The sequence below is a fragment of the Aplidium turbinatum genome, chromosome 13, assembly GCF_918807975.1.
Source record: "Aplidium turbinatum chromosome 13, kaAplTurb1.1, whole genome shotgun sequence".
Lineage (NCBI taxonomy): Eukaryota > Metazoa > Chordata > Ascidiacea > Aplousobranchia > Polyclinidae > Aplidium > Aplidium turbinatum.
In genome coordinates this window covers 23389783-23461513 of record NC_137484.1, presented here as the reverse complement: position 1 = coordinate 23461513, position 71731 = coordinate 23389783, and the positions used below count along the sequence as shown (strand labels likewise).

The following is a 71731-nucleotide window of genomic DNA, read 5'->3' as shown; positions in this document are numbered from 1 at the left end:
CCTGCTGCCGATCGCTAGTTCATTTATTGTTTTATGTATCAATACAGCATAAAAATTTTCCCCCACACAGAAATATGCGCAGGCCGAAGTAGCCAGCCAGAGGTCAAAGGGGGCCTCCCCCCCTGAAAAAAATTTCGCCCCCCTTTGGAAAAATCTCAACATTCTCGGGCAACAGCTACAATGATAATGATTTTGCCCATTTAAATTTTTTCGCCCCCCCCCCCTAAAAAAAGTTGCCCCCCTTGCTCTGCGGTCTGGCTACACCTTGCTCTGCGGTCTGGCTACGGCCCTGCCCCCACGGCTTAGGCGCCTATGGATTCGGTAAAAATGGATAAAACTGCGACAAAGCTCAGCCTACACTTTCTGCTATTGCACAACCTAGCTATCTTCATTCGAGAAATTTGGCATTAAAAATGCCAACCTGGCATCCCTGGTGCAGGACTGGCCGTTGGACCCGCGAGAGCGTGTGATAGTCACGTGATCGACGATGCGCATGCGTCGAAGTCTTTTTTCGCTTGCAAAATGCGACAAGACAGATTTCGCGCCACTCGGCGTTACTTTCAACCGCGTTCAGCCGAAAGGGCGGCTATAATTTCGAATATGTCCGATACGAAAAACGAATTTCGAATATCACCTTAATCGAAATCGAATCGAAAATCGAAATTGAACACCCCTAGGTAGAATCTATAAGCCTAGTCAAGACACCCGGTACAGGTTGAAAAACTCACTTCCTTACAATTGAGGGCCACAACTAAGAAACCGACCTTTTTTTCCCACGCTCTTTAGCGCTTCTCTCTCACGCTACCTGGAAGTGGCAAAGTCGTCAACGCCATCTGGTGATATGACGTCAGTTCAAGACGAACTGAGTGGAGACCAAACTAGCCGAGATAGGCTTGGCACCAAATAACGAAAGGACCTGTAAAAGCGATTGTCGCTTCGCGGTCTGTCTCGAACTGACGTCATAATCTGGTGTGTTGTGCAATACATTCCGTCATTGCAGCAACGTGGCCAAAAATCAAGCAGGTGGAGAACCATGGTTTTGATAATTTTTGTTGAGATGAAACAGCCTTAAAATGCAACGGCGAGGTTGGTGTTTATAGATTGAAACATGCTCTTTCAGATAAAGTGCAGTAAAAGTCATCGCGCAGTTGCACTTTAACTCATTGAAGCATTTTCTATATCTCGCATTCAAAAGCTTAATTCCAAAGTTGTTGATACTTCGGCGAAAGAATTAAACGATTAAGGGTGAATTATGAGAAATTATGGTGAACAAACTATTACCCTAGTTACGACCTCTAAACGTTCCGTGATGAGTGACATGAAATCTGTGCTTGCTCGCTTCATGGCTACCCCCATGTCACAGTGTTGCGTAAATATTGACAACGTCTTTTATATTTAAACACGCTCAAAGTAATAAGTTAAAACCTTTTGCCACATGAAGTTGTAATAATATTATTGCACTTAGGCACTGTTCACAAAAAAACGTCCGCCGTCAAAGAGGAGAAGAAGGGTTACAAATTGCGAACTTTTGTGGACGGGGGGGGGGGTCCTGGGATGCCGACATCCTTTCAATAGTGCGGACATTTTGCGGAAACGGAGGGAGGGATCAATTTTTTGAGAACGGCTTTTTGTGGGCAGCCCTTTAAGCAATTTGCAACTTCTATAGCAGCATTTTTAAGGCTTGCGCGTAATTAAAAGCATGACAAAAAAACACAAAACTTTTGGGGATAGAATGTAAGATTTTTAAGATCATAGAACAAAAGAAATTTGCTATTCATTCCTTAACATAAAAGTTAGGTATTAGAGAAGGCTATGGCCTTTAAGTAAAAGAATGACCTGGCAACCTTAATTGGCTCAATTCAAACCATGATGCATTGATGCTAAATTGCAACTTCCTAACAGTCTAATTGAACATCTTTTTAATCATATCATCACAAGTCAGCAAAAAATCTTTAAAAATTTCAGCCAGTATGCTTCTATCTTGCTGCACAATGGCATATCAAAACAAAATGGTAGCGCTTGTCCATAAAAACTTTTGTCCACAAGTGTTCGATAAAAAATATTTTAAAATTTGATAGGAATATAACATATGATTGAAAGGTACACGGGATACCTTATACTGGAGCCTGAGAAAAATGATGGTTTTCTCAATAAGTCGATAGACGATGGCTGCATTCACCAACTGCAGCAACACATCAAACCTAATGATATCCATGCTCTTCGTGGTGTTCATCGTCAGCATATTCTGGAAAGCTCTCGACAGAAGACTGGAAAAAAGAGTTTGGAAAAATCTTCGGATCAGATTCTTCTTCGTGTGGAATCTCTGTTGGAACACTTGGAGGAGCAAGCTCCAAAGCTGGTCTGGTGGAGATCGCTTCTGGGATTGCATGTCGATAAAAAGCTGTCGAGCTGAAAATAGAGAAGCGCATGGACTTTTGCTTTTGATCCCTCAGATCATCTATCGTGTAAAATATATCTCCATGCTTCAGCGCCTCATCCGGGTGCAGCAAAGCGTCTCTCCTCTTCCACCAATAAGCTACCATCAAAAAAACAACAACAAGAAGAATTCCCCCAGAAACAATATACATAAGGGTCGGGCTTCTATCGGTTATCACTGTGAAGAAAAATATTGGATCATGTTACAAAATAATCTAACTTCAAAACTACACATTTTGCTGTTACATCAACACAAAATTCTAACATAAAAAGCACTGAAACATTGCATTAACTGAGCTTGACATTTGAGCCTGCATAACGCTTGATCGTAATTACCGTCCCGCTGTTTACCTTGCATCTTTACCAAGGGCGGGTTAGGATTTGAGTAGTTATTGTTTAATATTCTTAATGGTTACAGCAGTGGTTCTTAACCGGGGGCACGCCCCCCCCCCCCCCCTTGCGGGGCGTAACGACGATGTTTAATCTTTTCGCAGTAACTCCTCCTTAACTATTTTTTTGTCATTTGTATTTTTTTAAAACTGGTAATCACAAGTAAGGACTATTACAGACAGAGCTTTTGTTGCCCTTGTTCTGAAATCTGGTTTTTTTACTGCCGGCGTGAAAACAAAAAGAGTAAAATCTTTTATGTGTCTATTACAAACTATCTATTAACACTCATTGCGCTATTTATGGAAGAGCCTTAGCATCCAAAACTTCCCCTCTTGTACACCAATGAAGGGTCTCCTGAACTTAATTATCAAGGAACGGTAGTCAATTTTACAAAAACAGATGTCTTAGGCTATAAAAAGCTGAAGCCCTTCAGATGTTTTTTCGATCTGTGTAAGCCTGTAAGGAATCTAATTGTAAATAATGAATAATTTGGTTTATCTTCCAAACGAATGATTACAAAGTAATCAAGTTTCAAGAATGATTACAGTTACGAGGTAACAAGGTAATCCAGTGACTAGTGAGAGTCAGTGGACCATGTTGGACGCTGCGCTCGCAGATGGTAACTTCAAGTGGCCTCATCAAGCAACAGCTCATCTAGGCTAAATACCGTGAAAGCAAACAGCATAAAATAATTTTCAGATGCTGATAAAAACACGCAAACCAAGCAAAAAAAGATTTGAAAAAACACAAGAATTTTGTGCATGAAAGTCCACACAGTCAAGACAGACTTCAAAAATCTAGAACTCGAGATTATCTTCCAATTTACGAACTTGTCTGGACTCAAGATATTTAACCGTATCTGTCACTGCTTCCTTTTGGCGGCAAGAGTTACTGGCCGAGACCATCAGGTCTACGTCTCTGTTATTGCTAATCACTCCGTCGGCTTATATCAAATAACACCGGGAAAAAGTATGCCGTTGGTCAAAAGCCTTGTCTATCACTTCAATCAATTTATTTCGCAAAATATATTCGTGATTGTGCATTTTAGGTAGAAAAGGTGATAAAGACTCGGTTTTAGACCTATTTTCGCCATTTCTTGGTCAAATTTTTCAGTTGACATTTCATTTTGAAAGTCTTCTTGTATTGAACACAGAATTTCATCAATTTTGTTTTTCCGTTTCTGTGCAAACAGTATTCCATGCACTTTTTGCACTACAAAGCAATTTGCGCAAATAACGTATTACCTTCCTAATTATTGTCTGCCAGCAAAGAATGACTCATATTGGGTCAGAGACGGATTCCCTACCCAGACAGCAAAATTGACGTTGAATCAATGTAAAAAGACGGATTTTGCTGCCTGGAATTTTAGCGCCGTCGCGTTTGACTGACAAGCACAAAATGAAACCGCACGCTAATAGTAAACTGTCAATCAAGCTATTGAATAAACCCGAAATTTTCATGCATTTCATAACTGGCTGTGACAAAAGGTTTATTGTGAACTTCACAATTATCCGATACCAACATTAAAATTTGGGGCAAGAGAAAAAAGTAAAAGTCAAAAAATCTCAGGTTTCTAGCGTCACTGCTTCTATGTGAAATTTCTGAATTAGCAGAGGGCGAGACCATAAGGTCTACGCCAGTGACAGATACGGTTAAAGACTAACAGTTTATAAAATGAAAGTTTGGATGGAATAAGTCCACACCGTCAGGCCATTAGCTGCCAAAAATAGCTTGGTCTGAATAGGGTTACGAAGACTAACAGTGTTCAAATCCACATATCTTTGCTCCTTTTTCTACATCAGTTGCTGTCAAGACAAAGGATAGCCTGAGAGTTGAAGACGCAGAACACGTGACCATTGTCAAAAGGAGGCGTGCCAAAAAAAGGTTAAGAACCACTAGGTTTGAGTGTCTCTGCATCGGTAGACATGAGGTTAATGCATTGTCCGGTCATACCAAGACAGTTAAAACATAAAAATGTATTTCATTTCTGCTTTGCACTCAACAAAATAATGGGTCCAGGATAATAATGTAGCCTACTCGGCTGCTCTCCTCTGACACTCAGCTTTGGAAAGCACCGAGAACAACGCATATCAGCGATGGATATGGCTTCATACTAAAACACATTCTCACTTATTTTTATTTGTTAAGTTGACAGGCTCCAGTAATGGCAAAAAAAACTTCTGTCCGGGAAAAAAAAATTGGAAGATCAACAAAGAGGTGGCTAGAGTTGGGAAGAGAAGACATTAGTGTAAGAAGCCTGGATAGAACCTACACCAACAACCGGGAAGCATGGCGAAAGGTTGCAAAAACTGGCGGACCTCTGATAGTAGGGACAACGCCAAGTCTCACAGAATGAATATTGATAAGCGGGAATCGTAGTCACAACGAGTCGACCGATACAGCCAACGATAGTGACAGCAAAAAAAAACTGCAAGCAGGAAGGTGGTGCTCTTCATACCAAGAAGAATTGAAAGCTATAGGGCAGTGGTTCCCAACCGGGGTGCCGCGGCACCCTGGGGTGCCAATTGCAATGCTCAAGGGTGCCGCGAGATATTGGGTAATTGCAATACTGCGACCATTCTTTATTTTAACTTTAACCAGTTAAGTGCGGAATTTATTTATTTCAAACCGAGTTTCAGTGCGTAGCCCATTAAGTTTCGCGTCTCGCAGTTATTCCCGGTTCCTTTCTGGAGAGGCGCTTAGTGGGGAAGTCGCTGGCGGTAAGCCCTTGTTTTCTCGCCCAGGAAAAACAGCGTGAAATAGATTTTGACTCTTGCTGTGCTTTCCATAAAAACGTTTGAAGCGCATCATTATTGCCAGGTTTCATGATTTTATTTTGCGTTTCACGCGCAGAAAGTCAAATTGCAGTGATGGATTATCGGATTGTATGACCCAGCACGATTATAAAATTGCACGATTGTTTGGGAACCATTGTAAACCAATCAATTCACACGCAAGCACTGGGAGGGATGAACGCATGGTTAAGAAATCCATGTTTACTGGACTCTCATATTGTTTTAAATCTTTAAGAAGAAGACGAATTAATTGACATTCGTAACGATGGAAATTTTAAGCTTATGCACAGGAAGATGCTTCTCGACGAGTTCTGGATAAAAATTCAAAATGAATATCCTTGCGTTGGAAAGAAAGCTATTGTGCTTTTGCTGCAGTTTTCCACGTCATACCTATGTGAGAGTGGATTTTCCGTAATAACGAACATAAAAACTAAAAAACAGGAACGACTGCTTATAGTCGAGGAAGAAATGCGGGTGGCTTTATCCAATGTGCCCCCAGATATTAAGGGATTTAGTGCAAGAAGTCAAGCCCAAAATTCACACTGACTTTTGAATAAATACATTTATTTACGCGCGCTATACTGTAGAACTCATTCTGTGTTATTTCATACAGTTATTTGAAATACAGAAATCACATAAAATTGATCCAGTTTTGCCAGGGTGCCGCAAACTATTTATCTCTTTGATAGGGTGCCGCAAGGCCAAAAAGGTTGGGAACCACTGCTATAGGGCAAGCCCTGAACGGCATAACTGACAGTTGCAGTGGAAAGAAGGTGCGTGTTGTCTCCAACAGTGCTCTCGACTCATTTCCCTTATAAGGACTAGGAGATGAACGAGAAGTTGTAAAACCACTACACAGTACACACTCTTTAATATCCATCAAAAAGAATGTGATTTAATATTTACGTGGTGCCCCAGTCGTTGTTGGATATTTGGAAGTGAGACAGAAAACGAGAAAGCGAAAGAAGGAATAGAAAAAGAACAAAGGGAACAACCTAACACGATACATCTGCAAAAGCAGCCATAAAACGAACAATAAAACGACTTTTGCAAGAGATTTAAAGTGAGAGAAAAGAACGATTGCCTTGAGGAGCGACAAGTGACTTACAAGAAACAAGCCGCGATAGGCAGACTTCGTGGCGGGCATCATCCAGATCTCCGATACTGGCAGCACAAGCCTGGAAGATTAGAAGACATAACATGTAGAAACTGCAAATTGGAGAAGAGACTGTCGAGCATGTCCTGCTGGAGTGTCAGGTTCTCCATCTGTCGAGGCACTGCCAGTTGACCGTTTGAGACGATCGCAAATAAACCACGATTGGCGATCAAGGTTTAGACAAAATGTCTATAACTAACTGACAGGTTGTGCCATTTGCTTGAAAAACATTCACAAAGCATTAACTGCTGGCCAACATGGTGGTTAGCCGAAATGGCAATTCATTGAACAGCAATTTAAATAAACAAAACATCCTGGCGTTCACAGAAAATGTTGTGAACCTCATGCTTAATTCCAAGCATAAAGAAAATAAGGTTCTCATTATATTAAGCCTCTGGAACTGATAAAAGCAGGATGGCTAGTTCATTACTCTCATCCCATATTCCTTCAACAACTACGCCCAACCAATTTACTGCACCATTGGGTGAGCAGTTTAAGCCTGGAGTCGAACCAGGATCACATAATTGGAAAGCAAGCTGGGTATCTGTAGCCGCATCCAATGATAATTAAAACTTCTAAGAGAGGTTGTCATGCAAAACAGCAAAAGTAACCGAAAACTGTAACTAGTAGATCAAAAGATGGTAAATTAGAATGATAGATCACAGGAAATTACAAATGTTTTAAAGCGTATCTTTTAACCATTCAAATCAACGCAGATTCAACTGTCGGCTGCATAGCCGAGTGGTGAGAGCCCTGGATCGGCAATCGAAAGGGCGCCGGTTCGACATCGCTCAAGAGCATGCGGCTGTGTCTTTGGCAGGACACTTAAAGGCACGAAGGTGGACACGAAGATTGGCTTCCTTGCCTTCCCGTCCACTTAATCTAAATCTTCAACCACCAGGTGTAAGCCTGGATACGACAAACAAAAAAAATGTAGACCAAACTTATTTTTTCATATATCTTTTTGATAAAACCTGCACGTATGAAACTATAAACTGTTTTTGATTGTAATATTGTTTTTTTATTATTTCTCAGCTTAATACACTTGATTCAAATTACATCTAACTTACTTTCTTGTATTTCGTTTTCACCTGTAAAACGTAAAAAAAAAATGTTTTACTCATTTGCAAGCATTTCAATAAATATCAATGATTAAAGTTACAAAAATATTACACCTTCCACAGTCAAGTCAACTCTTGCTGGCATTATTGACAGTGAAGATAATGTATCTCCAGCTAGATACGATACAATGGAAATCAAGATTTTCAAAAGCTTAACAAAGCACTAAATGTGTCATCACAACCGTTTGCGCCTTTATTTTGTTTTGCAACGTTGTTGTTCAATATTGACGAGAATTTTCTATTTAACTATTGGAAGCTATTAGCACTAGAAGACATCGTTATATTGGTGGCCTGCGTGGTATTCTCTTTGAAGCTAGGTTACTGAGCATTCCCATATGAGATAGTCAGTGAACTGATTTGAGACGTTGCATTTTAGACAGTCCGGTTAAATTGTCATCCCCCGTTGATAAAAATTGTCTTTTGTTTTAGTCTATCTTTGCTCTTATATGCAGTTTGTAATGGACCATGATTTTCTGGTAACCATGTAAAAGCCTGTGAGAGCTGTTGTTGGGACCTTGATTGATTCATCAGAGAAAATATGTTTTTCTGGAAATTCTACCACCCGCTGTAACATTTATCGAAGATGGTTCGGTTACGTAGCAGGAATGTCTTCATTTAAGTCGCGAGCTTTTTGGTGCTCGGTTTATTTGTTGTAATATTGGGAGATTTTCTGCAGTTGAGAATTTATTGGTGCAAGAAGAAGAAGTTCTTTTATTTTGCATCATCAACACATGTGAAAAAAAAACAATACAAGATTACAATGTGAGTTAGGTTGTTTGCTGATGATGATGATGGGAGTGGCAAAAGGACCGAACTGGTCATCAACTCTGCCACACCCGGGAGGTGTTATAGATTCTTTGACATGGAAAGTATTATTTGACATGTGCAAGTTCGAAATTGCTGCCAGTCTTCGAATGTGTGGTGGAAGAATGTTGCACATTGTTGGTAACCACTGCGTGGGGGTAGGTTTCAGTGTTCCAGCGATCAGACGCATTGTGGTTCGCAAATATACATCAACTTTGCTGGCATGAGCTGACTGCCCAGACAGGTGCACACTGCACAATACTCTGCAACAGAGTAGCATAAAGTCAAAGAAAAAGTGCCTAGCACTTGTTGATTGGCACCCCATTTGGTTCTTGTCAGGTTTTGCAATTTGTTTCTTCACGCCGCATTCACAGGTCAATTAGGGAGCCAAACCCCACTTGTGCATATTAGAGTAGAAGCGGCCAATTCCCTTTTGAATTCTATTTAACTTGACATAAGTCGGCTGTGGCTGGTCCATAGTGGCAGTGAGTCTTGGAGGATAAATAATGATGAAGGCCTTTTGTTAAACTATTCTTTGCACAACGTCGATTTTACTTGTCGTGAGATCATCACTGTTGAGCTGGAAAATGTCGTAACTTCTGGCTTCTTTCTCGTTCTCTGAAGCGGAGGGTTTATCCTTTTATTGCCCCAAAGATACCCTGATGTGTCTCTGGTTGTTAGCAATCGCCCAATTCCATTAGCCTAACGGAGTGGAAGGTCTGCGTGTCATGGATGATGAAAACAAAGACTGGTCTCCAGTAGCCCTTCAGTGTAGTCCGGGAACATCGTGAATCTGGGATGGTAAAAAGATAGACCCTCGGTCCTAGAGGCTGGTTTGCTCAGTAACCAGGATTCACCACGTAGAGGTAGACGACACAAATCCCAAACTGGCATGAAATTGAGCCTCATTTTACTTGATTTCTCTCCAGCCTCATTCCAACTTAATTCTGAGCTTCAGAGACAGGAGTGGGTGACGCTGAACCGATTGAGAACGGGAGTTGGTCGCTTCAATGCTTGCTTGACACGTTGGGGCATGAAGGCCTTTGCTGCGCGTTAATGCGGCGCGACGGAGCAAACGACCGACCACATCATCTTTGCGTGTCCCATCTATTCCCTAATGGAAACAGACTTATGAAATTTTCTATGACTGATTGTAACATGAACCATTTTGAGTCTGATGCAAAAGATAAATAAATTGAAGAAAAAATACTTTGAATATATTGCAGTCAAGTATCTTTGCTTACCTAGCTCAAAATCAGCTTGAATGTCAACTGGTATTGGCGTAGTGGTGTCTTCTGCAAATACAAAAACTGATATGCTGAATTTTATTTATCACTTTGTTTTGAAATCTGTCGCACAGTTACACAATTTGAACTCTTAATGATATTTATCAGTAGGCTACCGTATAGTTTTGGGAGGCAAGTAATTTTGCAACGTCCTAGACAGATGACTGACTAAAGTAAACTAAATTATTTTAGTTTAGACTAGACTAAACCAGACTAAAATAAATCAAAAACTCGTTTCGTGGGCCGCACACCATTCAAAATTGACACTTCTCCGTGAGCAACACAATTTTTCTTTACGGGCCGCAGGTTGCACAGTGCACAACTGCACATCCGACTTTAGGCCATGGCAGTAATCATGCTGTTGACAAAATCAGCCCAAAATGTAATATTATGAAAAGCATCGTCAAGATTCGGGAAAAGTTGCCTTTTCAAACCTGATCTTTTGTATGTAGGCTCCTGCGCATTGATAAAACAGAGTTTTTTTAAACTGTTTACACTGCTAAAAAACACTAAAAGTATACCAAAATCAAAATAGCCTGCCAAAAGTATGTATTTTTGACTTCAATATGTAAGTTCTATCAGTCAAATTTCAAAATTATATTGCTCTAAAAACATATGAATATGAAACTGTTGTAGTTTTGCAGATAAAAATGAAAAATAAAAGTAAGCAACAAATGAACTAACAGATATCCACTCACCTAACATAAAGAAATCGTCTCAATTTGTACGGTTACTAATCTTTGTTCAACTGTTTATTGAAAAACGAAACGCAAAAAGCATATGGTAACTAAAAACACGATAATCAACTCACTGTTTAACGGAACAACTCCGATTGAATTATCAGTTCACTCCCTGAACGTATTAGAGTTATTTCTGATGGAGTGACAACTTCAAACGTTCAGATTGAAGACTGGTTTTTTTTTCGGTTATTTATCGGTCATTGACCGATTTTTTAGTAAAATGTCCGAAAAAAATATAGTCAATTCGGCCTGGTGTTGCAACGTTGAGTTTCGGTGATGAACGTTGAAGAAACGTTTGTCTGTTCTAACTTTTCTCAGATAAAACACGACAACGTTTCTCAGCGAAACTTAATGTTGTAGCTAGTCAGCAAGTACAAATTTTGGTTTGTATCAGCTACTTGAATAGAAATATTTTCATGAGAAAAAATGACCGAAATAAATAAAAAATGATCGAATTTTTTCAAATCATTTCGGACAAATGACCAAAAAGTCTCAGCGAAAGAAAAACCAGAGTGAAGAGGAGAGAACGAAAAGAACCCAAATCACATGCGAATAAAATAAATTCAAACCACCGTGAGCAATTTTACCATAAGCCTTAAACACCCTGGCAAGATGTCTACACAGAAAAAGTAGCTTTTAAGACCATTGTACAAACTCTAGGTAGATATCTTGGCAATGTGTTGAGTGTTCATGGAACAAATGCTTGAAGTACTTTGAACTTATTATATTCATGTATGACTTAAATACTTCTCATTCTGACCTCTCCAGTCTCCAATAATAGGCTACCATTTCTTGCAAAGCAGACGTACCTACAGTAGTACTTGGTTCTGTTGGAGGTATAGCTGAAAAGCAAATAAGAACACTTGTTTAAATGTTTAAGTGCTTCTCCATATGAACCAGTGGTTCTCAACCGGTCTGCGAAGCAACTTCATGGGGGGTCCGGGAAAGCTTTCGAGTTTGCAGCATAATTGATAAATTACGGATTTTAAAACTGATTTGCTTTATTTGTGTGTTAGGGAAGCTCGGGCAAAACGGGATGTTGTAACCATGATTTGCTATTCAAATAGAAACTATTTGAATAAGCTTAACTAAAGATAATCTAGCTGCTGGCTGTGGTCGAAATCGTTTTTAGCTGTTTTTGATTGAACTGACTCGTATGAAAATAAATTTGTTTGCATTGCAAGATATGTAACCGAGTCGTTCATATCAAACATTGTTGTGGGTTTGACACCTGTGAGAAGACATTTTATTTTCTTGATAGTGAAAATGTTTCAAATTTTTGTTGCGCTGGAAAGAGGTCCTTTAAAATCCAAAATCTTTTAAAATCTCTCGAAAACTTGAGTAGCATTTATTAATTGAGGTTGATCTGATCTGACAAAGTTGAGTGGTTTGACTTCAGCACATAAGGAAGATATCTTGGCAATGTGTTGAAATCAAGACACCCATTCGTGCCAGCCGCTCGGCTTCTGATCAACGAAGCTGACGAACAAGACATCTCTGCGGCTACTTGGGCGGACCATAAATGGCATTCTGAATGGAGGTCGGGCACCACCAGACTCCGTTCATTCATCCCCGACGCCGACACACGCCCCATCGGCCTGACACTACGGAGACAGGCATGGGTGCGCCTCAACCGTCTCCGTACGGGCGTCGGGCTTTTCCGCTCAACCATGCACCAATGGGGAATGGCTTCTTCCTCCTCCTGTGAATGTGGTGCCGAGGAACAGACCGCAGACCACATCATCAATGACTGTACCATCTTCAGGCCACCTAGCGGAGTGGAAGGTCTGCGCGTCATGGATGATGAAACTAAAGACTGGCTGCTCTCTAGCAGCCTTCCAGTGTAGTCCGGAAACATCGTGAATCTGGGGTGGTAAAAGGATAGACCCTCGGCCCCAGAAGCTCAGACGACGACGAGCACATAAGGAGCACTTGGAAATCATGTCTCGTCGTATTTCTGGTACGGAATAAGAAAGGTTTTTGTTTCGGACGAAGTGAGTCATTGCAATAACGCCAGGATGACACAAAGCAACGTGAAGCACACACAAACTGTCTTGACTAATTGCACCACAAAATGCTCGGGTAAGCGTATCGGCATCGGGACATACACTTTCTTTTCCTGGTCTGTGAAAGACAGTGTAACTAAATTGAGAAATGTGAAGAAGGGGCGTTCTTCCTGGCCATCAGCACAAGGCTGAGCACTCACTAGTACAGCAAGCAGTTGCGATTTGCTAATCATAACGATGTAGCTTCCACGCTAGCCATTCAGACTACCGAGAAACTTAAATTGAGAGAGTTCGATTCGCCATCTACTTAATTTTTCTGTAATTAATATAAAGTCCAATTAACAGGTGTCTCCATTTATGAAAAGCTTCCACGATAGCACATGCCTTCTTCTCCACGGCAGAGTGACGCTGTTCATTCGCCGACAAGGTTCTCGAGTGAAAGGCGACTGGGCGTCCATCTTGATTAAGAGTCGCAGCAATAGCGAAATTGGAGGCGTCGGTTTCCACGGTCAAAGGTAGGGAGTTGTCGATGGGATTTAATAAAGCCGTAGCCAGCACTGACTTGATCTCTTGAATGGCGATTTCAGGCAGAGGCAATGAAGCTTTGATAAGCGGATGTATCCTATCTAAGTAGTTAGGAATCCAGCGTACATAATAAGCAAATAGTCCAACCAAGCGCTGGAGCTCTTTGTGTGTTTTGGGCACTGGTAAATCGAGAAGTGGTTACTGGTTATCTGATTTGATTGACTGATGTTCGATTTGATATCCCGATAAACAAACGTTTGATGGGAAGTGGTCTTGTTCTTCATAATAGTTAAGTTGACTTTTGACGCGGCTTTAAACAATTCTTCCAAATTCCGATAATGATCAGCTTGGTTTTTGCAAGCAATTGTGACGTCATCGAGGTAAGGAAAACATCGCTTTAGGGTTTAAATTGTTGCTTTTGATAAAGCAGTCGATAACGCGTTGAAATTCGGGAACGGCATTGGTTAAACCGAACGGCAACCATCGCCATTGATACAAGCCAGAACCCGCTCGGAAAGCGGTGTATTCTTTATCCTTCGGATCAGTTCGATCTGGTGGTAAACGAACTTTAGTCATGAGGTCTTCGTTTAGTGACAATGGATATTCGATAGTTCTGCTGTAATCCCATGCGCCTTTTCCTGATTGCTTGTTAGAGCCAGATTCTAGTTATATCTTCAATGACTAGACTAGCAGATATTGAAAAACAGCATGTCACACTTAGTTTTGGTGCCACTATCCCATTTGTCCCCAATGCACTCCGGGGAATAAACTGGTTATAAAACACGTGTATTGATCATAACATCCTACATTATTATGGGGGAAAAATCAACTGCTAAATGTGTGATTTTTTTCTAACCTTCAAATAGGCTGTAAAATTACGTTTCGCTGGAGTCCGATATTAAAAGTTAAATCCATTCTCATTGTCTTACAACAATCACTCTTAAATCATCATCTCAACACTTCAAGACAACTTTCCACTTTCACTTTACTACGCTGAAGAGATCGGAAGATCGAAACACAAGCCACTGTCCGTAGTTAACTTTTAATAATGTCTTTTTAGACATTCTTTTTGGGTCAATAATGTCTTTTAGACATTACTTTTAAAGAAATAAAAGAGTCAAAAGTCATGAAAATTTCACTCTGTGTGGAGCTACATGTACTTGAGAGGTTAACTGTTATTTTTTTATTCACTTGTTGATTCATTCATATCAGTTTGCATCCTCTGTGAATCCTTCTCTTGTATCATGGGCCAATCCTATAGATGTTTGCTGGTACACCCCTTCATTTTCTTTGAAGTTCATTGACTTGGTGTTTTTCGACTTGATCTCTGAATCACTGGGAAGTGTAATCAGACAAAGCTTACAAACAATTTTGGGACTCAAACTAAAAAAAACAACAGAGACTTCTTTGATAAAATTATTGAACAATAAAGCTTGATTGTGATAACAATGTTTTATCATGTAATACTAATAGTCAAGACTTTTTGCAAAACCTCTGACGGCCTTTCACTGGCCATGAAAAATGGATTCGGGACAAGTTGTAAAACACCGATTTGAAACACGATGTAATTTACTCTTCACGCATTAACATTTATTTGTGACCGTGACTGTGTCTGTAAAAGTGCAATATTTTGCCAATGTCTATGAGCAAGCTTCTTAACGGCAGTCGGCAACATATAGTTAGATAGGTCATTGAAAATAAAGATTTACGGTACATTCCATGCTACTAACTTTACTTCAGTTAAAATTCCCTCAATCATCAACTACTGTATAATGTATATTTACTTCCAATCCCAAAAAATTACGGAGAACTTAGTTTTTCTCGATTGAATTACATAAAAACGTCTGCACAAAAAGAGTTATGCTTTGCGGTATTTTTGCAATACACACACCCGCACATTTTTATTAAATAACTTACCGAAGGGTCTTTGGCATATTGTACGTGCCTTAGTTTCGATATCAGCTATGTCACTGAAACGCCAATATAGCTCAGGCTCTTTTACCAGGCGTCGCCCAGCGTACCCTTCAATGGGGACACTGGAACCGGAAGGAGGATCAAGATTTGCATCAGGTGCAAAGTGGTCCTTTCCGTTAACCATGCCGGTACGATCATACCAAGTATACTCCAGAAGTGCGCTGCTACCTTTGTACAAGCCGATATGAACATGGTATGGTGGCTCTAAATAAAAAACAAACAGAAGAAACTGTCAAGACAAACATTGTAATAGTTAATTAGAGATGGGATAAATAAGAGATCAAGGGCCACATATTATGCTGTTCGTACAAACACGAATATTCGCCATTCGTAGGCTGTTTTGTTTTACAAGAAGTCCAAATTTCTTTACAATAGTTGCACGAATAAAATAAAAAAGATTTATGTGTTTTAGTACGTCGTCGTCGTGTCATCCTCTGTGGCCGAGGGCCTGTCCTTTCACCACCCCAGATTCACGATGTTTCCGGACTACACTGGAAGGCTACTAGAGAGCAGCCAGTCTTTGGTTTCATCATCCATGACACGCAGACCTTCCACTCCATTAGATGGCTTGAGGATGGTAAAGTCATTGATCATGTGGTCTGCGCTCTGTTCTTCAGCATCTCATTCACAGGAAGAGGCCATTCACCATTGGTGCATGGTTGAGCGAAAAAGCCCGATGCCCGTACGAAGACTGTTGAGGCGCAGCCATGCCTGTCTTGGTAGTGTCAAGCCGATGGGGCGTGTGTCGGCGTCGGGGATGAACGAATAAAGTCTGGTGGTACTTGACTTCCATTCAGAATTCCATTTATGGTCCGCCCAAGTAGCCGCAGAGATGTCTTATTCATCAGCTTCGTTGATCAGAAGTTGAGCGGCTGCACAAAAAGAATGGCACGAATGGGTGTCTTGATTTCAGTCAACGAGAGTGCTCGTTTGGGAGAGCAGAGATATTGTGGTGGGGAAGGTGGTTAGTCTCCAGCGCCTGTCGACCGAGGGACAGAGTGGCTTCTTCGCGACGAAACTCAGCAGTCAGCAGGTTGGATGCCAGTGAGAATGTGGAGATTGTCCAATGGTATGGGGCGCAGGCATCCGGTCACTGTGCGCAGGGCGCTGTTTATGGCAGTGTCAATATTATGGCAGTGAGCACTGCGGCAACAAACAGGTGCACAGTACTCTGGTGAAGAGTAAACAAGGGATAAGGCTGCTGGGTCATTCCATGTCAACTCAACAGGTTTTTGGAAAAGTGCAAGCTTGACCCTCTTAGATTTTCTTGAAATTCACACTTAAGTTTCATATTGATGTATAATGAACACAAAAAAAATTTCAGCTCATTATCTTAAGACGTTTAGAAATTACAGCCCTTCAAAGTCACCAAGGTCCCTCAAAATGCGTTCGCATGTAAATTTTCCTCCATGTTTGGGTCTTCACAAGTTTTCATGTAAAGCATTTACAAATCTGAAATTTGGTATTCTGATAAAGAAGCAGCCCTAGTTTTCATATCTACCATCGAAATTGCTAATTTCAAATTAGTTTTAGATATAGAACCTTTCAAAAATTGAAATTTTTTACATTTGAAAAAATTACATCAATTTTTGATGTCCGCTATCTCCCAAACCAATAGTCCCAAAACTACCATTTTGCATATTATTATTCTATACTAGTTGGTAATTAACCCCCATGAGACTTACACTAAAAAAATGTGAAATTATTGAAGTTTGGAGGGTGCAAAGATGAAGCGCGAGCAAAAAAGCGCAAAATGCGCCATCTTGTGGTTAATATTTGACCCTGTGGACAGTCATTCAGGAAGTTGAAACTTTCAGAAAAAAATCTTCTTTGCCTAAGCTATAAACAGTTCAAGTTTCAAATATGTAACCCAACTCCTTCAATAGTAAATGCAGCTGTGAAATCATGAGTTTGACCATCACATGCAAAAGTCTTGGGGGTGTGAGGTAGTTACAGCATACTTGGCAAACATGAAAATGTTTTGAATTTTGCTGAGGACACCCTTTTAAATTGTGAAGTTGTCAGAAAAAATAACTCCTTCAAAACATTTTTGAATTTGAAATTGATTTAGGGGTGGCCCTCTCCCCCTGAAGTTCTGCGCCCTCCCCCAAAATACCAAATCTTCATATCTCAAAAACTGCTGGAGCTAGAGATACAGTTTTTGTGTCAAAAGATGCAGAAAACATGATTTCCTATCTGCTTTCTGAACAGTGATTGTGTCTATCTTGAGTAGAAAAGCAGTTATTTCAAAAAGCCTGTTTTGGGTATTCCAGCACAAAGCAGCGCTGAAGAAGTATTTTGGTCCAAGTTATTTAATGCACAAAGTTCATAAACTAACTTGTATAGCTGGTTAGTTTCAAGGTAAAAATGAAACTAAACAAACAAGCAAGCAAACAAAGAAAAAAAAACAAATGAATCAGGAATAGGTAGTAGCAGCATCACATCAGAAGATGCTCTCACAACTCACGAATGAGTACTGGGTTCCATTCCTGGATATTTTGTGTATAATAAGTCCTCTACAGTTGCAAGGGCATGGTGGCAGACAGTACAGATTAAACACAATGGACTATGATCGAATTATGATTATTTTGCCATCACACTGCAAATGAATTGTAATGACTTGCCACAATCTTTTGTGTCCGTTACTTTACTTCCAGTGTTTAAATCTTATGTAAGATGTTCTGACTTGCAAATCTCAGTGTTAATTTGTTTTTTTTTATTCCTGGCTGGGGATGTCCTGTGACAAATATATCCTGTACACTTATGGAGTTATATTATTTTGCTGTGCAATATTCTTTGCCTCATACTGTTGAATGTGCTTTGCTAACTACAGTACCATACTTGCTTTGTTGTGTTAGTGCTGCTTTATTTTACTGTTACCAGCTCAATGTGCTATTGAGCAAGGCATTTAAAGATAATTATGCTGAAACACGGAAAAGCCATCTACCCGTTGTGATGGTTATGCATGCTATGATCTTAAAAAGTCAACAGTAAATAGCAGAGATTCACAAAAACATGAAACAATACAACTCTCTTGTTTTGACTTAGTTATAGCTGCGAGTTGTGACCTATTACTGATTCATTTGACTTTTTTTTCTTTGTTTGCTTGCTTGTTTGTTTAGTTTCATTTTTACCTTGAAACTAACCAGCTATACAAGTTAGTTTATGAACTTTGTGCATTGAATAACTTGGACCAAAATACTTCTTCAGCGCTGCTTTGTGCTGGAATACCCGAAACAGGTTTTTTGAAATAACTGCTTTTCTACTCAAGATAGACACAATCACTGTTCAGAAAGCTATTGAATAGCTTGGACCACAATACTTGTTCAGAGCTGTTTTGTGTTAGAATACCCAAAACAATTTTTTTTTGAAATAACTGCTTTTCTACTCAAGATAGACACAATCACTGTTCAGAAAGCAGATAGGAAATCATGTTTTCTGCATCTTTTGACACAAAAACTGTATCTCTAGCTCCAGCAGTTTTTGAGATATGAAGATTTGGTATTTTGGGGGAGGGCGCAGAACTTCAGGGGGAGAGGGCCACCCCTAAATCAATTTCAAATTCAAAAATGTTTTGAAGGAGTTATTTTTTCTGACAACTTCACAATTTAAAAGGGTGTCCTCAGCAAAATTCAAAACATTTTCATGTTTACCAAGTAAGCTGTAACTACCTCACACCCCCAAGACTTTTGCACGTGATGGTCAAACTCATGATTTCACAGCTGCATTTACTATTGAAGGAGTTGGGTTACATATTTGAAACTTGAACTGTTTATAGCTTAGGCAAAGAAGATTTTTTTCTGAAAGTTTCAACTTCCTGAATGACTGTCCACAGGGTCAAATATTAACCACAAGATGGCGCATTTTGCGCTTTTTTGCTCGCGCTTCATCTTTGCACCCTCCAAACTTCAATAATTTCACATTTTTTTAGTGTAAGTCTCATGGGGGTTAATTACCAACTAGTATAGAATAATAATATGCAAAATGGTAGTTCTGGGACTATTGGTTTGGGAGATAGCGGATATCAAAAATTGATGTAATTTTTTCAAATGTAAAAAATTTCAATTTTTGAAAGGTTCTATATCTAAAACTAATTTGAAATTAGCAATTTCGATGGTAGATATGAAAACTAGGGCTGCTTCTTAATCAGAATACCAAATTTCAGATTTGTAAATGCTTTACATGAAAACTTGTGAAGACCCAAACATGGAGGAAAATTTACATGCGAACGCATTTTGAGGGACCTTGGTGACTTTGAAGGGCTGTAATTTCTAAACGTCTTGAGATAATGAGCTGAAATTTTTTTTGTGTTCATTATACATCAATATGAAACTTAAGTGTGAATTTCAAGAAAATCTAAGAGGGTCGAGCTTGCACACCCTGTTGAGTTGACATGGAATGACCCTGCTATAAGTGTCAGCCCTTGCCCTCCAGCTAGAGCCTGCGAGGCACTTGAATAGCGCAGCGCGGGATGTCAGTTTCTTGTGCAGTCTTTATCGTATGTCACAGGGCCGTAGCCCAGAGCATCACGCAAGCTCTCGCAAGTCTCTTCTTGAGCAGTGACACCAAATGGTGGCGGTATTTGAGCAATCCGTCTAGTGTCACCCCATAATATCTTGGTTTGGGGCAGGACAGAGATTTTCCGTTGTTCTGGACGTGTAGCTCACGATCAGCTTCCCGATTGTGGAAGTGGAAAGCTGCTGCCACAGTTTTGATTTTGTTGAGTTTCAGTCGCCACTTCTGGAGATAAGCTGAGAGAGTTTTCATGTCCTGGCTCAAGGTGTCTTCTAGATTTTTCCACGACTTTGCGGAGTGGAGAATTGCCAGGTTGTCCGCATAAGCGTATTTTGCGGAGACTGTGGTTGGCAGGTCGTGGGTGTAGATGTTGAAAAGAAGTGGAGCCAGTACCGATCCCTTTTTAGACGTCTCAGTCTGCTTCGCCGTGAGTGGCCGGTGGTGAGGGTGAAGCTCCGATTCCTGACACGTTCCATAATCATATGAAACATATGTCGGTCAGGAAGCAGCTTGCAAGTAAGGCAGCGATGCCATACGGTGTCGTAGGCAGCTGTGAGATCTAGAAAGACAGCGCAGGCCTGTTTTAGTTAACAGTTTAAGAACAAAACAGATAAAGTTTTGAGATGGCTTCATGTTTGAACGGTGACGTAAGTGTCTGTTGAAGACAAGCTGAAAGTTGTGACATGGTACGGAAAAAATTCCAAATAATCCCCATTGCGTCAAAAAAAAACAAAAAAAAAACAGTCCAAATGGGACAAGAATTTTGATATAAAATAACTTCGCAGGTCATTCGAGTGAGGATATTGTACTAGTATCCAATAACGGACAGTTTGTTACCACCCGCACAGCATCGTGCCGTTGAACCACCGAAACTGTTTTGTTAGCGGGACGTTAGCCCATAAAGTATGTGGTCAGCGGGCCACCGAGGGCTGATTGTCGACAAAACAATTAAGGTCGTGTAGCCTACCAATATTTGCACAACATACATTTGGTGAAAAAACTGGCTCATGTCACTAAATAATAACAAGTTTATTTTTTGGTGATTAGTTGTTCAGCTAAAGAAATAATGTTAGTTGGCAAATGGTTGGTTCTTGACGAAAGGCCCACAGCGACGTTCGCCTATTCACTGTGTGCAAAGATTTTAGCCTTATTTTAAGGTCTAATCCATCTGCAACACTGTAGTTTCTTAGACAGATAGGGTGAAAGGTTTGTTTATCTGATGAAAGTTGGTATGCACTATGCACAGTAGCAAAGATAGCAAACGCTTGACAACAAATATCCAGAGACGTAGGCTAAAGGGAATCTAGGCAAAAACTCATTCAACACGACGGATTGTCTGTGAAGGAATACGCAATTTGTTCAGAGGACGTGCTAAACGATTTCATAAAGCAATTACTTCCGATATTTGACCATTGCCAAACGTGGCTCCGTTTTCAGCCGGAGACAACATTTTCAACAGATCCTCATTGTTACTTCACGAGAAAGTTGTGGAAACACGCGAATTTTCCAGCAAACAATTTATAAAACTGATTAGTTTTTCACTACTGTATAATATATCTACTGTTAAAACTGATAGCCAAGCAGACAAGTTCTTACTATAATATTGAACTTATCAATTTTTATGCTGCATAGTTGGCTTATATGTTACGGTTTGCTTTCTTGACTTAATATAACAATTCATTTATTGACATTTAACTAATTCATTTCTTTGCTTATTTGGTCAAATTTCTGAAACCATAGTTCTAACTAGACCGGTTAACACTGGTCAACACATTTTTTCTTGCATGGAGTTTTTCAATGGCTTAAGGGTAATGTGGAGACGCTGAATACGAATCAGATATTAATTTTTGCTTATCACATTACGTTTTTGAGATATTTTTTCTATTGATATGTTTTATATGATAGGTGCAGTATTACCTCCCTGTGTATTCATCCGTAGAACACGTGACCTACAGTTCGCATATAATATATACGGCTGTCGCCATCAGCAGCCATTTGAGTTTCTAGTAGGCTATCTGAGTTATTGAATAGAGCTAAACACTAGTAGATGGTGTCAAAATGGCAGGAAACCTTCGACCTCCAGACCAGTTTAATTTTGATAAGCCAGAAGAATGGCGAAGTTGGAGCCGCAGATTTGAACGATACAAAATTGCTATAGCACTTAGTGACAAGCCTGAGAAAGAACAAGTTAACTTTCTGATGAATTTGATCGGAGATAAAGCTGACGATATTTTGGCAACATTCGGGATAAGTGCAAAGGACAGGAACAAGTATGACACGTAGACCGAGAGCCTACGACAGAAGATTTCACCTCATAAGGTACAAAAGGTTTGACCCCTTGAAGTTACTGGGGTCAACCATGTCACTCACAAAAAGTATGGAAGATTGACCGCGCCGGGTGGATCTGGTCCCTAGAGCCCCCTAAAAAGCCCAAAAAGGGGGTTAATTTCACCCCATAAGGTACATGGACCAAACTTGGTGAATACGAAGTTTTATGTCAGGACATCACAAAAATATCAAATCTAACAATATTTTCGAGTGGAAAGGTGATGTAAGACCCCCCCAAAAATGACCCCCCGGGGGGTTAATTTCACCCCATAAGGTACATGGACCAAAGTTGGTGAAAACGAAGTCTTATGTCAGGACATCACAAAAATATCAAATCTAACAATATTTTCGGGTGGAAAGGTGATGTAAGATGCCTTCAAAGTGACTTCCCTTAATGTGACCCCCTCGGAAGGTTTATTTCACCCCATAAAGTACATGGACCAAACTTGGTCAAAACGAAGTCTTATGTCAGGACATCACAAAAATATCAAATCCAACAATAGTTTTGGGAGGAAAGATGATGTAAGACTCCCCTAAAGTGACCCCCCAGGGGGTAATTGCACACCATAAGGTAGGCTACATGGACTAAAGTAGGTTAAATCGAAGTCTTATTTCACGGCATAACAAAAATATCAAATCTAACAATATTTTCGGGTGGAAAGGTGATGTAAGATGTCATCAAAGTAACCCTAAGAGGGTTTATTTCATCATAGAGTACATGGACCAAACATGGTCAAAACGAAGTCTTATAGGTCCTAGGACACCACAAAATATCAAATCTAACAATACTCTCAGTTGGGAAGATGATAAAAAACCTACCCAAAAGTGAATCTCCTCCTATAGTTTAATTTACTTCATTCCTTACTCGAACCAACCTTGGTGTAACGGAAGTGCTATGCCAGGACAGTACCAATAGATTAAATCTAAAAATATTTTTATATAGGTTTTGGTGAAATACATTCACAAGCTGTCCCATGATGCATGAAATGGAACTATAGCCTACTTTACAAAAAATTTTTGTATAAATCATATTCAGTCAATCGAAAAAAGGCAACAGGACATAACAATACATGGCTTTGTAACACCAAAAACACAAAGTACATGAGAAGCATATAGGCTACAGTCATGGGCGCCGATCGCTCTCTAAGATTGGTGGGGACATTTACTAGGAAAGAAAGGGCAGACGAGCGAAGCGAGCTGAAAGATTGGGGTCTGTTCAACAAACAAACAAATAGGCCTACAGTAGATAGGCTACAAGTCTAATGCGATGTATTTTAATTGTCTGTGTCAGCATTGGACAGCAGAAGTCCAAACACTGCAACTCGGCAACGAGTCTCCGGCGAATTAAAAACGAAGTCCTTGGTTGATCCTTGGCTTGTAACGAAGGTTGATCGAATTCAAAACTTTATTATGCACATAGCAGACCATTGCATGATTTGGCCGTTTCTGTGTCATGGTAGATCGTAACAAAGTTTTGATACGTCGCAAAGTTGAAAATGAGCGTTCAGCTGAACACGAGCGGGCTGGTGATATGAGCAAAAGTTCCACTTGCGGAAACATTTGCCGAACAGCGGATGGTATCTTCTTGAATATCATTCAAAAATCTTGTGCAAGGGACTCTGTGTCAAAGAACTGAAGATAATCGTCTACCAAATGTGATTGTAGCTTTCCACTAAACAGTGATTCTTGTAGAATTTTGTAGTGCTCAAGATCGGTCGACTTGAAATAGTCAGTAAGATTTTGCTGCGAGCTGTCAATGACTGCAAAATACTCTGACCGATCGATCTTGAAGTTTAGGAGGTTGACCATGGCCATGTCCATACTGAAGACGATTTGGAACGTGACAAGTCTTTTAAAAATTGGGTAGGGTAAGAGTTTTTTCAATTGAAAAAAGCTGCCTGCCAGCCTTCCAACTGCTGATTTTCCTTTATACAATTTTTTGCCAAACCGGTTAAGACATTTCAGCAGCTCTTAACCTCAATGTAATAACTGAAAAAATAGCTTTTTTCTTATACAAAAGTAACACAAGCTACACTTACTACACTACATGCTTGTACGACTCTTTCAAAGTAATTCTAAAACTCTGCACTGTGTGGCCCTGGCGTAACCAAATTAAATACAATTTGCGAGTTACACCAGGGTTTCTCTGCCTAATAAAACATTTCTACTACGGTTGGGGCTTCCTCGCATAAAACAAAAATGTTGTCCCCTCCTTTCAATATATTTTAAACGTTTGACTGGTAAAATTGTGACATTCGGGTAATATTTTCCCTTTTACGTTACAAAAATAATGTAAAAAGATGATGGGGACATGTAAAAAGATGGTGGGGACATGTAAAAAGATGGTGGGGACATGTCCCCACTGTCCTATAGGGATCGGAGCCGTGGCTACAGTAGCCAGAAAATTGATCCAAGATCTTGATACGACCACTAAATGTTGACTTAATAGAACAACTGACTATCCAAATAAGACGAAGAATAAGACGAAGAAAGTGAAAGCGACAGCAGTGACAATGAAGAATAAAGAAACGACCGTTTACATTTACACAAACAATCTCTGTTTATGAATGAACAGTTACAATAACTGATTAGAGACATGAAGCAATTGGCATTAAACAAAAATTTACTACATTGGGTTTATTGGGTTATTTATTGTAGCAGCTGGAAAATGTTCATTACTGCCTGAATTAACGTTCCAAATGATTCACTTCGAAACGTTTTGATTTGGATAGTCAGTTGTTCGATTAATTCAACATTTAGTGGTCGTATCAAGATCTTCGATCAATTTTCTGGCTACTGTAGCCTATATGCTTCTCATGTAGGCCTACTTTCTGTTTTTGGTGTTACAAAGCCATGTATTGTCATGTCCTGTTGCCTTTTTTCGATTGACTGAATATGATTTATACAAAACTTTTTGTAAAGTAGGCTATAGTTCCATTTCATGCATCATGGGACAGCTTGTGAATGTATTTCACCAAAACCTAAATAAAAATATTTTTAGATTTAATCCATTGGTACTGTCCTGGCATAGCACTTCCGTTACACCAAGGTTGGTTCGAGTAAGGGATGAAGTAAATTAAATTATAGGAGGAGATTCACTTTTGGGTAGGTCTTTTATCATCTTCCCAACTGAGAGTATTGTTAGATTTGATATTTTGTGGTGTCCTAGGACCTATAAGACTTCGTTTTGACCACGTTTGGTCCATGTACTCTATGGTGAAATAAACCCTCTTAGGGTTACTTTGATGACATCTTACATCACCTTTCCACCCGAAAATATTGTTAGATTTGATATTTTTGTTATGCCGTGAAATAAGACTTCGATTTAACCTACTTTAGTCCATGTAGCCTACCTTATGGGGTGCAATTAATCCCCTGGGGGTCACTTTAGGGGAGTCTTACATCATCTTTCCCCCCAAAACTATTGTTAGATTTGATATTTTTGTGATGTCCTGACATAAGACTTCGTTTTGACCAAGTTTGGTCCATGTACTTTATGGGGTGAAATACACCTTCCGAGGGGGTCACATTAAGGGAAGTCACTTTGAAGTCATCTTACATCACCTTTCCACCCGAAAATATTGTTAGATTTGATATTTTTGTGATGTCCTGACATAAGACTTCGTTTTCACCAACTTTGGTCCATGTACCTTATGGGGTGAAATTAACCCCCCGGGGAGTCACTTTCGGGGGGGTCTTACATCACCTTTCCACTCGAAAATATTGTTAGATTTGATATTTTTGTGATGTCCTGACATAGAACTTCGTTTTCACCAAGTTTGGTCCATGTACCTTATGGGGTGAAATTAATCCCCTATTTGGGCTTTTTAGGGGGCTCTAGGGACCAGATCCACCCGGCGCGGTCAATCTTCCATACTTTTTGTGAGTGACATGGTTGACCCCAGTAACTTCAAGGGGTCAAACCTTTTGTACCTTTTGGGGTGAAATCTTCTGTCGTAGGCTCCCAGACTAACGGTGATCGCAAAGTTTAACAATTATTTTGACATTCACCGCAACGTCATATATGAACGAGCAAAGTTTAACCTCAGAAAACAAGAAATTCATGAAACAGCCGATGAATTTATTACGTCGCTTTACTTTTTGGCGGAAAACTGTAATTACGGCAATTTGCGTGATGAACTAATCCGCGATAGAATTGTAGTTGGTATTTCAAACAAAGACTTGTCTGAAAGATTGCAACTAGATTCGGAATTGACCCTTGATAAAGCAATCCGGATGGTTCGCACCACCGAATCGGTTAAAAAGCAGCAAAAGCTCTTGCAGCAAACAAGCGTTTTAGAAGTGGACAGCGCACGTTTTGATGATTGCACGCCAGCAGTGAGCGCAGTGCAACAACGATTTGAACGTAAACCAAATCAAATTAATCGACAATCTTGTTCATTGTGTGGAAATGCGGCTCATTCTAAAACGATTTGCCCTGTTCGCAATGTTGCCTGTCACAGTTGTGGTAAATTAGGCCACTTCCAAAAAGTGTGCAGAAGTAAGCGCAACAAAGTGTCCCACCTAGTTGTCCACTCACAATCTGACCTAATGCTTGGAAATTTGAACAATAGTGCAATGTACGACAGACCAGAAGAAAACATTTAAGTGAATGACGCAATGATGCGGTTTCGAATTGATTCAAGAGCTGACGTTATGGCGATGTCCCTAGAGGACAGTAAAAAACTTAAAGTTTCGCTACGCCCGTCATATATTGACTTAGTCGGCTCTCAATCCACACGACTGCAATGGCAAGGCAAATTCACTGCTACTTTGAGCGTAAGGAACACTTCCTGCACACAGGACGTTTATATCATAAAAGGATTGACGCAACTACTGGTAGGTTGGCCTGCAATAAAAGAACTGGGTATTTTTGCTTGCTTTAATAATGTCAGGGAACTTTCGGTTTCACAGCAATCAATTTTTAGCGAACAATATCCAGACCTATTCACAGGTTTAGGCAAACTGGGGCGCGAATATAACATCATCTTAAAAGCTGAGCCGAAACCTTACTGTCTGTCAGCTCCGAGACGAGTTCCATTGCCGTTGGAGGACTAAGTGAAGGGTGAGTTAAAGCGCATGGAGGAACTTTACACAGCTAAATAAAAGTGTTCAAAGAGAGCGTCACAAGCTCCCCACCGTCAAAGAAACCCTGGCCGAACTTTCGAGTGCCCAATATTTTTCAAAACTTGATGCCAATTCAGGAATTTGCCAAATTCCCCTGCCTGAACAATCACGATTGCTGACTACATTTATCAGTCCATCCGAGAGGTATTGTTTCAACCGATTACCATTCGGAATCTCATCAGCCCCAGAACATTTTCAACGCGAAATGTCGTCTATTCTGGAAGGATTACCTGGGAGTTATGTCTTATGGATGACGTGTTGATATTTGAGGCAAAAAAAAGTGAACATGATAAAAGACTGAATGACGTTTTGGCTAGGCTATCCGCTGCGGGAGTGACTCTTAATGACAATAAATGTGAATTTTCCAAGCAATCGATAAAATTCCTGGGCCACATAGTTGATAACAAGTGTATCCATGCTGACCCTAAAAAGATATCGCCTGTTAAAGACATGGAAGCTCCCTCAGACACAAATGGAGTACGCCGGTTTTTTGGCATGGCTAATCAGCTTGCAAAGTTTTTGCCTAACCTAGCAGAATTGTCACAACCATTACGAGAGTTGTTACGCAAAGAGACCTCTTGGGTTTGGGACCTCAACCAACAAAAATCTTTCAATGATATCAAGTCTGCGTTAACAGACACACCTGTGTTAACTCACTACGACCCTAAAGCTAAAACTGTTCTTTCGGCAGACTCGTCCTTTTATGGGTTAGGGGCTGTATTGTGGCAAATGCAATCTGGGCAATTGCATCCTGCTTCATTTGCATCAAGATCACTCACTCCGGCTGAAACTCGATATGCCCAGATTGAAAAAGAGGCATTGGCTGTAACTTGGGGATGTGAAAAATTCCGAAACTTTTTAATTGACACTTTATTTGAAATAAACACTGATCATCAACCGTTAATATCGCTGCTGGGCAACAAAAGTCTTGACGAGTTGCCTCCTCGCATTCAACGCTTCAGAATGAGATTGATGTGATATTCTTACGAGATTAAATATGTTCCAGGAAAATTACTTTGTTCAGCAGACATGCTTTCCAGAAGCCCTGCCTCAACATTCAACAAAGATGATTTGCATGAGGAGGCAGAACTTCATGTGGATGCCGTTATTGTTTCACTGCCTGCCTCGTCCGAACGCTTATATCAGATTCGCGCCGAAATTTGAGATGATCCGGTATGCGCTAAATTAATTGATTACTGTCAAACGCAGTGGCCGAGCAAACCCGTGCTAGATCTGCACTTGATGCCGTATTTCAAAGTCCGAAATAAACTGTCGTTTGAAAGAAACTTATTGCTTTTTCGCAATCGCCTGTTAATCCCTCTCATTCAAGCTACGGAATGATATGCTTCACCGCATCCACACTGGCCATCAAGGAATAGTCAAGTGTAGTGCAGATCCCTGGCTAGATCTTGTATATGGTGGCCTGGCATGAATGATGACCTTGCCAGTTTAGTAACCAAATGTTCTGCTTGCAGCCAACACCGTGTTTACAGCCCAGAACCTCTCATGCCTTCGAGTTTGCCGGACTATCCTTGGCAGAAAGTTGGCTGTGATTTGTTCCAATGGCAGAACAAACAGTATTTGATTGTGGTCGACTATTTTTCGCGTTTTATTGAAGTGTCGTGTCTTGACCACTCCACTACATCCTTTGATGTTATCAAACATTTGAAAGGACTCGTCAGCGATATTAGCCCACAATACTCTTCTCACATCTTTTGCAGAATCTCCGAGGAGTATGGGTTTTTACACAAAACGAGCAGTCCGCAATATCCAAAGAGCAATGACGAAACAGAAAGAGCTGTTCAAACAGTGAAATCGCTATTCGACGAATCAACGGATCCACAACTTGCACTCATTAATTACGCAAGCACCCCACTGCAGTCTGGATTCAGTCCGTGTGAACTATTAATGGGACGCAAGTGGCGATCGATTGTTCCCGCTGATCGTAAAATATATGATCCAAAGTGGCCTAGAGCAACGGGTCTGCTACTATTCGGTGAGTCCGATTCGGTGAGTCTGATTTGGTGAGTTCCTAACCTCTAACCCTAAAACGGCAATGATAATTAGGCTACGGTACCCAATAATTTTAAAAAAAATTGAAAAAATCATCGAATAGGGATCGGACTCACCGAAACGGGCCATTCCGTAGAGCAACGGTGCTGCCTCCCCTATCTCCAAACTCAAGTGTTTGGATCGAGCTAGATTTGGATGAAGAACACATAATTGAACAAGCTCCATCCCCTCGCTCTTACATGGTCGAAACTCGTCGTGACATTATCAGACGAAACCGCCACAGTTTAATATCAAGACCGGCAAACCAAAAGACCGAAATCCCGGTTAGAGTCAGAAACTAATCAGGTTGACCATGATCAGACGATTCTGATTTGTAGAGAACCCGCAGTGGTCGTACTATAAAGCCACCAGATCGTTATACTGATAATTGGCAATAGTATCGTGTAATTGTTTCGGTGTTGTTGTTGTTGTTTTTTTATGAGGTTTCTTTCTATCGAGAGGAGAGATAGCCCTTCCTCCCTCAGTCCTCTTCATGACTATATGTGGAGTTGTATTTTTTTTTTCGAAGATGTAGCCCTTTCCACAAGATGTACTTAATACTACAAGATGTAGCCCTTCCTCTCTCTACGTTGGTGTCGTTTCTTTTAAACGTTTTAGTTTCTTGAAGGGGAGATGTAGTATTACCTCCCTGTGTGTTCATCCGTAGAACACGTGACCTACAGTTCGCGTATATATACGGCTGTCGCCATCAGCAGCCATTTGAGTTTATAGTATCTGAGTTATTGAATATAGCTAAACACTACAATAGGCTATACTTTTTTGATATTTCCATTCAGGTAACTTCAACGTCTTAAAGAAAAAGTTTATTTACAAAGTTCTATTTCGTATTGAGCTGGTTAAATCAATAAATATCATCAACTAATCACAGCCTATCCACTTAGAATCCTTAATTACGTTATTTTTTGTACTTTCATTTGCTTGTGCTTTCTCAGATAATGGAAAACCACCTTTACAGTGACGAAAGCGTTATCAATAAATTATACAAGCTTCCCAACCTGGCTGTTTTTATTTACTTGTTATGTTTTTCTTCAAACCTATATTTTTTTCTATTTTCTGTAAGAGAGTTATGCCTGGCTCAGTGATGTGTATTGTGTAGCTAACCTTGCATTGGTTACACTTGTAATTAATAATATAAAAATGTAATTAATTAAAAGTTAAATGTCAAAACCCTTCAACAATCTCAAGACAATTATTTTTTTTTATATAATAGAAGATATTTCTTTATAGCCTACTGATAAATTAAAAAATACAGGTTGTTGGTGTGAAAGTTAGTTTTATGTTTTGTTTTGAAATAGACATTGTATGAATCTTGAATAAAGTAATTATGTGTTAGGAACCCAGAGATTCTTAGCCCCTCTTGCCCATTTCAGGGCTTCTGGTTTAGCAAGATCGTTAATATGTTGTGTTGTATTGTTTTATAGCAGTGGTTCTCAAACTTTTTTGAGCACGACCCAAATCTGAGTTTTATGAACATCCCACGACCCAAGCCTCAAACATCAAAAAATGTATTTTTTCTGACATGCATGAAATAGAAAAAGACACAGACAACCAGTTATTCACAATACTATGAAACTTGATTTATTTTAGTGGGATTAATGAAACTGAAATTTTTTCTTCATACCTATCTTCAATGCACAGCTCTATTTTAGTGAGCGCAATGCGCAGATTGTCACCAGGATCAAGGCGATTGCGAGCCTTGGTTTTAGTAACCGCCAGTGCCGCAAATCCTTGCTTGCACACATACGTGGTCGCAAACCGGAGCAGATAAGTCATTGCTTCACCAATTATTGGCTTTTCCTTTTTAAACGAAGTCTAGAATTCTCCAAGAGACGCTGTGGAAAAAGTTGTCTATGAAACTGATCGTAATGCAGTTCGATAAACTCTTCCTGTAGTCCTGCAATATTCTCTGATAAGTCGTCAACCTTTGCCGTAAACTAATATCTGAACCACACTTGAGATGCCAGATTTATATCCGGGATGTAGCGATCGAACTCCGTGATAAGGTTTTCTAAATGCTCCAATAAGATGGGTTTCATGACATCCATTGATTCCATTTCTCCAGATACTCGTTCTTAGATGGAAACGTTGCTGTTTGTCCACGTTCCAGTTTCTTCTTCCAGAGTTGCAGCTTTTCTTTTAAGGCAGACAGCTTCTCAGAAAGAGAGTGATAATATTTTGATTTCTGCCTTGCATTGATGTGCTAAGATCGTTCACTGCGGTGAAGATGTCGTTTAAGCAACATACTTTTAACATCCACTCCTTGTAAAGCTGCGGAAAGTCTACTTTTTGATTATATCAAAAATCCTGCAAAATATTGCAGTCACGGCAGGTACACTGAATTATCTCTGTTCGTAAACGTAAAAGAAAAAACTGCATTCCTAGACTGCTTTTATACTTGTTGCACTGTCTGCCTTCCACTTATCTAAAACTGATAACAAACGCGATTCTCTACAGCAGCTTCTGTAGTTGGCTATGACTATACTGTAGCTGGCTGCCACAAAAACTCTCAGAAAACCACTTATGGTACATTAGGCTACTCCAGGTTACTGAGATGAAGCCACATAAAATGCTTACGATGCAATAATTCATAGTGGAAGTCACAATGGAATTGAAAATTGTCCATTTGAAAAATGAAGACAGTTTGTTTGGGCAGAATTGAAACACCATAGCTCAATCCATTTTTTGACCCTGTGCGACCCATGTTTGGGTCGCGCCCCATACCTTGAAAACCTCTGTTTTATAGGCATGCACATGCTGTTATTTTATTTTTATTGTATGTGCACTGTACCAGTGAGGACATCTTCATACATGTTCATTGGTTGAAAATAATGGTGCAAAATATAACAAAATTGCATCAAACAGGTACTTAGGTTCATTACACATTAAAAATTAACATTTGATCAATTTCTAACATAAGATTTAAAAACCTCTCAAAACATGGAACCAATATAAAAAAAACTGATTTTTTGTAAAATTTAACATCCTTAATCAATAACACAACTCTACCATAAAACATGCATCGTTGGCCAGTGTAATCTATTATTCAATGACATGATAATATTTGTATGAAAATGTCAACAGTAAGGAAATTTGCTTTTGAAAGATCTTAACTGACACAATATATAATTGATTTTCACTTTTACTTACAACCAAATAAATACGACACAATAAACATGGCCTTACAGATAAAAACCCACATGTTCGACATGGCCATGATAGCTGGACTAAATACCTGTAAAATTCTTTTTGTCATACAACTCCTTCATAAATGCTCTTTCTTCAGCAGACTTTGGCATAATTAGTAGTGCATTGTTGTTGGTGCAGTGTTTGTAAGCTACTGCACTGTCCACTAAAACTTTGTAGATAATCGAATATTCAGTTGTTCCAAATTTGACCCATTCCATTTCTTCCCCATCTATATCAATCACTTCTCGGTAGGCATCACATCTTTCAAGGTTTGAAGTAAAAACACAGATTAATATGAAACAATAATGTTTAAGCAACATAGTTAGCCTACCACTGGTATTAAACAAAAATTAAAAAGTGGTTAGATTTAAATCACAATCAATCAATCATATTTATGATGAAGAGCTTAGGCAATGCACCAGCTATATGATGCAATCACTCTAGGAGCAAAGTTTGAGTAAGAAATCAAAAGCCGATTTATTAATTAGATCATCAGAGCACTTTATCAAATAAAGTGTCCAAAGAGGGGTATCCAAGCATACATATAATTAAGGTTTACGAAGTTCAAAATAACTAGCAATTACGATTTATCAGCCAACTCCTGCTTTTAACATTTTTTTTTTTTTGAAGTCGTTACTACCCCCATGAGAGCTTTAGAAAAATTTTCCCGCCACGGGAAAATAATTCAAGAAGGAAAGGGTTAAACATGTGGGCTTCAAAACCACAAATATTACATAGAAAGTAAATTTATCTAGAAAAGTTTACTTGTATCTCTGATTAAAAAATTAATTTAACATTTGTTGACCAGCATTGAAATAAAAGCATGCAAGGTCGAATACAATGAAAAAACTCTTACTTTTAGTGACAAAAACAAGTTAAAAAGCATTAAACTGTCAAAAACAACAAGCCTAAAAACAAGCAACTGCAAACTAAAAAAAAATCCCAAATTCAAGAGAAAATCGTAAACTTGGCAACACTGGTGACTGGTGTTGAAAAAAATCAGCCCAAAATGTAATAGGATTTGTGAAAACCAGATTGCCATTTCAAACTTAATTTTTTGGTAATACTGCAAATTGATAAAAGAAGTTCTTTTAAAGTTCAATTTAAAAAGCAAAAAAAAAAACTTTAAAATAAGTCAAAAAAATGTTAAATCTTTTAACATTTAAAAATTTAAAAAAATTAACATTTCAACATTTAAAAAATTAGCATTTTTTAATATGGTAATTTCTAAAAAAATATGCTATAATGCTAATTTTTTTTCAAATTTGACATTAAAAATGCCAATATGCTAACCCTGCAGAGGCAAGCACACTATTTCAGTCAATAAACAGGGTTTAACCACAGACATTACAACTATAGCCTTTTAACAAAGATGGGCATGACCTTCAAGATCCAATCGTTACCTTGATCTATGATTAGTAATTTGCATGTTGTATATATTCATTTATTGTTTAACATCTTGTTTACTGCCCATTATCAAATTGGTTCAAAGTTTGTCCTAAAATTCTTTGTTCTAAATTCTTTTTTTTTAACTCCTGCTTTTTAACTCCTGCTTCTTTTTTAAACTTTGCTGGGTTAGTGTGTGTTGTCTCGATACAAATCAATTTAATTAAAACAGCTCAAGAGTTTTCAATGATTAATTAGTTATTTTTTCACATTAAAATTGAACCTTGGCACAGCCAAACTAGTTTTTTTAAGCAGAGCTGCCAGACAATTCTGATTCAATCATACTTAAATCGACAAAATTACTTTTCTTTTTTTGCTTATATTTTAATGCAAAGTGTTTGATTTTTTTAAAATTGAAGTTAAATTTTGTTGCATTGTGTCAGTGCAAGAGTGACAGGTTCATTTAAATTGTCACAAATTGTTATTTTGGGCTCAAGCTTTGTCTATTATCATTTGTCACTTAATGTAGGCCTAGTAGCTTACCTTGTAACCCATGCATATTTATCGCTCTAAGATTAAACAATTTCAACACATAGTGAAATAAGCAAAACTAATCATTAAAATTTCGAAAAACTACAGAATGATTTTAAACTTCAACAAACCTAACCAAAATTTCAGTGTTGCCACAAACGTACTGTTCAGTTCAGCTGTTTTTATTTCTATTATGTTCAGTTCAGCAAAAGTAATACACGTCAATATTGCAAAGGTCGAGAAAAAGGTGGAAGTAACAAAAATGCAAACGCTAAAACGTGCTTGAGACTAAAATATTTTATCAAGTTGAAAGAAATTTGGCACGGTCGCAACACCTTCAGAAAAATTTAAGATTAAAATATTTTTCAAAACGTTCAAAACTTTTTCAGGGTTTGAAAATGTTACCAAAAGCTTATTATAATTATGTATATTTGTGCACAAAATGATAAAAAATTATGAAAATTTAGGATTCAAATCCGATCCTGATCTTGTTTCTTTTAAACATACAAGGTCCAGGTTCGATCTGGATTCGGTGAAAAACTGTAAAATCCGGTCCGGATCCGTTTCCTGTGAACCTCTGATTCGAGGGATTTTCCAACCGAAAATTTGGGTAGACACTTTAACCATAGATATCTTACATATAGATATGCAACTCAGCAATCGTGGAATTATCGTCACGCTCGACTGACTTTATGGACACAATCAACAATCAAGGTTGCCAGCTTGGCTAGCGTATCTATGGTAGGCTATTATTGTACGGTTTGGGCTTGGCGAGTGGTGGCTTTTGAGCTCCTTTGGAATATTTTTGATGTCGCATATTTCAAGTTTTCACAGAATAGCCTACTATTAAAAATCAAGACAATAATTTTTCTTCACGTAGGTTACGCAACTTCTGTTTCATGATCGTTGGAACTATCATTTAAGCTTATTTCCAGTGACTCATTAAAGCTTGTTGTAGGCAGTTTACAAACCTGAGATAGAGGGGCGCCGGAACGATTTTAGAGTGAGATATACGGTAGCGATAATTGTCAAACATTTTCAGGGGTTGTCGAGGATTTTCAGGGGTTGTCAGGCATTGTAGAGTAGCTACTTTCAGGCATTGTTGGGAAATTCCAGGCATTGTCGATCAATATCAGTGGTTGACAGGGTTTGGTAGTCATTATGGAACATTTTCAGGCATTGTCGAACATTTTCAGGAATTGTCAAACATTTTCAGGGGTTGTCGAGCATTTTCAGGGGTTGTCAAGCATTGTAGAGTAGCTACTTTCAGGCATTGTTGGGAATTTCAAGGCATTGTCTAGGATTTCCAGGCATTGTCGATCAATATCAATGGTTGACAGGCTTGTCAACCATTATCAGTCATTGTCGGAAATTTTCAAGAATTGTCGAATATTTTTAGGTGTCAGGGGCTCTCAGGCATTATAAAATACTTTAGATTCTTTCTGGCAGGCATTGTCGGCAGTGGCGTAGCTAGGGAATGTGCCGCCCGGGGTGGATTCAGATTTTGCCGCCCCTTCAAGAAAAAGCATGTGAAAACAGGCCCGATTTAGAGGGGGGGCAGAGGGTGCAGGTACCCCGGACCCCCCGACTTTTAAAGGGCCCCCCTACGTGAAAAAAATGTGATTTTTTTACTATTAGCTTTTGTGGTTTCTGCAAAATGCTGTGCAGTGCTGGATTGATGCTACTGTAGACGTCGAGGGGGTGTTTCGCGCCGTAGGCGAATTTTTTTGCACGGGGGCCCCTGATCTAAAAGTGCCCGGGCCTCCCATTAGCTAAATCCGGCCCTGTGTGAAAATGAAATGCGTTTTTTATCAGATTATAATCAAAATCAAAATCTGAAAGTAGCTTAATCTAGAATGCCTGACTACCCCTGAAAATGCTAGACAACCCCTGAAAATGTTCGACAATGCCTGACAAACCCGTCAACCACTAATAATGATCAACAATGCCTGGAAATCCTAGACAATGCCTGGAAATTCCCAACAATGCCTGAAAGTAGCTACTTTGCAATGCCTGACAACCCCTTAAAATGCTCGACAATCCCTGAAAATGTTCGACAATGCCTGAAAATGTTCCATAATGACTACCAAACCTGTCAAACACTGATATTGATCGACAATGCCTGCAAATCCTAGATAATGCCTAGAAATTCCCAACAATGCCTGAAAGTAGCTACTTTGCAATGCCTGACAACCCCTGAAAATGCTCGACAATTCCTGAACATGTTCGACAATGCCTGAAAATGTTCCATAATGACTACCAAACCTGTCAAACACTGATATTGATCGACAATGCCTGGAAATCCTAGACAATGCCTGGAAATTCCCAACAATGCCTGAAAATAGCTACTCTACAATGCCTGACAACCCCTGAAAATGCTCGACAACCCCTGAGTATGTTCGATAATGCCTGAAAATGTTCGACAATGCCTCACAAGCCTGTCAACCACTGATAATGATCGACAATGTCTGGAAATCCTACACAATGCCTAGAAATTCCCAACAATGCCTGAAAGTAGTTAGCCTACTCTACAATACCTGAAACCCCTGAAAATGTTCGACAACTCCTGAAAATGCTCCACGACCCCCCAAAAAGCCGACAATGCCCAACAATGCCTGACAATGCCCGACAATGCCTACAATGCCTGACAAAGGGTATTTAGAGGTACCCTCTGTGACTGTGATTAGTTTTCAATCGCCAGAATCTCCATAAAGCAGTCCATGCGGAACGAGAATGTGACGTCATCACAAGCAATCCATACGTCAACTTGAAAACGAAGAAAGTTTTATTTAAACAAAAACCAAAAAAATATATTAAAAATAAAGTTGTTTTGCTGTGCCAAGTTTGAAGTCAATGCATACAGCCATAGCTACGCTGTTAGCCTTCAAACATCTTACGCACCACTGAGTTGCATATCTATATATAAGATATCTATGCTTTAACATTACCCACTGGTCGAAGAGGTACGCAATCATGCATGACATGTTCATTCGCGATTCAGCTGATTTCAGTCATGTGACTCGTGACGTAATATTCTGATCGAAAAATTTTGATACAAAGAAATTTAACTGAATGCTTCACCACAACCACCGTTGCCTAATGGTTAGGGCAGAGGAGTATAGTAATTTCGATTTCGTGGGTTCGATTCCCACCCTCTGCTAATACTATTTTTTCTTCTGCAACTGAACTGAGTGCAAGAAGGATCTTAATGGTAGCCACTTTAACAAGTCGAAATTGTGACTAAAACACAAATAGTGATTGAACATGTCACGCATGATTGCGTACCTCTTCGACCAGTGGGTAATGTTAAAGCATATCTATGGTTAAAGTGCCTACCGAAAATTTGCGGACGACAGTGTTGCCAGCCTATCTTCTAATTTTTGTTACACAAAAAAAATACGCTATTATTCAATCCTCAATCATTTTATTTTTCGTCATTAACGCATTCGAGACGAAAAGGGTACTAACTAAAAAAATCGATATAGACCTACCAGCACGATAATGAACAGGAAAAGGCGCCAATATCTTGAAAGGTTATAATGTGTCTGAATGGATAATCATGCAGTAGGCTATATGTCAAAAGCCAGCACGACTACAAAATACAAATAGCAAAAAATAAAACAAAAACAAAAAGAAGCACACATGTAGTAGCAATATTTTGTTGTCGAACTGACTTTTATTTAAACCATTCTGTAATTTAAGGTTGGCCTGTTCTGCAGTTTTCTCACAATGGGCTACTTTTCTTTTAGAGTCGCAGGATAATAGCAGTTGAGTTTTTTTTTTGGTATTGTTCTTTCTTCACCCAATTTTTTCCAATTATGATTATATTTTAAGAGTATTTTTTTGGGCTACGTTCCAGCTTGTTTCATCACTTTTGACAATTAGGCCAGAGTAGGCTATATTTCTGTGACAATTTGGCTGGAAATTGAAAAAAGTCTGGCAACATTGTGCAACACTACATTAGTGATGCAAGCCGCGCCGCGCCGCGCCGCGTACGCGGCCGCTTTTGACTTTTTCGCCGCGTGCCGCGCCGCGCCGCGTGGAAGGTTGAAATGACAAAGCCGCGCCGCGCCGCTTGCCGCGTAAACTTTCAAGAAATTAATTTTTCGTAAACGTAAACTTTCAAGAAATTAAACTTTCGTAAACGTAAACTTTCAACTTTTCAAGAATCAGCTATGAAACTTCAAATTTAAATTGGAAACACGGATCAGTTATTTTTCCCTTCGGAAACCCTAAGATGGAAAGCTATGCAAATGCAAATTGCAAATGGCTTGCAGTTGACAGGGTTTTAGGGCTTGCTTGTCAGGGAAGCTGTACGAATGTTTTTGGTTAGTAGCCTAGCTGATAAGCTCAGTTACCAGGCTATAGGCCTAGCGCAACTACCGCATTATTTACTATATCAGTTAGCCCAGTGAGTTCAGGCTATAAGTTTTACTCTTGTGTGTGTAGTTCATATAGCCACTGGCATTATAATTGCATTATTGCTTACAAAAAGTGTTCAAAAGTCCTGATACTGGATCCAGGAACATTCTATTTGTCTTAGTTTGTATTATGTCTTAGAACTTAGATGCATTGCTGATAAGAGAATATGATCTGGTTAGCCTGGCCAATTAGTGCACAACTGTATTGGTACTAGGTTACCAGTTATATGCCATGGATGCTTTTTCCTACAATTGACTTTCTAAACAATAACTCGTTAAAATATTTTTTTTTAATTTTGTAATTTGCGGTGTGCGGTGCGGTGCAGTGTCAAAGTTCCAGATAAATTGCGGTGTGCGGTGCGGTGCGCGGATAGATGAGTCAGTTGCGGTGCGGTGTGCGGATAAAAATTTTGGGTTCGCTGCATCTCTACTACATATCATGATGGGCAGCAGAGCCCGAGTTTTGGACTTTAAAGTAGCCTATTTAGAAGCTGGAGTCTCGAATTTCGGCCTGAGGCTGAAATTCTCCTCCCAAAAACAGGAGCCGGAGTGATGCATTGAAAATACAATTTTACGCTGTACTTGGTGCAGTTGTTATTTTTGGAACTTCAATGGGTTTGTTTCCAATCAGTAGTTTGTTTGTTTTTTTTTATTAAAAAATGTGCCTTTTTTTCATGACAGGAGATAAGAAAGTTATAAGCAGTGCACGTTCACAAGAGGGGGTAAAAGTTGTAACTTTAGTTTAGCGGTAATAAACACAACGTTTCACAAAGAGCACATTGCTTCTTGTAAAACGTGCACTGACAATGTCTCAATCAACCAATTTAAAATCATCTCTCGAGGCAGATCTGATTTTCAGACTAAGATCATGGAAGCCTTAAGAATCAAACGTAACAATCCATTTTTTGTTTAGCCTCTGAGGCTATATTAACAATGTATGGTAAGAATAGCCACTGCTAAACTGAAAAGTATTATCAGCAGTTTGCATTGTAGGAATGAAACATTATTTAGACAAAACCAAGATCTAATTTTGATAGCCTAACATTACTTTTGAATAATGTTGGTCTAAACATTCGCATTTTGTTTTGTAATCCTTTTGCCTGATGTGTAATCAAAGTTTAGCCTAATAACACTCACCAAATGAAACTTTTGACATGTTTGATTAGGAATTTTGTTTGCCCCATCAGCTCAGTGGATGATTGCCTTACTCAAGATCCAGTGGCACTTTTTTGCTTTTTTACTTTGGTGTATTTTTGCGTGGCGCCTCACTGCTTCCAACCCTCAACGAGAGGAAGGAACTTAATGATGATTGAGTGAATGAATCTTTATTCTCGGACTGGGAAAGCCTCTTGCCTGGCAGTTTCCCATACTTGTAGAGGCTTTCAATCACTGATGCAGGCCCGATTACCAAGATTAACAGAGTAAATTTTCTGATTGTTGAAGTTTTGTTGCCTGGAATTATTCCATCCATTAGTTGCTGCTGAATGGAGAGCAGTCCTTAATGTGCATTGCTCAAGCGCACACCCCGAGAGTCGAACCAGCGCTGCTTGATTTTGAAGCTTTTTTGTTCCAGAAATCATGCGCTAACCAATCGAGCTTCTGTAGCTATATTTACAACATTTTTTTCATTTCCAATAGCCAAAAAAACATGTGACCGGGCCTGCGTCAGTGATTCAATGCCTCTACTAGTATGCGAAACTGCCAGGATTAAGCTCTACAAGAAGCTTTTCCAGTCTTAGGATAGAGATTCAATTAATCAACCACTCTTAAACAATAACATGTTTGCACTACATATGCACAACAATGCCAGCAACCCCCCCTTGCGTACTCCACTGACTATATTTATATTTAAAAACGTTAGCTTTATTTTATTTTTGTGTTGCACAGTAGTCAGTAGTGTTAAATGTTGTATTTTTGCTGAACTAAGTCCGTTGATTGAAAGTTATACTTTTTTAACAGTTTTCAAACTTTATTGCTTCATTTATCAAAATTTGAAATACAGTTTTCAAATACTAATCTACAATGAATAAATTATGTCTCCAAAGTCTTTATTCAGTTGTTATGTTTACAAATGTGGACATTTAACTTAATTTTTAAAATTCTATCGATTTGTTTTTTTTTGGGCCCAATTGAAAAAATGTTTTATGACATATGATAATTATTTATTTTCATAAATTTGATTGTTGCAATTTTCTTCTTGAATAGATTGATCAGCTGTGACCTTCCTTATGAAGTTCTTCTGTTTTGATGTGTATTTTTGACTCTTTTTAAAGGCTAGTCCTTCCGACATGCTTTCCATGCCCATAATTTTACTAATGCAGTCGAGGTTTTCACTTGTTCTTTTGTTTGTTTGCCTTGCTCCATCTCAGTCAACATTAAATTTTTCAAGAAGTTTCTTCTTGATATGACCAAAATATTGTATTTTTCTGAGGTTGATGGTAGACTCCAGTTATTGTCTGTCAGGTAACAAATTTATTTGTTTTTCTGTCCATCCAGCTGATGGATGATAATTTCTTGTTTATACCCAGGACTGTAAGCTCCTGGCAGCTATCGCAGCCATGGCCGCAGAGAAGTTGTTAAATCATCTTTGAAACTACTTCACCAGTAGGCCATGTTTGGTTGCTAGCTTCCGCAAGTCAATATTTCCTCACTCTGTTGGAATTTGCATTTTTTCCACTCGCGTATGTGCATAAAACTTTTTGTTTCACTCACATTCTCTTACTGTTTTTCACAAACAAGGCAAAGTCTCTCTCTCACATGCCTACAAGAAATATTGCTGGTAAGTTTCACAACACTTGTGAATGTCTACTTATAAAAACTCGAGGACTGACTCTCCACCTACCACTTGAGAAGCATTTCACAACTGCAGATATGTTTCAGGGTCATATTTGCATAGTTCTTACCTAAATGAATGAAAAACCATGGTATTAACGGATTTTTAACACTACAAATTTGTTATTTTGGCTGCCTAGCACCAGAATCTGGCAGCTGAAAAGAAGCTCTGGCAGGCCATGCTTTTTAATGGATGCAACCTAGTTCGTACCCTGAACAGTTCGGACCCTCAGTTCGTACCCTAAAAAGATCGAGAAAAAAAATTAAAAAAAACGGAAGTCACTGATCGCAGTTTCCGCAAACATTTGAAAATTTTCCCCCTGAAAAGATCGAGAGAAAGATAGCACAAAGCCGAAGTCGCTGATCGCAGTTTCCGCTAACCCTAACCATAGACTAATCTATGCTCTAACCCTAAGCCTCGCTTTTTCCTCAGTTTCCGCTAACCGCGGTTTCCGCTAACCTAACCCTAACCCTTGAGTTTGTTTGCGGAAACTCCGATCAGCGACTTCGGCTTTGTGCTATTAAACTGCGATCAGCGACTTTGGCTTTTTTAATTTTTTCTCTCGATCTTTTCAGGGTACAAACTGAGGGTCCGAACTGTTCAAGGTACGAACTAGGTTGCACCCCTTTTTAATGTCATGTTTGTTGCATCATTGTTTAAAATTCATAATCTTGTGTGGCAATTGGGAATACAAGAGTTTGCTGACAGGCGAGCCTTAATTTTGTATTTTTGCCTATTGGCTTATGTTTTCATCTTTTCACAACGTTGTGGGTAATGTCTCACCGCATTCTGGACTAAATCACACTGTTTTTTTTTAATCATTTTGTGTGAAAAAATGCTTTAACAGATGATTTCAGGCACTTAAAATGTAGACAATTTGAGATATGTTTTGGCTTCTTCTTTTGGTTGTTTTGCAAGACCCATCCTTTAGCAAAGGGCAAACCTGGCAACGTTTTGGGAAAAAGGAATACTTCTTTTCAACTAGTGTAGTTAGAACTAGATCCACGGGAAACAATCGATGCACTGGCGATGGTGGTTTATTGGCAATGCCAAAGACTGACAGCGTGATGAGATTCTTGACCTCTAGAATCCCACCTCCACCTCTCTTTAGTAAGTAGAATTTCCTTCAGTAAAAATAACTAGAAGTTTATAAACAGGGACTGAGGAGCATACACAAAACAGGTCGGCGTAGCTTTTGAACCTGGGGTATACGGAGTCTCATTTTCTGACTCTTGTTTCTACTCCGAAGTTTGTAACTTCACTCCTGCTTCAAAGTTTTTGGAAATATTGACTCCAAACTCGACGCCAATCCATAAACCACAATCCAGGGTATTTTATATGGTTATAATATAGGTGAATTGTTCTTAAACAGTTGTTCGTAAAACAATTGTTTGTAAACAGTTGTTCGTAAAATTCATTCTTTGTAAAACAATTCTTCATAAATCATTTTTTCGTATGTTACACCAATTGGTCGTTATATAGGCCTAGTGAATTGTTCGTTAACAGATGATAGGTCAATTGTTTGTGAACAATTTCCAATCATTCAATCATTTTATTTTTTGTCATTAACGCGTCCGGGACGAAAAAGATTCTAACTACAAAAATCGATATAAACCTACCAGCACGTTAACGAACGGGAAAAGGTGGCAAAACCTTGAAAGGTTTAAAACATGCCTGAATGAAAAATTATGTAGTAGGCTGTATATCAGTAGTTAGCACGGCCACAAAACCCAAAAAAACAAATAGCAAAAAATAAAACAAAAACAGAGAGAAGCACACATGTAGTAATGAATGACAACCTAATGAAAAGTGTTGTGAATTGAATTTGCCAGTTCCAATATTGATGTGGATGAGCAGTAGGGTGGGGTGAAAAAGTACTAATTTTGGATTTGAGCATTCTCTCGCAGATATTTCTTGTGGAGGTTTGAGAAAACATCACACAAAAAATTTCAGCGATTTTTGACAACAGGAACCTACCCACTTTTTGAGTTGAAATTTCATAATATTTCAAAAAATCCCTAAAATTTCAAAGTTTTTTTCGCATTATTTAAAGTTGATATAATATTGTAATATTTCTTTTATACCTAAAACTATTAGTTTACTCTTGTGTTTTTCCCAATATGGGGCCAATAGATGCAAAATAAAGTAGGGAAATGAATCATAAAAGTGTAAAAATCTTGGATTTTTTCTAAAAATTTACCAAAGTCAAAAGTTACAGTATCTAGTTTTGTATAGGCCAATAATTCCCGCAGTCAATAGTTTTTGCGTCGAATAGTCGTTTACCCTTACGTGATTGTCTGACAATTTGATAGAGACGGTCTTCTTCTTTCGTTTGAGACTAGATCAAATTTCAGGGCATGTGGTGGAGAGCCAGGTGAGTGTAGCTTCGTCCAGCGTTGCTATGCCATGCGTTCCATTTGGTGCCTTGTAGATGGGACATTCGAGAACGACATGGTCAGCAGTTTGTTCCTTCGCGCCGCATTTGCAGGCCGATGAGGGAGCCAGACCTCACTCGTGCATGTTGGAATGGAAGCGACCGACTCCGGTTCGGATTCTGTTGAGCTTGACCCAAGTCGGCCGAAGCAGATCCATACCAGGGGGGCGCGCCACCGGGTGGGGTATAAAACCATGTAGTTTGGTGTCGGTGGCGCTCCACGCTGCTTTCCAAGTATCTTCCATGAAGTGTGCTGCGCTGATGGCATGATCGCTGAATGGATGTATAGTAATTCAACAGCAGCTGGCACAAAGGGGTGTCTTGACTTTAGTTGCCATGGAGATTCCTGAGGTGAGATGTTGAGTTTTGCATGGAGCAAGTGGTTAGGATCCCCTGCCAGGCGAGCCAGGTGTATGATGGCTCCCTTTCGGCGGAGCTCAGCAGGTTGGATGCCTGCAAGGATTGGTAAGTAGGCTCCTCTGTTGGAGTTGGGCGCAGGCATTCAGTCTTCAGTAACAGTTCGCAATGCGTCGTTGATTGGGCTGTCGATGAAGCGGGTGTGGGTACTGCGGCACCAGGCAGGGGCGCAGTATTCAGCAGTGGAATGAACCAGAGCCAGGGTTGCAGTGCGCAAGGTGTCAGCACCTGCACCCCAAGTTTTGCCTACCAGACATCTCAGCAGGGCGACGCGAGATGTCAGCTTTTTGCACAGTGACTGTAAATGGTATGTGAGTGACCTGTCAAGTGTAACCCCAATGTATGTTGGTTCTGGGCAGGGCGGCAGAATTTTGCCGTTAACGGTCACTTTCAGGTCACGTTTTGCCTACCTGTTGTTGAGATGGAAGGCTGCCGTCACAGCTTTACTTTCGCTGAGTTTCAGTTTCTATTGATGAAGGTATCCAGATATGGTCGTCATGTCTTGGCTCAACGTCGTTTGTAATGATTGCCAGTCTTTCGCAGAGTACAAGATGGCCAAGTCATCAGCATATGCATATTTGTCAGATGTTGTTGATGGTAGGTCGTGCGTATAGACGTTGAAAAGAAGGGGAGCCAGGACTGATCCCTGTTGGACACCGTTTTTGCGTCGCCACAGTCTACTTGGTTTTCCGCTTCCGGTGGTAAGGGTAAAACTCCTGTTGTGGATGAGTTCCATGATCATTTTGACCATGTGCCTGTCAGGGAGTAGGCGGAGTAGCTTGTAGACTAGGCCACGGTGCCAAACAGTGTCATAGGCTGCTGTTAGGTCGATAAAAACAGCCCCCGCTTTCTTTTATGCCGAGAAATTCTCCTCAATATCCTGAGTTAGTAGTGTGACTTGGTCTACAATTGACCTTCCGTGTCGGAAACCAGCTTGTTCTTTGGGAAGCAGTGGGTCGATTATTGGTTCGACACGGGCGTAGATCAGTCTCTCAAGGATCTTGAAAGGGATGCAGAGCTAGGAGATGGGGCGATAGCTCTTTGCATCGTCTAGTGGTTTGTTTGGCTTAGAGATTGCGACGACCAGAGATCTTCTCCATACTTTAGGAATCTTGAGGCGGCGCAGGCAGGACGACAGGAAATCGCATAACCAGGACTTTAGAACATAACCAGCTTGCACGATAAGCTCTGGACATATCCTACCTGGACCAGGGGCCTTACCAGGTTTTAGGTGCTTGAGGGCAGCATTGAATTCGCTCCGTGAGAAGGAGCTAGAAATGCTCTCCTGGTTGGGTGTGTTGATCTTCCAAAGCTTTGTCACTTCTTTGGTAACAAAGCGATTGGAGGTACGGTCACACGGCTTATATCTCCCATTTTTTATTACCTGCGATGCAATCTTATTAGCAGGAATGGGACATTGTCGGGGTGATTGTCTTGATCGTCCCGTAAGGTTAGGCTATTGAGTGTGCTCCACGCTGTACGGCTTGAGTGCGAGAGATTGGATGGTCTCTGTCCAGCGTTCTTTTCTTTTTGCATCGAGTCTTTCCAGAAGAGCCTTGGCGGCTGAGGGTGTTGTTTGACCATCTGAAGAGCTAACAAAAGATTGGTAGAGGCGCTCGCACTCTGCTCCCCAGCACGGAGTGTAGTTACTTCTACGACCGCAGCACACTTTGAAAATGTGATAATAGCAATGCTTGCTGACGACTCCAGAGAAGTTCGAAAAAATGCAGTCATGGCTATATTGAAAATTCGCAATGAGGCAAATATTGGTGATAGATCCGTTCGGAAGTTTGTTGTTCCAACGATAAATTATGAGGCCAACCATTATTCCGACATCACCGTATATTTATGTTATGAACCTATCTTCACAACCACAATTACATCTGATGACATCATCTCATGTCGTGAAAGCAAAATAGAAGTGAAAAGCTATTCAAACCACTCGCAATCAGTAGACAGAATTGTGAAATTGGTGACTGATGCATCGCACAAAGTGTGTGGGTTTGATAGAAGACATGGATTCATCCGTGCTGGTATAGCTTCCAGGAATCTGATTCCTGTTGCAGACACAAAGGCGCACTACAGCCAAGCACATTTGTAGATACTGTTAACACTAAAATCAAGTGCTAGTATATTTGTGTTACAATTGAATTAGTGACTGTTGAATCCAGTTGATTTTGCATGTCTATCATTTTATATTCCCAAAACTGATTTTAAAATGCAATGGTAGGCAATTCAATTTTTGGAAAAAATTGCATGTTTTTGCAAAAAAATTAAAGCAATCGAATCTCAAAACCTAAAAAAAACTTGTACTAGAAGCTAGTCCAAGTCAGTATTAGTGCAATGCAAAATAGTATATTGAAGATCTAGCCAAAAAAAGTGTCTTTAAAGTTCTATTTTCATAAGCATGTTTCGCATATTTTTCGAAAAAGGCAGAATTTTCAACCCAAAAAGTGGGTAGGTTCCCAAGGTCAAAATTTCCTCAAATTCGGTTTCTAGTCGTTTTATGTTGTTCCACAAGAAATATCAACGAGACAAAGCAAAATTTTTGGTTCACCCCACCCTAATGAGCAGTCATAATAATAATAATAATTGTTAATAATAATAATAATTGTTCAGTTGTTACTCAGGGGTGCTGGAAGCGGGGGGCAGGGGGGAGCATCATGGAGGGACAGGGGGGCAGTGGTGCCCTTTTAACGTCTTGTAAGCTACTACACATTTTGCAATATAACAATTTCTGCTATCCGCTTTTAGCCTAATTATAACACAGGCCAACAAAAAAATTTTGGCACAAATAAAGGTGAGAGTCATTTTAAAGTATTTCAAGGCCCCTGATTCCGAAAATGCACTTAGTTTTTTCGAATTGGCTCTAGTTTTCGAGATATTCAACAATGACAATATTTTTGAAATCGTTAATCAAAAGCTTTCAATCAAAAACTCAAAATAATATTCACAGCACAAATTCTGCAACACATTAGGTTACATCATTATAACATAGCATGATGTCCTTCTTTGTATACGGACACTTGTATCAATACTCAATAGTGAGCTGATTGATGAGCATTATCGCTATATCTTATCTTAAAAGTTTTAAAAAAATTGGCCTTTCAGCAACAAAAGTGCTCTTTTTCATAATCCTGCCCCCCCCCCGTCAAAAATTGTTTCGGCACCCCTGCTGTTACTCGTGCAGAACATTTCCTTTGAAAATGCTCAAATTTCCAATAAGTAGTTTCTTGCCCAAGTTGTGCGTTAAGTGCACTATAATCTTTGTAATAAAGCTGGCCACCATACAAAAGTTTTGGTTTTCGTTTTTTGCTGCCATTCTGAATCAGGGACTCTACACTCTGTCTGCTTGTCTACAGCACGTCACAACTAGCGCATCTCTAGCATATACGCTACCCTAATTAATTGTTCGTATAGAATTGTAACTGTTTTCCGTTGAATAATTAGTATTACGATCAATTGCATGCTCGAAGAAATGCTTTACGAAGAATTAATTTTACGAACAGTTGTTTACAAACAATTGTTTTACGAACAACTATTTACAAAAAAAAACGTCAGACACCATTTTACATGAGTCTCCTACAAGTCAGAAGTTGTGAATTGAGCGAGCTACATTTTAGCAAGTGGCTGAAGACGAAGTTGGCAGATGATGAAACTAAGCAAGTCGAAACCTGGCATGTCAAGTCAGAAAATTTAGTTTAGCAAGCGATGATCAAGCAAGTCAGTCTAACTGAGCACGTAAATCTCATTTTCTGATTTGACAGTTCTGTAGCTGAAAGTGAAATGTACTTGCTAAGTTGAAGAATTTGCTGAGTTGTCGCATGCTGAGTGGTCAAACGACCATTTTATATATTATAATTTATACTAGGGGTCGACAACCTATGGCTCGTGGGTCGGATTTTGGCCCGCCAAGGAAAATCATCCGGCCCGTAGCCACTTTACAAATTTTAGTATTACATGGCTTGTCTAGAGATATATTATTGTATAATTAATCAATCCCCTAATGTTTGATTAAAGTGATTGTAGCATCATTGGCTATCCCTCATTTTCGCCTCCTTTTGGTGACTTTTATACCGTTCAAGATGTGAATCGTCACAACACCCGAAAAAAAAGCCTCTGTTATGGTGGACTCCAGTGTTAAATTGGTTACCGGTGTAACGGTCCAGGAGTTACTGCGGTCTGAAAGTTATCGTAACTTCTGGACCGCGTATACGCAGTCTGAAAGTTACTGCCAGTCCAGAAGTTACTAATACAGATTACAGGGTTGTCAGATTTGACGCTTGCAGTAGATTTGTATAAATGGTTTCAAAGTTATTATTTTACGTAGGCTATTATTTCAACCTGATCTGTTTGTATTATACCATTTGAAGTTGTGTCCGTGCCAGACGTGCGTAAGCACTGCATATTAACACTTATGTGCAAGATGCTGTGAAAGTTATTAACTTTATTAAGAGTCGTGCACTCAATAGGCTACTCGTATTTTGTAAATTGATATAGTGAAATATGGAACAGGAGTTTAAAACCTTCTTTGCTGCATTGTAAACGTGGATTTCAAAACTAAACCTAATGCTTTAAAAAGTTATTAGTCTTAAAAAATTAAGTTGTGATTTTTCCAACGGAAAAAAGTTTAGACTTTGTCCGCCGTTTTTGTAAAGACGTTTTTGGAAAGGCTTTTCAAATTATGCTATTTATCAGGTTTGCTTGAAATAGGGGAACGAATTTAATTTGTCTTTCCAATAAGAAAACATCTAACTTTTTACATTGAAATCTAAAGTTGGAGCGTTCATCAAAAAATTAAATATCTAGAAACAAAAGATTGAAAATGATTTATATGGAATATTCTCATTTACTGAAAAGTTTTTGGCTAACAATGGCGTGGAATCATACGTTATTAAGCTTCTGGTTACCGACACTTATCAAGACTGAATTGAAAGAGTTTAAAAAGTATTTTTATCTAGAATTGGACAATACCAATTTAGATTGGATCCAGAACCCATTTGCAATGCAAAAATAAAGTACCGAGCACCTCTCTTGCAAATCTCAGAAAAAATTTGTAGATCTATCTTTTGACTCCAAGTCAGTGGTTCGCAACCTGGGGTCCGCGGACCCGCTTGGGGATCCGTGAGAAAGCATTTGGGGGTCCGTGATTACCTTGATGAATTTTGGAGAGAAAAAAACGAAAAGCAATCTTTTTACTTTCATTTCTCTCATTAAATTTGCTTACGTTAAAAAAGTTTCGGCATGGCACTTTGGGTCACCTTAATAATTAATATTCAAATACTACTGACATTTTTTGAACAATTCATTCATTTTCTTATTTGAGCAACTGTTTAACCTGATATTTGCCGCAGGAGTCATAGCGGCAATGCAATATGACACAGTACAGTAGTTGAGTAGCATAATTATTACAATTAGTCAATAGTATGTTAATTGAGTTTCAGACAAAATTTAGGTAGGGGTCCATAGAATTAATAATTTGTCTAAAGAGGTCCGTGACAACAAAAAGGTTGGGAAGTACTGCTCTAAGTAGTGGCTTGAATTTTCTGGAAAAAAGTTTTACACTTTTTGGCTTAGACTAACGTTAGAGCGGAATATTCACCATTATATGGCTTAGCAGCAACCGCACTTCTGCCGTTTGGGTCATTCCATGTCAACTGATCCAGGACCTGTCACCCACCCTCTCAGATTTTGTTCATACTTACCATATTTGTAGAACTTTCTTTCCTGATCACAAAAAACTAAATATTTTGAAAATCGGTCAACCAGAACATAAGTTGCAGCCATTTGAACATGGCTACTTTTGTGATCATTCAAGCGGAACAATCAGCTTCTGGTTCAAATGTGAAACTTTGAGTTAACGTATCTTTGCTTGTATGCATCTGCAACCAATGTTGTTTTCAGACATTGTTGTTCATACAATAACTAAATCATAGCAACAATCACCAACCACATCAATTGTGACCTTTGACCTTTAACCCTCAGTTGATTAGGAGTAGTCTTTGTGTTCAGTGATGCGAAACACAATTTTTGATCTTGCATAGCTCGATGCGGGTACCACCGACATAGACAAGTGATATATCATTGGAAAGGTCTTTTCAAGGAGATTTAGAATCAGAAATAAAATTAATGGCTTATTAAGTATTCAACTTCTAAAACTGGTAGAAAGTTTTACTCTTCTTAACTTAAAAATAACAACATTATGCATGAAGACCTACCAATTTTTTCCTTGCATTTCAAACCATTTTGGACAAAAAGATTCCTTGTAACAGAAGAACTACAATAATAATAATGCTCGTGTTTTTATTTGTGCCTATTGCGATATCATACAGTACACTGCGATCACAGATGCGATACAACAGACGACAGGAAGCAGCGAAGGGACATATAGTCTTCGAGTCAGCTGTTCCCATTATTTTGGCTGTATATTGTTAGTATATGATATAAATATACAAAAAATATACAGTTCTTCTGTTACAATGAATCTTTTTATTCAAAATGGTTTGACAGATAAACAAGCTTAGACAGACCCAACGCATACTATATATTATGTAGTATGCGTTGGGTCTGTCAAAGCTTGTTTATTTGTCAAGGATTGGATGTAGTTTTATTACATATAATGTATGCAAATAACTCTAAAGTCTGCGTTATTGTTTTGTAGGCATTATATTATATAATGGATCAATGTAGCATAGGCTTATTGTTGAACAGTTTATGTACTAAAAAGCAACACTAAAAAGGTACCGTTCATCTCAAAAGCACGGTCTGCTTTGCATAAGGAGTAGGGTGTCTCTTATTTGGCAAAAAAAAAAAATTTTATTGAATTTTGCTTAGGACACCTTTTTAAATGGTGAGGTTGTCAGAAAAAATAACTCTTGAAAAAATTTTGGAATTTGAAATTGATTTAGGAGTGGCCCTCCCCCCTAAAGTTTTGCGCCCTCATCCAAAATACTAAATCTGCATATCATAAAAACTGCTTGAGCTAGAGATGTGTCAAAAGATGCAAAAAAGATGATTTCCTATCTGCTTTCTGAACAATGATTGTGCCTATCTTGAGTAGAAAAGCAGCAATTTAGAAAAACCCTGTTTTGGGTATTCTAGCACAAAAGAGCGCTGAACAAGTATTGTGGCCCAAGCTATTCAATAAACAAAGTTCATAAACTAACCTGTAAAACTGGTAAAGCAATAAACAAAAGAAGTGTTCCTAAAATTTTTTGCATTCATACGTAGCTAAAATGCCCCTGTTTTTGTCATATTCCTTGGAGAAACTCCTGAGCGTGGAATCCGCTTTCAAGCTCCAGGTACCATGCATCGCGCTCGCTGGATGGCGAAGGCGATTAATGCCAACAAAATTTGGATGTTTTGTCATCAGTTTAATACGTTAAAGAAAGAAGCACAAGGCATTTGAGAATTAGCCACCTTTTCTGTGCGATTCATCTGAAACCATGGATATTGGATAACATCACCCAATGTTATATAGAAGAACCACTAAATGATTTCGGACTCATGGATCAACTTCTTAATTATCCGCATACAACTATTTCTGCTGCAACTAGTAAAAAACTTGGTCTGCATTTATGGTATCTGTCTGAAGAGATGGTTTAACTCTATATTGTCTGTGGAAAGTAAAAAGCTAATAACCATGTTAGATGAAACAGCAGAACGTCCACCAAGGTGACTAAGCGTCAAAGTAGATTTCTTGACAATAAGGGTGTAGACTCTAGAACAGTTTTGCGCCTCCAATTCAAAACGGCTTCTTCAGCTGCAGGGTGTAGATTAAGCCATACTTTCAAAGGATCCTGCTCATTGGACTGAAGATGGTGCATTTATACAAGCTTTACACATAGTGAAGGGACTTTCAGCAGATAGAGGAGTTGCTGTAATCCAGGATTTTAACAAACTCTTAATTAAAGATGAGGACCAACTTCAGTTTTTTTTGCAAGTTGTTACTGAACACAGGAAGCTGTTTCCATATTGCAACAAGAACAATATTGTCGATTCTTCTTCTTCGTTTGAACCTTCTTCGCTACTCCAGGGGCTCTGCCTTTACCACTGTTGGGCAGTGGCGGCGACACGGTCTAGACGCTTGGGCAGGTGTCAAGCAGCCATTGAATTGATTCGTCATTCAGTTCACGCAGACCACGCACACCATTTGGCGCGTGGTAGATTGCGCAGTTTCAGATGGTGTAGTCTGCAGATTGTTCCAATGTTCCTCCTTACCACACTCACAGATCACGGATGGAGCCATCCCCCATTTGCGCATGTTGGAGCAGAATAGTCCGACGCCAGTACGCAGGCGGTTGAGCCTCACCCAGGCCTTCCTTGGCAAATGCATTTGGGTTGGGTGGGGAGTGGTGTCAAGAGATGAAACTTTGGATTCTTGAGGAGTTCTTCTTCCACTCCGAGCTCCATTGGTGGTCTTCCCAGGTAGCCGCACTGATGGATTGGTCTTCAGCGGTTTTCATCAGGAGTTGTGCAGCACAAACAAATAGGTGTCTCAATTTCAGTCGCCGAGGCTGCTCGCTCACAGACTCGTAGAGACTTGAGTGGAGCAAGTGGTTGGGGTTCATAGCTCGGCGAGAAAGAGACAGGATGGCTTCTTTGTGACGAAGCTCAGCTGGTTGGATGCCTGCAAGGACAGGAAGATTGTCTGATGGTGTAGGTCGCAGGCATCCTGTCACGATACGCAAGACAATATGTAAAATATTGTCGATAATATCGCTTTTCGCAGTACCGACCAGAATTACATTTTAGTTTGAATATCGTCACCAGTGTTCCCTCAAAGGTGCAAAAACAGAGAGAAAAAAAGCATTTCTGTAGACTGATTCGTCGTCACAAAAAAAATTGTGAAACCAAGATTTGGACAGATATCACGAGTGCTGATTTCTTGGAGGGAACAGTGATCGTCACATATTTCTTATAGAGCTACCGTACCATACATTTTGTGTTAAGATGTGTTTTTTCTAAATATAATAACTGCTTTTCTACATAAGATAGATGCATTCAATGTTCAGAAAGCAGATAGGAAATCATATTTTCTGCATATTTTGACACAAAAACCGTATCTCTAGCTCAAGTGGTTTTTGAGATACGTACATTTAGTATTTCGAGGGAAGGCACAGAACTTTAGGGGGGAGGGCCACCCCAAAATCAACTTCAAATTAAAAAAAATTTGCAGGAGCTATTTTTTCTGACAACATGTTTGCACACCTGCAAATTTGTGATTATTGCAAAATGAGAATATATCAAAATTTTCATGAATAGGAAAAATATGTGGAAAATTTGGTATTTAGAAAAAATGTTTAGATAGTTTCAGATGTCAAATTCATATCTAAAATTTTAGTAGCAATAGTCAATAAGCCATTAATTTTATTTCTGATTCTAAATCTCCTTGAAAAGACCTTTCCAATGATATATCACTTGTCTATGTCGGTGGTACCCGCATCGAGCTATGCAAGATCAAAAATTGTGTTCCGCGTCACTGAACACAAAGACTACTCCAAATCAACTGAGGGTTAAAGGTCAAAGGTCACAATTGATGTGGTTGGTGATTGTTGCTATGATTTAGTTATTGTACGAACAACAATGTCTGAAAACAACATTGGTTACAGATGCATACAAGCAAAGATACGTTAACTCAAAGGTTCACATTTGAACCAGAAGCTGATTGTTCCGCTTGAATGATCACAAAAGTGGCCATGTTCAAATGGCTGTAACTTATGTTCTGGTTGACCGATTTTCAAAATATTTAGTTTTTTGTGATCAGGAAAGAAAGTTCTACAAATATGGTAAGTATGAACAAAATCTGAGAGGGTGGGTGACGAAATCACTTTTTTTTGGATCAGTTGACATGGAATGACCCGTTTGTCTCCACGTATATGTGCGTGTCAGTGTTTTCAATATTGATAAAATACCGTTCCAGCGGAAGTAACATTAAAACCGCCTTGAGACCAGCATTGACAAACAAACATCGAGCAATTGCTAGACTTGCTTTGTAGCAGAGAGCAGTCGCACCCATCACACTGAGTAAATGTGTTTACTTTTTGGTTTTGTTTCCAGCAGGCTACATGTAGTAAAGCAGTAAGCTTTGATTATGGATAGCTTGTTTTTAGTTTTCGTTTAATTAAAGCCTTTCAATAAATATCACAAACGTATATTTCGCATTGTTTGTCCTTCTAACCGTAAAGGTTCGTGGAAAATTTTAGGAGATTAAAAGGGGTCGCGAGCAGAAAAGTTTAGGAAGCCCTGGACTAGATGACCGCTTAGCCTACAATCTTTTGCTGTCATCCTGATTCTGCTGTGATGCAACCTATGATTCACAATGTAGTGTTATGAGTGTTTTATTGACTCGTTGTAGGCAATATGGCGCTGTTGAAACAAATAATTTAATTGATCATCGCTCCAAACATTTCAAAGTTTGAATCGTGGCTATACGTGAATCGGTGGCATTTAATAAGCTACAGGCCTTAATATATTGTGCAAAATTTGCATTTGAAGGCTGACTATTGTTAGCCGCTGGTCTTGAGTTGTAGTTGACGAACATACTGTAGTCTTTGAGTATATTTTATTTATTTCATGAAAGTTAAATCCAAAGTATTCTAGTGAATGAAGCACTGAGCCTATTTTTGGTCTGGTTTTTCATAACTACCGTTTTGAAGAAATATAAAGTAACTTAGGCTGCATGTAGGCCAACCGGTAGTCAAAACGCCATCAACCTTCAGTGAGTAGGCTATCACACTCTCACAAGTGGGGAAGGCTTTAACTTTTACGAAAGTGTTGAACACTTTGAGATTTCAATGAATTTTTGTTGGACTCCCATCAAAAACACGTGGCACGAAACTTAAAGTCAAGCATAATGGTTTCGTGGTGAGAATATTTATCCTTGGGATTCATCTTTCTGGTTAAGTGCTTTTTTCTGGTTCGCATACTTGCAGAGGGTTTAATCTACTGACCAAGTAAAGTTTAAACTGTTTTTCAAAATTTTCAGTCCATTTACAAGTTTTCCCAAACGAATTTCGAAAAAGCACACCCACTTACAATAGCAGTAACTTTTGGACTGCTTCTGCGGCGTTGCAGTCTGGAAGTTCCTGTCAGTTCAAAAATTACCGGGGGTGCCCTTTTAACTAAGTGTAATGAATTCATTGCTCTCAACTAATGCAAGCTTTTCAGTTAACATTACAAAATACTTATAATTATTAATCTGACGTTTTGAGAGGTTAAAAATTTAATTATTTAAAAAAAAAAAATTAAATGAAATATTTGGCAACCCTTGTAACTTTTGGCTTGCAGTAACTCTTGGACTGCTACACCGGTACGGCTACGCTGAGAGCCACGATTTTGATGACAAAATGCTGTCGTTCTCGAGTAATGATAGTCAGTTCTTTTTTTGGTCTATCTGAGCTGGAATTATTCATTAACGTCTTATTTCAAGTTCCATATATCATGATTTCGTTTTTCGTCCGCTTGTAAGGCGGATTGGAAGCCGGTTTCCAGACAGATTGAGTTGAAGCAGGCTATGTTCAGGGGGTCTGCTACTGTTCGGACTCGCCGAAACGGGTCATTCCGATGTTCAGGGCACCTTTTTTTCTAGCCTATTCCCTTTTCAGAGTGAGCAGAGTGGATCCTAAAGAGGGCTGTCAGTCGTGATAACTGCTGCCGAAAATTGTTCCTGCTTTTTCCGAAAGAAAGAGCCACTGAATCAAGTTACTGCCACTAACATGTCAAGTCTGCACTCGGAGCTTTCACTTGCCTGTAGTGTTCATGTTATCGATCGCCGTTAGGTTTGAGTGTCTTGTGAAGACGGGTCTGCTACTATTTGGTGAGTCCGATTCGGTGAGTTCCTAACCCCTAACTCTAAAACGGCAATGATAATTAGGCTACGTACCCGATAATTCAAAAAAAAAATTGAAATATAGGGATCAGACTCACCGAATCAGACACACCGAAACGGGCCATTCCGTGCAAAGACACCTGTGCGCGGGTTGATTAACGTGGACTTGATGGTGCACACTCAACAAGAACGTTTAAACTTGACATGGCTACCAGCTTTGTCTAATGGCAAAGAGCTGATGACAAAATTCATCCGCCTATTTCCGCGTTGGGGACTTAGTTAGGACTATGTTTTGTGTGGCTTTATCTTTCTACCAACCTGGCATGAGTGACCCTTCTGGCAGCAGTTTGCTTCCTCATTGAAGCACGGTGACTCTCGTCACGTTAAGGTAGTAGTCCGACGAGTCAAAAATGCAATGCAGTACACAGAAATAAAAACCATGCCGTGTCATTGCTTGGAACATTGCTTTGGAATTCCACGTTAAGGGAGTTGATTTTTAGAACCATGATCACCAACTTAAAACTGGACGTCGCTAAACGTTCAAATAACCCCCCTAACCCTTAACCCCCTAATCCTTAACCCCCTAATCCTTAACCCCCTAATCCTTAACCCCCTAACCCTTAACCCCCTAACTCCAACCCTAACCTCTAACCCCAACCCTAAAACGGCAATGATAATTAGGCTACGGTACCCGATAATTTAAAAAAAAAAATCAAAAAATCGCCGAATAGGGAGCTTGCCGAAAAGGGCTCTCGCCGAATAGGGCACTCGCCGAATCGGACTAGCCGAATTGGACTCACCGAATCGGACTCGCCGAAACGGGTCATTCCGCTTCTCCAGATGACACACGCGCGCACACACACGTAAGGGACCTCTGTTAATCACATGCGGAAACGGATTGGCATGCACGACGCACGTGACTTGCAGGCGTTTTGCGGATTGGCGAAACATTTTTAAAAATTCTTTTTTTTTTATAATTTTTTCCTCTCTCCGTATTATTTTCGGGGTCTGCTACTATTCGGCGAGTCCGATTCGGCTAATCCGATTCGACGAGTTCCCTATTCGGCGAGAGCCTTTTTCGGCGAGTGCCCTATTCCGCGAGTTTTTGAAATTTTATTTTTGAAACGGAATTATCGGGTACCGTAGCCTAATTATAATTGCCGTTTTTACACCGTTAAACGTTGATATCGTGCAGAAAGGAATAAAAATAAAATGTTAGAACTATTAAATTAAAATTCGTTATGTCAGTTCAGTTGAGTTGTTTTTATTTCTGACCATCAGATCAAAAACAATATACGTCAACATAGCAAAGGTAGAAGCGACAAAACGCGAACGTTAAAACGTGCTTGAATTCGTCATGTCAGTTCAGTTGTTTTTATTTTTGATCATGATATCAAAAACAATTCACGTCAACATAGCAAAGGTGTAGAAAAAGGTAGAAGCGACAAAACGCGAACGTTAAAACGTGCTTGTGACCGAAGTAAGTTATTGAGTTGAAAGAAATTTGGCACGGTCGCAACACCTTCAGAAAAGTTTAAGAAATGAAGGGAAAATAAAAAAAAGAAAATGTTACAAAAAAAAAATCATGTTTAATGTCTATAAATTAGTACTTTTGAATAGTTAAAATGATTAGTTTGGATCAACAAATGTGTGGCCTACAGCTTGGATTGAAAGGAAATTATCGGGTACCGTAGCCTAGTTATCCCAACCAGTAGAAATTGCCGTTTTTACATCGTTTTAACGTCGCTAAACGTTGAAATCGTGTAGAAAAGAAAACTTTGCTGACTAGGATACGTTGAAACTGGAAAACATTCACAGAAGCCCTTCGATTTGTTCCAAGAACCCATTTAGCCTAACAGTTCATTTGTACATTGATTCAACGTCTGAATACATTATCTTAAAAATGCATAAATTTTAAAAATGCAACGTATCGAAGGGCTTCTGTGAATTTTTCTCAGTTTCAACGCAGGCCTTAAAACTAGTGTTTTTTTCCGGCAGCCATCGTGGCCTACCGAGAGCTCCTTCTCGGCGGCCAAATCTGCGTGCTTGGAGGCCAAAATACAATAACGATAGCGCAAGTAAATAGCATTAAACTTGCAACAATGTTAAAATGATCACTTAGCGTTGTTGAAGTCTGGGCGACGTCCTGCAATAGAATCGTTGTACCACGCATTAAATGCTTTATCGGGTTTGTAATTCGGTATTGCCGGACCATCTAACGACTCTAAGTTGTTTTAACTGCTCGCAGCTCAGTAAATTGTTTTAACTGCATACCGCCTTTCATAAAACTGACCATTTATTCCGTTATGATGTCACCATTGAGGGTGTGAAGTCACTAACCCACAGCGTTCTCAACTGTGAAGACACGTGTTTTACCCACGGATGTCAACTAACCTAGTTCCCCTTTTTAACAACGATTCAATGTCCGACAACATTGAATCGATATAAAAACGACAATATTGCCAGCCGATGTAAATTAGCACTTCGGATTAACACTTCGTTTAAATAAACACCGGGAATTGCAAACAAGACTTACAGCGCTGGTGATCGCAGCTGGATATATTCAATACAACAGTAGTGACTATGTTTCTCGGCAGCCGATTTGTAGCAAGAATTGACAGCGATAGACACGTGTTTCGCCCATGAGGCTGGGCTCTGACCTAATTCTGCGTCACTCTTTGATACTAGATATTTTCGACATTTAATCCACGATCATTCTATTGCGAAATTAAATAATTGGCTAGAAGAAACCGGCGGCCAAACTTGGCCGACGGAGGAGGTAGCACAGGCGGTCATTCAAGCACTACTTAGCGGCCATGGCCGCCGGCAGCTTTAAGGCTTGCAACATATGCTAGTCATCAATGTTCTCTTTTCTACACGATTTCAACGTTTAGCGACGTTAAAACGATAGGCCACACATTTGGTTAGCCTTTTCATTCTGTTACTACAACGTAAAAATGAACTGTTAGGCTAACTGGGTTCTTGGAACAAATTTTTGCTGTTAGTGATAACTAGGCTACGGTACCCGATAATTTCCTTTCAATCCAAGCTGTAGGCCACACATTTGTTGATCCAAACTAATCATTTTAATTATTCAAAAGTAGGCTACTAACTTATAGATATTAACATGATTTTTTTTGTAACATTTTCTTTTTTTTCTTTTCCCTTCACATCTTAAATTTGTCTGAAGGTGTTGCGACCGACCGACCGTGCCAAATTTCTTTCAACTCAATAACTTACTTCGGTCACAAGCAGTGTTTTTTTTAAGGTGTTTTGGGGGACCGAAACGGTCTCCCAAATTTCTCCAGCGGTTTCCCAAAATTTGGACTTGCAACTACAGTAGAAAAGTAATGGTTGTTTCTCGCTATGTCTTGTCGATAATACAAATATAGCCTACGATCAATAGTTCACGTCCGGAAAAAAGAATAAGTGGAGGTACAGCTAACAGCTGAATCAAAGAGTTATTCACAAAAGAAGTGCACCTTTGATACTCGTCAATGTTTATTTCTGATTTATGGCGCATGATGATCAGTTTTTACGTGTGGAAACATAACAAGCAGAAGCCAACAAGCACACTTTGCCAACAAGCACACCAACAAGCACACAAGCACACTTTGTTTGATTGTGCAGCAAACTTGTTTGGCGGCCGTGTTGGGCAGGCTGTTTGGTCGTTGTCACAATCATTTAAGCTGTGCCTTGTCAAATAATTCATTTTATGTTGCGTTGATTGTATGTAGTTATGGCTATTTTTTGGTATTTAAATGAAACACTTGCGGTCTCTTAAAACTACTTAGCGGTCACCCAAACCAAACCTTAAAAAAAAACCTGGTCACAAGCACGTTATAACGTTCGCGTTTTGTCGCTTCCACCTTAAAAACAACTGAACTGACATGACGAATTCAAGCACGTTTTAACGTTCGCGTTTTGTCGCTTCTACCTTTGCTATGTTGACGTGTATTGTTTTTGATATGATGGTCAGAAATGAAAACAACTGAACTGACATGACGAATTTTAATTTAATAGTTCAAACATTTTATTTTTATTCCTTTCTGCACGTTCAGCGACGTTAAAACGATGTGAAAACAGTTAGGCTACGGTACCCGATAATTCCGTTTCAAAAATAAAATTTCAAAAACTCGCCGAATAGGGCACTCGCCGAATCGGATTAGCCGAATCGGACTCGCCGAAACGGGCCATTCCGTTATTTTCGAATCCAATTACCCGATAAAAAAGCGGTTTTTAGATTCGATTCTGGATGGATTCGAATCTTAAGGATTCGAAATTCTACTTTTGGGCATCCCTAGTTAGAGTATGAAGTTATAAACAATAATTAGACCTACCTTAATGTTTTTGCTTCGACTTTTATGTTGCATAGGTGTTGATATTAGACATAGGTCTTTTTTGTGTGAGCCACTGGGGCCGAGGGTCTATGCTTTTACCACCCCAGATTCAATAGGGCATGATATTTTTTTATATTTGAATAAAACCACAGGACTTCACTTGACCGTCGCAGTAGAAAATAAATTCTTTTTTTTTCGTTTTTACTTTCACTGAACATCAGCCTTCTGTTTGTTGTGGTGCTATTTTACTCGTATTGTTTATAATGTTATTGTACTACTGTATTCTCGCAACAGACAAAATAACAGTTTTCTCTCTCTTTAACAAAGAACTTAGTCTCGTCCCATACAAATATGTGTAAATAGTGTAAATAAACAAAATATTCAGTAGCCTACATGCATAAAAGCAATTATTTTAAACTTGTAAAATTTAAATGCCGTTCTCTGCAAACTTGGTTGTTTTATTGCAGAGAAGCCTTTTGCTTTCTTTATTGGATTGCAAATTGACAAGCATGGAAAGGGATTTTGGGATGATGGGTCATCTGAAAGTTCCGGTAAAACTTTCTGGGCACCCGGTGGGAGAAGATCTGGATCTGTGACAATGGGAAATAGGTTTCATTATGACCCGCAGCTACGTTGGACAGCAGGAAGTATAATAAACGCAAAATTTATCTGTGAGCGAAAAAAAAGTAAGTGCTGCTTGTGCTTGAAGTAGTAGTTCAACTTTTGTCACACAGCAAGATACAATACTTTTAGAGCATTGCTTTGAATGACCAATTGTGCTGGAAGTAGAAGTGAGCATTAGTGCGCTACTTTTTGGTAGTGGTAGCGGCATTACATTTCTTTTAGTCGCATTCCCAATGACTGGGCATCTGTATGCTTGGTCCCTGCTTTGCTACCGTTTGAGAGGGGTCTGCTACTATTCGGTGAGTCCGATTCGGTGAGTCCGATTCGGTAAGTCCGATTCGGTGAGTTCCTAACTTCTAACCCCTAACCTTAACTCCTAACCCCTAACCCTAAAACGGCAATGATAATTAGGCTACGGTACCCGATAATTTAAAAAAAAAATTGAAAAAATCCCCCGTTAAGGGATCGGACTCACCAAATCGGAATAACCGAATCGAACTCACCGAAACGGGCCATTCCGGTTTGAGAGGCGCTTCATTCGGCTGCTTCTTAGGGCACCCCATGTTCATAAGCCCCTTAGACATCTTTAACCTGGTTGGTAGAGTCTGCATCAATAGTCACTTATTGAATGTAAGAATAATGAGCAATTAAAATGGGTATATACTTTTAATACGAATGTTTCGTTCTTTCCCGTGGTTCTTTGTTCAAGATGGTACTGCTATTTTGCATTCACCAAATGCTGGCATTTGCACAACAATCTAACCTCTTAGTGTTATTTATTAAGTAAGAATCGATTTCGCTATAGTAATAGCATCTTCAGCTACACATGTAAAAAAGAAAATTTGAAAAATACGTAAAACGAACAAATAAAGCAAACTCCGATATTATCAACGCGCATACTAATTCTATTTTAAATAGATGGTTACATCAAATTAAAATCAAAACCTGCAAGCCTAAATCTGAAACTGGTGTTCTGCCACGATTTTCAACAATATACGGATACAAAATTCAAGAAATACATGAACATTATCGTCCATCAAGTAAATTACAATCGTTCGACAAGACGAATACAAAGAAAAACGCAATTTAGTTTACAGTCCACTGCCATAAGTTTACATTGATATAACGCCAAAAAGAATAAAGTGTGAATGGGCATGGTTGAATAAGCTACACTACAAGGGTCGGAGGTTGCTGATGACATAGGATTAACCAAAAGTTCAAGATTTTGTTCAAGATTTAGATAAATTGGACGGGAGTGATGGAAGTTAATTTTTGTGTCCACTATCCAGCATGCAATCTTGTTTGGCTGACAACTCAGATGCGCTTGGTAGGTATCAAACCGGCGACTTTCCGAATACTGTGTAGGTGGTCTCACTTACACAGACAATGTTCGATTTATCACAACAGTTAGATCCGATAAACCCAATGTAGTGGTTAGCTTTTGTCTTCAGTATATTTTGGGAATGTATGACACCGGTAATGATGATGTACATGATCTGATAGACTTTGGCAATTATGATCTTCCAAACTTCTCTGTCATTTGACATTCGTACAAGATCATTAGTTTTGACTGGTGTGTTTACTGTTTACGGCCCATTGATTCAATTTGTTTAATAAGTTAATCTTTGTCGACCTCTGCTTTTTTTCACTTATTATGAACCGGTTATGCCACTGTTGGAAGATGGCCTTCTCATATATTTCCACACCATTTTGTCTTGTCGTTTTTTCATATTTTCTGTATTTCGTTGTATCATGTCTAATAGTGCATGCTTTTCAGATTCCCATATCTGTGGCCGTAACCCAAAAATTGCATCTGGCGCCTTCTAACTGTTGTTAACAACCTGTTTTCTTGTCAGTTCCAGAAAGATGTTGTTGGTTTTCCTTGCTGTCCAAGAAATCCTCAACATATTTCTGATAAACCGAATCTTAACAGTACATAGTCCGCTCCGACAGCTCAGTGGTTACGCGCACGGCTCAAGATCACACAGCGCTGGTGCGATTCCCGGGATGTGCGTTTGAGCAACGCATTTCAGGACTGCTCTTATTTCAGCGGCACCTAGTGAATGGAATAATTCCCCAGCAACAACACTTCAACAATCGGAAAACTTCACTCTGTCAATATCGATAACCGGCCCTGGCCCTGCGTCAAAAGCCTCTACAAGTATGTGAAACTACCAGGAATAACCTATCAAGGCTTTGTCAGTCCGAGGATAAAGATTCAAAACCAACCAACCAACATAGTCTTTTCTTCATTTCTTTGCTTATTGTCCAGCATTCGCATCCGTAGGCTAGACTTGGTTCCACGTATGATCTTTTGACTTCGTTTTCAGATTTTTCATTGTCATATTTCGTTTCTTAAAAACTGGGTTAATTTTGCTGAAAGTGTCCCTTACTATAGCGATTCTTTTTTAATTTCGTTGTCTTTCTTACCACCAGGCGTTAAAGTGTACCCAATGTATGTAAATTTGTTAACCCGTTTAATTGTAACTTTGTTGGGTGGTGTAAGGTTGCATTTTTAATAAGTTTTTTTGATACAGTTGTTCATTCTGTTTGTTGAATTCATTTCTAAACCCATTGCTTTGAGGTAGGTGTGTGGTACAAGTAGCACCTTTGAACCCTGGGCAGTCGCCATGGATTGTTACACCATGGGTCTCGGGGAACACTGGTCTTGATCACACACCAAACTAACAAGTGGGTCCACGTCCCACCTCATGGGCAACAACCTCGACTGGTTGGCTAAAACTTGTTAGAAATCCTGCTGCCTTGCAGGAAATACTTTTTTAAGTAAAGGCTAGGCCCACCGCCAATAACTGTGGTTAGCGTCAGGAAGGGCATCCGGCTGGAAAATCTATGATCCAAAATATTATTATGATGATGATTGCTTTATTTATTTTTTTGACGCAATGATATTCGCCTCCAATCACTTCGGCTATAGCGACATCTGTTGCAAAGTCCCATTTGCTAAACATATGTTTTGAATAGAAATGACCTCACCTATTGTGACTTTGTATATGTGAACATTTTAATTAGTGACACCACATTTCTGTCCGGTGAGCTCAAACATTTTCGTTAAGGACACTCGTAGGTTTGTGATGCAATAATATGCTGTAGGCCTATGTTTTATCAATGTGCAAGCATGATGATAGAAGAGGTTTATAAGCAGGCTAAATATTTGTGATGTAATAACAGTCTGACCATAACCTAGGCTATAGATTTTGTATCGTACCTCACTAAAGTGGCCGATTCACCAATTGCTCGCATATAACGGACGCGTATATTACGGATAACCATGTACAACGGACTAATTCTTCACTCCCTTCGGGGAAAAACAATTCAAAATATCTCGTATAGAACAGAATCACGTATAACAGACGAATTTCGCTGGTCCCGACTGGCCCGTTATATGTGAGTTCTATTGTAGTCTTCTGCAGTCATTTTACCTTGACTTCGTCTATACAGTAGAGACGCTTTTTTGCGGTCTCTTCAAGTGTCACTATAAAGCGAATTCTACTGTACTAAGCCAATGCTCAGAAAAGTTTTGAAAACTGAACTGCCTTCATCTTAATTTTTTTTTGCTTCGTGCAATTGTTTTAGAGAAAGTTTGACTGTTCGTAAAACATTTGCAAAAGTTAAAGTCTTCTATTTTAAAATAGTGTGAAATAATTTTTCTTATTATGTTGATTTCTTACTATTATTTCTTACTATGATGTTGAATTGTTGATTGTATTGACAGGAAAGTTTGTTTCCACCACTACCACCAAAAAACCAAGGAGAACATCAAGAAAGACAACGCGTACGTTGCGCTTTATCAACCTTTGTAATCAAATTTAGTAACTACTCACTAAAAGCCGTAACAACTTGTTTCACCCTGATTAAGATCATTACAAGGTACTTTTTCGAATACAATTTTATTTGAATAAGTGTCCTCTGGTGATTTTAACCAGGGTGGAACAGGCCGTGTAGGTTTTAGAAAATAATAACTGAGTTTGATGTAATTCGCTTTGCTTGCCCCCGATCGAACGAATTTGGAAGATTCCATTATCGAGTTTCACCTTTGTTTGGAATCATCAGTGGTGCAAATCCACGCGTCTTGAGCGGGAATCGAACTTACAACTTAGGTGGGAATTGTGGAAAGATGAATAAGTGTTGGCATAGTTGGGCGCTTGCCTAGCTAAGCTATCGGGGCGGGCATCCAATATTTCATTCCTCTAAAGCAGGGGTTTTCAACCTTTTTAGCACCGCGACCCCCTTAGAGCAATCAACGCAACCTGACCCCCCATCATAAAAATATTCAACAAAATCATATTTAATGCAAAATTTAACCAAATTTGATTCCTGCCGATATCTACCGTTATGTTTCGTTTTGCTGGTCTAGTGCAAATTTCTGAAACTAAGACACGTTTTTCGCCTGGTTTATTGCTTTTAAGTTGTCAGTGTGCGTTTCATCCGATTATTATTTCCAATTCCAGTCTGCACAAAGCACGTAATACAAGAGCTGGGTGAAAAAGGTCGCAAGCTGTTCTATTGTTAAAGCCTTTGCAACATCTGAAAGCTTAAATCATAGAGTAAGCTAACCTTAGGTCGAAGAATGGTTAATTGCAAAAAAAAGTTTTTAATCTTTTCTGGAAAAAAAGAACTGAAAACGATACCGTGCATTGGACTTTCAGATATCTTGGGCTTCTCCGAAAAGCGACTCTCGACCCCCAGGTTGAAACTTTACTGCTTTAAACTGCTCAGAATAAGCTATTGCTGCTCTTAGGCTTGCAATAGAAATGCTATAGTGACTTTGTGAGATGTTTACGTGCAGAAACTTATGTGTTGACGTATTTCAGGACGCACGACTACCACCACCACCACCACGACAACAAGTATGAATGCCGTAGTCACGATCGTTTGAACTGCTTACAAACTTTTTTGCTGTTTTAAGTTTTTACTCGTTTGTCTATTCTGCATGAACGCATTGGAATTGAAGGCTACTTTCTCTTGGAAAAGCCTTGAATCAAGATTTTTTTATGTGGTTCGTTTAATATCCATTTCACTAAACTTACTTTATGGAACGACCTTTCATTTCGTGTTTACTTCCATTTGCAGCCACAACGCTGGAGCCCTGGGTGCCACTCAATGAAGACTTCTCAGGTAAGCGTTGCCATGTGCTTTTCCTGGCCATGATTGTTAGCCGAACATAGCGAACTTTTCGGATTAGCTGAAATAAAATAGTGTTCCAACATTGCGTGTGTTATCACTAGTTTCAATACTTTCATTGTCAATGACCGATGTGAACATATTTTCATATGGCACAAGAAAAAAATTAGTCTATTGAGGAATATTATTTATGTACACAAGTTAGGCCTATACTTCGTTTATGGAACATAGGCCTATCTTTGCATGGTACTGTTATGGTAGTAGGTGGTATACAGTTATGCATGGACATTGGACGATCACTTAAAAGTGATCGTTGTTCATAACTCACAAAATTGTGAGTTATGAACAATGAGAAAATCGACTGCAGGAAATGCAGCTGTTTATAAAGTTGTTTTGTATGGATTTGTGCTTTGCACTCGCTTTCCAATCATGCAATCCCGGTTCGACTCCCCGCTTATGCTGGTTGTTGACAAACACCGCTCACCCAGGGTGTAATAAATTAGGTGAGCGTAGTTGTTGAAGGAATATGTGATGAGAGTATTGAACTAGCCATCCTGCTTTTATCAGTTCCTGAGGCCTAGTATAATGAGAACTTTATCTTCTCACCCCCCGATGCTTGGAATCAAGTATGGGACTCACCTTTACTTTTTTGTATGGGGTGCCAGGCCGCTTGTAAACTCACTCTAGTTAGATTTTTGTTTTCAGATTTGTCCTTTCTTCCGTTGTTCTACGTGATGACGTATATCGGCGCACATGTTGGAGGAATCCTTTTGGTTGCCGTCACTGCGACTGTGATCGGATGTTGCTGCAGAAGGAATAAGAAAGTTGAAACACATGACGAGCATGAAGATGAAGAAGAAGAAGAACCGGAGGTAGTAGTGGTAGTTGTGCCAAAAGCGAGAAAAAGAAAAGGGAAGAAGCTTATTGAACAACAGGAGGAAACTGTGTAAGATGTCTAGGATACCGCGACTGTAGTCCATATCGACACTAAACATAAACTTGTGGTGAAACTTTAATCCATCTATGTTTGAACCGGGACTAAAATGTGGAAATATGAGGCGTCTCGAGTTTCAACTCAAGTTAGCAGAATGGTTCTCCTTCTTTCATATGAGAAGTTGTTTTTAGACTCCATTTCATCGGGATCGAAATGTCTGAGCACTCTTCTAGTAGCCCCTTGATGGTAGAGTTCTCCAGCTCTGGTAGCATGAAAGCTTATGCTCCTTTTGATGTTTCATGCCACAGTTTTTGTAGGACAAGGAGCATTTCTTGTCAGCTGGATTACTTTAATATTGATTTTGGGTTTGGGCCTAATTTCTGAAACCCGTGACAATCCTAGACCAGATACCGCGCCCTTAATGATTTTCTTTGCTGGGAGATTAAACCCGAACTTCTGGGGGATGAGCCCTAACCTGAAAGTTTATCAATTTTTAGTTTACCCTTACCCAGATTCATTTTTGAAAGTAGCGTTCCCGTTTTGGACGCAGTGATGACGCGTGGTGATAACAAATATTGAAATGGCAGGGCCACTGTGGAGGAGGCCGAAAGAGGAGAAGTTCTTGTGGAAGCTCACTCTTCGGATTTGATCAGCGACCCGTAAGTTTGAACTTATTACACTTATTTGAGTTAATTTGATCTCATCTTTTAGGTAAAATCAAGGTGTCTTTTTTTGTCGTAACCTGGCAACGCCGTAAAACATTCTGTTGAAGACTCATCCACATGCTCTTGAGCGGTGGCGAACAGTCTCCCGTCAAAGTCACTCACCACCCGACCATGCCTCCATCGAGGTTAAGTGCAAGTTCAATCGTTTTTACATTAACTTATCCTCTGAAAAGGTTGAGGCCAAAAGTGGCACAATTTACGCACCAGAAGGTTTTATGTGGGTAGGCTGTTCAAAAAGTAAGAACCTTAGATTAAAGTTTCAATTCCCAAAAAAATACGATTTGTAATCCAGCTAAGTCGCATGTTTACAATAAAATTAAAAGGACCTTGGGTCAAGCTGAACCATTTTTGAAGCAATTTATATACCGGAGTTGGGCGCATCTGTTATGTCACAATGTTGATGTTTGCAGATATTATCGCGAAGCCTCAAGTGGACACAGTTTTGACTGGTTCAACAAAAAACGTAAGTTTGATTTATAGAGGTAGATTGGCAAGTTGGTGCTTTGCGAGCAAGAATGTGTCAAGGTTGTAAGACTTTAATTCAAATCTTGGCCTGTTCCGTGCACTTGCGTATCATACTTGGAACGGTTGCTCGTTATAAACCCAAATAAATTCTACTACTGTAGTTATATTTTGTAATATTGCAGTGGCAGTTTCTACCAGGAAGTCTCTAACCTTGACAGAAAAATCCGTCATTTTACATTGATTCAAAGTCTGTAAACTAATTTCGTCTGCAGACGTTGATTCAATGTAAAAATGACAGATTATGCTGTCTGGGGTAAATCAATTATTTTCAACCGGTGTTCCGTGAGAAATATATTTGTTTGACTAGTGTTCCATGGAACACAAGTGGAAAATCTTAACAGCCTCCCGTTTGTCTCTGCAATTCCTGCCCGAATGTAAACTTGTGCTCATCCAAACAGACCTAGATATCACACTGAGAAATATAGAAAGTGAATAAATTGGTGTTGTGTTGTTCATTTTATTTTATATAATTTCATGTATTGTTCTACCCCGTTAGCTTAGTAGACTCAAGATCACGCTGCGCTAGTTCGGCTCTTGGAAACTTCGCTCTGCCAATCTCGGTAACCGGTCCTGCGTCAAAAGCCTCTACAAGTAGAAACTACCAGGAATAACCAATCAAGTCTTTGTCATTTATTGATTGATTGAATCTTTATCCTCGGACTAGAAAGCTAAAGTCTGGAAGTTTCTCATACCGTACTTGTAGACGTAGAGGCTTTGAATCACTGACGCAGGCAGGGTCACCGAGATTGACAGAGTGAAGTTTCCGATTGTTGAAGTCTTGTTGCCAGGGAATTATTCAATTTCCATCCATTAGATTCCGCCTGAATGGAGAGCAGTCGACGTGCGTTGCTCAAGCGCACACCCTGAGAATCGAACCAGCGCCGCTTGGTCTTGAAGCTTCTTCGTTCCAGAAGCCACGCGCTAACCAACTGAGCTATCGGCGTGGACGCCTCGGCGTGGACGATTCCGAGGATAAAGATTCAAAACCAACCAAGATTATTTCAATGCATAAAGTGTTCCGTGGCTCACAAAGGTTGAAATACACTTCTTCAAATCATTTCCCAAGCGCGGTCGTTCGGATGCGATTCCGCGTTCATCGACGCGATAGGCCGCGCCGGATATTTAATGATTAACTGAACCGGTTTTAATTTCTCCTTTTACTTCAGGGTCCACCATATTCCTTGAGACTGGCTCTAAGATTCAGAAGAGCTTGGCCAAGCTGAAATGGAAGGGGATGGCAAAGGATGCCCCAAGAGATAGAGAATCACAAGACTCAGCCGCATCTGCAGCCATAGCAGGGTTAGCTGACCTTGATACTCGACCGAACGTTCAAAGCCAACAGCCAAGTATCAACAATCAACCACAAGATGAGTCTGACCTTCAAGACCAACAGCCGAGTATCAACAGACTGTAGAACCCTAGTTGATCACAATTTTAAACAATTTTAAAAAAAAGAACTTTCACGTTTCACTAGAATCGAAGCCAGGTCACATGATTGTGACTGAATGTACGCTTTTCTTTGAACTCCAAGCAACAGTTCACAGCAGGCGAACTTTGCAATGCTACAGTTAGCTTTCCAAGCGCAATTCTGTAACGTTTTGAGGATACTTATCACTCTCTTTGAATCATATATGATACATCAATTTTCAAAGTCTACAGCTCTTTTTCGAGGTTGCCATTTTCTCACCCATCCAGTCACAATGTATCAGATATGATACAAAACGTTTCTGCGTAACGAGAACTTTGCAATAGACCTATACATGTACAAAATTTTCTGAATTTAGTCTAATTTGGAGATAACGTTAAGCGAGGATACAAGAAGCATCTTTTTCTTCCACGTATTATTTTTAGATGCTTCGAGTGTAGTTTTTTAGATCCTTAATAATGTTCATTTTGTTATACCTCGGCTCGACAGAGATAACTGAGCAACCGTCGTTAGCTCAGTAGTTAAGTACTCGACTCAAGATCAAGCGATGCTGGTTTGGCTCTCGTGGTGTGCGCTTGAGCAACGCATTTTAAGACTGAAACTTTACTCTGCCAATCTCGGGAACCGGCCCAGCGTCAAAAACTTCTACAAGTATGCGAAACAACCAGGCTTTGTCAGACCGAGGATAAAGATTCAAAACCAACCAACAAGAGTTGACAGAAAGTGGTTTGGCGGAAATGTTCGATTTATTTTCTTTGTGTTGAAATAAATGTGTTAAATTGATTAGTTTGCTATGTTATTTGTTTAGTAAAACCTGTGAATGTAAACATGGCGATCGACTTTGTGCACGAAGAAGCCTCAAGATTAAGCGGCGCTGGTTCGACTCTCGGCGTGTGCGCTTGAGCAACGCATTTTAAGAACTGCTCTCCATTCAGCGGTACTTAGTGGATGAGAAACTTTAAGATCACGTGATGATAAAATGTGGTTACCTCATTACATTTATGAATTAAAAGGGGTGGCTCAACTAACCCAGTGGCTCAACTAACCCGACCTTCCCCTAGCTACCTTTCAAAGGGTTTTTCAGTCCAAGAATAAAGATTTAAAACCAACCAGGTCAATGGTAGCGTTTGAACTCTTCTGGGAGTTCCTGCTCAAACAATCATCAATGGGGAGTGATGCAGAGGACCATACCAAATAGGCGACATGTTTTCGCCCACCAAATGAAACCAGATAATCTTGATGTTACTCCTCCACCCCGATGGCTTAGGGGAACGTTCAAATATTACGTAACGCTTTTTTCTGAATTTTAACCCTCCCTCTTCTCCATGTAACGCCAACGTAACGTTTTTTCAACCCTTCCTCCCCCATGTAACGCTTTTTCACTACGAATTCAGCACAAAAAGCTACCATTCCGTACTCGAAAGCGTTACGTAACGTTTTGTTTCAACCCCCTCCCCCCGATGGGACGCTATAACGTAACGCTTTGCATAAACCCCCCCTCCTCCTCAAAAGAGTTACGTAATATTTGAACGTTCCCTGGTTGAGCGCATCAGTCTGATCATTACAAGGAAAAAACAATATATGCCAAGCACAGCAGAGGTCCGGGAAAAGGTAGAAAAGTGTTTAAAGCGATGCAGTCAAATTGCGGCTTCCGTATTATTTTCTCAAACTCGATCAGCTCATCAGTTAATGCTGCAGTCA

General features: G+C 39.5%; 2 protein-coding genes across 4 annotated transcripts; one reads left to right on the top strand and one right to left on the bottom strand.

The window, feature by feature from the left end:
- Nucleotides 1-245: 245 nt before the first annotated feature.
- On the bottom strand, nucleotides 246-32788 carry LOC145782539 (uncharacterized). 3 transcript variants are annotated; one of them, XM_082594346.1, is made up of 7 exons: nucleotides 32509-32788; nucleotides 15177-15437; nucleotides 11538-11570; nucleotides 9947-9997; nucleotides 7848-7868; nucleotides 6730-6799; nucleotides 2513-2614 (listed from the first exon to the last, which is right to left on the bottom strand). In XM_082594346.1, the coding sequence occupies exons 1-6, from the start codon at nucleotides 32780-32782 to the stop codon at nucleotides 6768-6770; spliced, it is 672 nt and encodes a 223-aa protein (XP_082450472.1). In that variant the 5' UTR covers nucleotides 32783-32788; the 3' UTR covers nucleotides 2513-2614; nucleotides 6730-6767. The 3 variants fall into 3 exon arrangements, with proteins under 3 accessions (XP_082450471.1, XP_082450470.1, XP_082450472.1); XM_082594345.1 differs by lacking the exons at nucleotides 2513-2614; nucleotides 6730-6799 and adding an exon at nucleotides 246-2409; XM_082594344.1 differs by lacking the exon at nucleotides 6730-6799 and having other exon boundaries at nucleotides 2054-2614.
- A 9696-nt stretch (nucleotides 32789-42484) lies between these two features.
- Nucleotides 42485-70813, top strand: LOC145781798 (uncharacterized). Its single transcript, XM_082593468.1, has 9 exons — nucleotides 42485-42743; nucleotides 61122-61340; nucleotides 65012-65071; nucleotides 66111-66146; nucleotides 66370-66414; nucleotides 67126-67366; nucleotides 67942-68013; nucleotides 68490-68542; nucleotides 69771-70813. The coding sequence occupies exons 1-9, from the start codon at nucleotides 42518-42520 to the stop codon at nucleotides 70016-70018; spliced, it is 1200 nt and encodes a 399-aa protein (XP_082449594.1). The 5' UTR covers nucleotides 42485-42517; the 3' UTR covers nucleotides 70019-70813.
- The last annotated feature ends 918 nt before the right edge of the window (nucleotides 70814-71731 follow it).

Coding starts and splice junctions, on each gene's coding strand:
- LOC145782539 (XM_082594344.1), bottom strand. CDS start 32,782: ATGTTGCTTAAACATTATTGTTTCATATTAATCTGTGTTTTTACTTCA. Junction 9,998..11,537: donor AGAACCAAGTACTACTGTAG/GTACGTCTGCTT, acceptor TTGTATTTGCAG/AAGACACCACTACGCCAATA. Junction 7,869..9,946: donor TCAAGCTGATTTTGAGCTAG/GTAAGCAAAGAT, acceptor TACGTTTTACAG/GTGAAAACGAAATACAAGAA.
- LOC145781798 (XM_082593468.1), top strand. CDS start 42,518: ATGTTTTGGCTTCTTCTTTTGGTTGTTTTGCAAGACCCATCCTTTAGC. Junction 67,367..67,941: donor GAACAACAGGAGGAAACTGT/GTAAGATGTCTA, acceptor TTGAAATGGCAG/GGCCACTGTGGAGGAGGCCG. Junction 68,014..68,489: donor TCGGATTTGATCAGCGACCC/GTAAGTTTGAAC, acceptor TGATGTTTGCAG/ATATTATCGCGAAGCCTCAA.